Raw genomic sequence first — 60,948 nt, forward strand, 5'->3', positions numbered from 1 at the left:
ATGACCTGTGTAATCTTGTAAATCCAGCTTGTGTGTCTCTGTCCATGCCCACACAGAGAGTACAGGGGAGGTCAAGTCCAGTGAGAATCTGTGTAGCCTATATTGAGGCCATATTGTTTCATCATTAGCTACCTCATTAACTCTCTGTGCTGTTCAACAGTAAATGCTGCCAAGGCCCCACGATACAGCTGCCCCTTCTCTTCAATGGGTAATTAGTGATAGAACATATGAACTGTAATATTGTGTGGGAGCTGGACAATTGAGAAGTGTTTATGGTTCTGAGAAACTAATAACCACCAGACTGTGACGGAATAGACGATTGATTCTCAAACTTCTAAACAGAGCGTGGACGTGAGACAGGTGTCGCGTTATACATTTACATTTTTGTCATTTAGCAGATGCTCTTATTCAGAGCGACTTACAGTAGTGAATGCATACATTTCATTTCATGCATTTTTTTTTGTACTGGCCCCCCGTGGTAATCAAACCCACAACCCTGGCGTTGCACACACCATGCTGGCGTTGCAAACACCATGCTCTACCAACTGAGCCACAGGGAAGACCTCTATCCAATTTCAAGTTGGAATGTTTGTTTTTGTGACCAGCTTTTAGTTGAATTTTTTACCAGCGTTGGAGGTACAAAAGCAATCATAGAAATGCATATAAAGATAACCCTAACCCATTCCCCCCATCAGTCCCCATCTACCCCCCTCCCAACATAAAAAATATTTTCACATAACCCTCGCCTTACAGTGTAAAATTTCTTGCACACCCTCCCCCTCATAGAATTAACTCAAAATAATGTTTACGACCATAAATAACAATAACTGTAGTGACCCTGTGTTTATAAACGTGGATATCGACATTATCGACATATGTAATTACATAGATACAGACACATTACAGAGATACAAACAAAAAAATGCTTGACATCCAGATGAGTATGAGGAGGGGAGTTTAAGTAAAAAAATGTAAGTAATTTATACAAGCTTGTTTTGGCTGGTCTGTAGCTTATTCTTTAGATGTTTGGGGCTGCTAGTGAACCATGATGTGCAGGCATAATCAAATTGACACTGGACTAGCGCACCTGCCAGAGTCATTAGGTGTCTATAGCTAGGTTTCCATCCAATTGGCTACAGAAAATATTCTAAAGTCTGCATAAAAACAATATGTACATTTCAGAGTTTCTGTTGCCGGACAAAGTGACTGGGAAGATTTTAATTTAAAGACTTTCGAGAAATTTACTGGACATCCGTATACAGTTGAAGTCGGAAGTTAACATACATTTAGGTTGGAGTCATTAAAAAATAATTTTCAACCACTCCACAAATTGGTTTTGTAACAAACTATAGTTTTGGCAAGTAGGTTAGGACATCTACTTTGTGCATGACACAAGTAATGTTTCCAACAATTGTTTACAGACAGATTATTTCACTTATAATTCACTGAATCACAATTCCAGTGGGTCAGAAGTTTACATACACTAACTTGACTGTGCCTTTAAACAGCTTGGAAAATTCCAGAAAATGATGTCAATGCTTTAGAAGCTTCTGATAGGCTAATTGACAACATTTGAGTCAATTGGAGGTGTACCTGTGGATGTATTTCAAGGCCTACCTTCAAACTCAGTGCCTCTTTGCTTGACATCATGGGAAAATCGAAAGAAATCAGCCAAGACCTCAGAAAAAAAATTGTAGACCTCCACAAGTCTGGTTCATCCTTGGGAGCAATTTCCAAACGCCTGAAGGTACCACGTTCATCTGTACAAACAATAGTACGCAAGTATAAACACCATGGGACCACGTAGCCATCATACCGCTCAGGAAGGAGACACGTTCTGTCTCCTAGAGTAGAACAGACTTTGGTGCGAAAAGTGCAAATCAATCCCAGAACAACAGCAACGGACCTTGTGAAGATGCTGGAGGAAACGGGTACAAAAGTATCTCTATCCACAGTAAAACAAGTCCTATATTGACATAACCTGAAAGGCTGCTCAGCAAGGAAGAAGCCACTGCTCCAAAACCGCCACAAAAAAAGCCAGACTACGGTTTGCAACTGCACATGGGGACAAAGATTGTACGTTTTGGAGAAATGTCCTCTGGTCTGATGAAACAAAAATAGAACTGTTTGGCAAAAATGACCATTGTTATGTTTGGAGGAAAAAGGGGGAGGCTTGCAAGCTGACAAACACCATCCCAACTGTGAAGTATGGAGGTGGCAGCATCATGTTGTGGGGGTGCTTTGCTGCATGAGGGACTGGTGCACTTCACAAAATAGATGGCATCATGAGGTAGGAAAATTATGTGGATATATTGAAGCAACATTCAAGACATCAGTCAGGAAGTTAAAGCTTGGTCGCAAATGGGTCTTCCAAATAGACAATGACCCCAAGCATATTTCCAAAGTTGTGGCAAAATGGCTTAAAGACAACAAAGTCAAGGTGTTGGAGTGGCCATCACAAAGTCCTGACCTCAATCCTATAGAAAATTTGTGGGCAGAACTGAAAAAGCATGTGTGAGCAAGGAGGCCTACAAACCTGACTCAGTTACACCATCTCTGTCAGGAGGAATGGGCCAAAATGTACTCAACATATTGTGGGAAGCTTGTGGAAGGCTACCTGAAACGTTTGACCCAAGTTAAACAATTTAAAGGCAATGCTACCAAATACTAATTGAGTGTATGTAAACTTCTGACCCACTGGGAATGTGATGAAAGAAATAAAGCTGAAATAAATCATACTCTCTACTATTATTGTGACATTTCACATTCTTAAAATAAAGTGGTGATCCTAACTCACCTAAAACAGGGAATTTTTACTAGGATTAAATGTCAGGAATTGTGAAAAACTGAGTTTAAATATTTGGCTAGGGTGTATGTACATTTCCGACTTCAGCTGTACATTCAGATCCGACCTGGCGCATCCAGCGCCATCAATAAACGAGGGATATTGGCCAAAGGAGTCACAATTACATGTCCTTAAAAACAGCCTTTAACCTGTTAGGGCTAGGGGGCAGTATTGACACGACCGGATAAAAAACGTACACGATTTAATCTGGTTACTACTCCTGCCCAGTAACTAGAATATGCATATAATTATTGGCTTTGGATAGAAAACACCCTAAAGTTTCTAAAACTGTTTGAATGGTGTCTGTGAGTATAACAGAACTCAAATGGCAGGCCAAAACCTGAGAAGATTCCATGCAGGAAGTGGCCTGTCTGACAAGTTGTGTTTCATCTTGGCTCTTTTTATTGAAGACTGAGGATCTTTGCTCTAACGTGACACTTCCTACGGCTCCCATAGGCTCTCAGAGCCCGGGAAAAAGCTGAACGATATCGAGGCAGCCTCTGGCTGAAACACATTATCGCTTTTGGCAAGTGGCCGATCAGAGTACTATGGGCTTAGGCGCGTGCCCGAGTCGACCGAATGCTTTATTTTCTTTCGTCTGTTTACCTAAACGCAGATTCCCGGTCGGAATATTATCGCTTTTTTATGAGAAAAATGGCATAAAAATTGATTTTTATGACATGCTTCGAAGTATGGTAATGGAATATTTAGAATTTTTTTGTCACGAATTGCGCCATGCTCGTCACCCTTATTTACCCTTTCGGATAGTGTCTTGAATGCACGAACAAAACGCCGCTGTTTGGATATAACTATGGATTATTTTGAACCAAACCAACATTTTTTATTGAAGTAGAAGTCCTGGGAGTGCATTCTGACGAAGACAGCAAAGGTAATAACATTTTTCTTATAGTAAATCTGACTTTGGTGAGTGCTAAACTTGCTGGGTGTCTAAATAGCTAGCCCTGTGATGCCGGGCTATCTACTGAGAATATTGCAAAATGTGCTTTCACCGAAAAGCTATTTTAAAATCGGACATATCGAGTGCATAGAGGAGTTCTGTATCTATAATTCTTAAAATAATTGTTATGCTTTTTGTGAACGTTTATAGTGAGTAATTTAGTAAACCGGCAGTGTTCGGTGGGAATGCTAGTCACATGCTAATGTAAAAGCTGGTTTTTGATATAAATATGAACTTGATTGAACAAAACATGCATGTATTGTATAACATAATGTCCTAGGGTTGTCATCTGATGAAGATCATCAAAGGTTAGTGCTGCATTTAGCTGTGGTTTGGGTTTATGTGACATTATATGCTAGCTTGAAAAATGGGTGTCTGATTATTTCTGGCTGGGTACTCTGCTGACATAATCTAATGTTTTGCTTTCGTAGTAAAGCCTTTTTGAAATCGGACAGTGTGATTAGATTAACGAGAGTCTTGTCTTTAAAATGGTGTAAAATAGTCATATGTTTGAAAAATTGAAGTTTTTGCATTTTTTAGGTTTTTGAATAACGCGCCACGGGATTACACTGGCTGTTACGTAGGTGGGACGATTTGGTGCCACCTACCCTAGAGAGGTTAACCAATTACAAAAACACTGTTCCTTGTGTTTTGATGTGTAACATATGCAAAACTGTATAGCCTATTTTTTTATTGGTTTTTACTTTCCTAAAACAATAATTGTCCATCTCACGTTTCAGCTGTCAGAGATTTCAGCACTAAATGCATCAGGGCATTACATGCATAGGCCTATAGGCTTAGGCGTCCACTGTATGATATTAATAATAATATATATATAAATGAAGAGAAGCTTAGGCCTAGAGTGTCACACCCTGATCTGTTTCACCTGTCTTTGTGATTGTCTCCACCCCCCTACAGGTGTCGCGCATCTTCCCCATTATCCCCTGTGTATTTATACCTGTGTTCTCTGTTTGTCTGTTGCCAGTTCGTTTTGTTTCATGAAACCTACCAGCGTTTTTCCCTCTACTCCTGTCTCTCGATTGTTCCTGTTTCCTAGTTTTCCCGGTGTTGACCACTCTGCCTGCCCTGACCTGCCATCCTGTACCTTTGCCCCACCTTTCTGGATGACTGACCTTTGCCTGCCCTGACGCTGAGCCTGAGCCTGCCTGCCATCCTGTACCTTTGCCCCACCTATCTGGATTACCGACCTCTGCCTGCCCTTGACCAGATTTTTTCCTGCCCTTGTTCGATTAATAAACTGTTGTTACTTCGACGTTGTCTGCATCTGGGTCTTACCTGAAACGTGATAGTTCAAACTGGCCCTGACTGACCCAGCAGACCCGGACCAGCTGCGCCATCTCCTCCCAAGGAGCCACCATTGGTAGGCACAAGGAATTGCTGCATGGCTTTATGGAGGGGTCCACAACTTGGCCGAACGCAATGACCGGGCATTGGACATCTTGCTGGAGCAATTCCGCAGGTTTGCTGGGGGGCAGCCTACTACGACGGTAACCTCACAGCTCCTCAGTAACTCGGCTGTTGGCAGCGCCGCCTCACCGGTCACTCTGCCTTCCCCGGAGCCCCGCTTACCTCCCCCAGAATGCTTCAATCGAGAACCGGGCACCTGTCGGGCGTTTCTAGCTCAGTGTGCCCTCATCTTCGAGCTTCATCCCTCCTCCTTCCCCTTCGAGCTTCAGCCCTCGCCTGAGCTACAGCTGTATGGGAGCAACAGCCGGCCATATGCGTCAGTCTGGAGGAGTTCATGGGAGAGGTCAAGAAGGTGTTTGATGCCCTATTCTCCAGAAGAGAGGCTGCCCTGAAGCTACTTAAGCTTCGGCAGACTCCCACAGTGTGGCAGACAATGCGGTGGATTTCTGCACGTTTGCAGCTGAGAGTGCCTGGAACCAGGAAGAGCTGTTCGACATGTTCCTACACGGAGTCTCGGATGAGGTCAAGGACGAGTTTGCAGCCCGGGAATTACCGATGGATCTCGATTCCTTCATCACTTTGACCATCAGGATTGATGGGCGACTACTGGAGCGACGAAGGGAGAGGAGATTCGATTTCGCTCGCTCGTCCAAGCAATTTCCTTCTTGCCTCCGAGGCATCCCGGAAGTCCCCAACGGCCCCATTGCAGAGAGAACCCGAGGTTCCCCGAGAGTCGCCAAAGACGGCCGAGTCATCGTTTCCCAAACCTATGCAACTAGGCAGAGCTGGGTTGTCTCCAGCGGAATGGCTATACAGAGTTGCCTGTATTGCAGGACTCGTGGTCATTTTGTGTCCTCTTGTCCATTAAAAGACCAGGCTCACCGATAGGAGCAAGTACTCTGGTGGGCCATATGGAGAACTTTTCTGCTTCCCTTACTCGCACTCCGTTTCATGCCATTCTGCTGTGGGGAAACCAGTCAATCTCTCCGGGTCCTCATCAACTCTGGGGCCGATGAGAGCTTTTTGGACTCTACCTTGGCTTCCGAGCTGGACATCCCCACTCAGCCCCTTTCCATTCCCATGGACGTTAGAGCGCTGGATGGGCACTCTAGACCGGGTCACCCACAACACCACTCCCCTCAACCTAAGTGTGTCAGGGAACCACAGCGAGGCTATCCAGTTGCTGCTCATTAACTTATGGGCAGGTGGGACGGTAGCATCCCACCTGGCCAACATCCCGTGAAATTGCAGAGCGTGAAATTCAAACTACAGAATTATAAATATTTAACTTTCATAAAACCACAAGTGTAATACGTCAAAATAAAGCTTAACTTTTTGTTAATCCAGCCGCTGTGTCAGATTTCAAAAGGCTTTACGGCGAAAGCACACCATGCGATTATCTGAGGACAGCGCCCCGCATACGAAACCATGAAAAACATATTTGAACACAGGCAGGTGCGACACGAAAGTCAGAAATAGCGATACAATAAATGCCTTACCTTTGATGATCTTCTTCTGTTGGCACTCCAAAAGGTCCCAGTTACATCACAAATGGTCCTTTTATTCAATAATGTCCTTCTTTATATCCATAAAAACTCAGTTTAGCTGGCACGCTTCAGTCAATATTCCACCCAGTTTCCCTCCATCAAAATGCAAACAAAATTAATCCCAAACGTCACTAATAGGATATAGTAATCCTTCTAACCCCCCCCAAAAAAAAAGATATAGATGTACTATTGTAAAGTGGTTGTTCCACTGGATATCATAAGGTGAATGCACCAATTTGTAAGTCGCTGTCACGTCCTGACCATATACTTAGGTTTTTTTGTATTATATTTGGTCAGGACGTGGCAGTTATGTTTGGTTATGGTATAGTGGGGTTGTGAGTGTTGGGGTAGGTTCTAGGTTAGGTATTTCTATGTGGAGTTTAGTGAGTGTATGTTTGTTTGGTTAATTGGGGTTGGGACTCTCAGTTGAAGGCAGGTGTTGTCTATCTGCCTTTGATTGAGAGTCCCATATAGTGGGGTGTGTTTGTTTGATTTTTGTGGGTAATTGTAATTTTGCACTGTGTTTCGTTTCACCTGTGAAACTGTCACCTTTCTCCTCTGAGTGTTTATTTTGTTTTGTCGTTTCCATCTAAAATAAATATGATGTGGAACAGTCAACCTGCTGCGTATTGGTCATCGAGTGATTTCGACATATCTTCCGATGAGGGAGAATACGAGGAACGTGACAGAATTACCCACCGACAACGGACCAAGCAGCAGAGGAAGGAGCAGCACAAGGAGAGGCACCAGGAGAAAGGCTATCTGGAGTCATGGACTTGGGAGGAAATCCTGGACGGGAAAGGACCATGGACTCAAGCTGGGGATTATCGCCGCCCACAGTGGGAGATCGAGGCGGCGAGAGCTGAGAGGCGCTGGTATGAGGAGAGGGAGCGCAACGGACACGGGAGGCAGCCCCACAATTTTTTTGGGGGGGGCACACGGGGAGATTGGCGGAGTCAGGTGGTAGACCTAAGCCAACTCCCCGTGCTTACCGGAAGCAGCGTGGTACTGGTAAGACACCGTGTTATGCTGTGGAGCGCACGGTGTCCCCAGTGCACGTTCAAAGCCCGGTGCGCTACATACCAGCCCCCGCAAGTGCCATGCGAGTGCAGGCATCGAGCCAGGGCGGATGGTGCCAGCTCAGCGCGTCTGGTCTCCAGTGCGCCTCCTCGGTCCAGGTTATCCTGCGCCGGCGTTGCGCACTGTGTCTCCAGAGCGCTGGGAGGGTCCAGTTCGCCCAATGCCTGCTCTCCGCCCGTGCCGGGCCAAAGTGGGCATTCAGCCTGGAGTGTGGGTAAAGAGTGTCCGTACCAGAACTCCAGTGCTCCCCCACAGCCCGGTTTATCCTGTGCCTCCTCCTCGGACCAGGCCTCCAGTGGGTCTCCCCATCCTGGTTCATCCTGTGCCACCTCCTCGGACCAGGCCTCCAGTGGGTCTCCCCATCCTGGTTCATCCTGTGCCACCTCCCAGGACCAGGCCTTCAGTGGGTCTCCCCAGCCTGGTGAGTCCTGTGCCACCTCCCAGGACCAGGCCTTCAGTGGGTCTCCCCATCCTGGTTCATCCTGTGCCACCTCCCAGGACCAGGCCTCCAGTGGGTCTCCCCATCCTGGTCCGTCCTGTGCCACCTCCTCGGACCAGGCCTTCAGTGGGTCTCCCCATCCTGGTTCATCCTGTGCCACCTCCCAGGACCAGGCCTCCAGTGGGTCTCCCCATCCTGGTTCATCCTGTGCCACCTCCCAGGACCAGGCCTCCAGTGGGTCTCCCCATCCTGGTCCGTCCTGTGCCACCTCCTCGGACCAGGCCTCCAGTGGGTCTCCCCATCCTGGTTCATCCTGTGCCACCTCCCAGGACCAGGCCTTCAGTGGGTCTCCCCAGCCTGGTGAGTCCTGTGCCTGTGCCCAGGGCCAGGCATCCATCATGTCTCCCCAGCCTGGTGAATCCTGGGTCAGGGCCGTCGGAGGATCCGACACCGGGGTGCGGCCCAGAGGATCCGACACCGGGGTGCGGACCAGAGTATCCGACAACCTCTTGCGACCCGGGACTGAGGGGAGCTGCCTGTGACCCAGAACCGGGTGAGTCTGGTCACAATTCTAAAATAAAGTTGATTAACTATGACTGTGATGATTCTGCCTACAACCCAGAACCGAAGGAGTCTGCTTACAGCTTGGGACCGACGGAGTCGGCCCACGAACCAGAACCAAAGAAGTCTGCCTACTGTCCTAAGCCCAACAGGTCTGTCTACGGTCTGTTGGACAGCAGGCCAGAACCGGAGCCACCTCCAATAGAGGTGGGTTGGGGAGGGGGGGTGTAGCACTGTGCCGTCGTTGACGGCAGCCACCCTCCCTTCCCTCCCTTTAGTTAGGAGGTTAATTGTGTGTTGTTTTTTTTTGTTTTGTTTTTTTTCGGTTGGTTTTGTGCATTCAGTGTATGCACCTTTAGGGGGGGATAATGTCACGTCCTGACCATATACTTAGGTTTTTTTGTATTATATTTGGTCAGGACGTGGCAGTTATGTTTGGTTATGGTATAGTGGGGTTGTGAGTGTTGGGGTAGGTTCTAGGTTAGGTATTTCTATGTGGAGTTTAGTGAGTGTATGTTTGTTTGGTTAATTGGGGTTGGGACTCTCAGTTGAAGGCAGGTGTTGTCTATCTGCCTTTGATTGAGAGTCCCATATAGTGGGGTGTGTTTGTTTGATTTTTGTGGGTAATTGTAATTTTGCACTGTGTTTCGTTTCACCTGTGAAACTGTCACCTTTCTCCTCTGAGTGTTTATTTTGTTTTGTCGTTTCCATCTAAAATAAATATGATGTGGAACAGTCAACCTGCTGCGTATTGGTCATCGAGTGATTTCGACATATCTTCCGATGAGGGAGAATACGAGGAACGTGACAGTCGCTCTGGATAAGAGCGTCTGCTAAATGACGTAAATGTAAATGTAAATGTGATAAACTTTTCCAAACAAGTCAAACAACGTTTATAATCAAACCTTAGGTACCCTAATACGTAAATAAATTATAACATTTAAGATGGAGAATTGTTATTGTCTTTACCGGAGAAAAATACCAAAGAACGCACTCTCATTCACACACTTGGAAACACTACAGCCAAAATGGGAGCCACTCTCATTTTTCCAAACACCAGCCTGAAACTCTTTCTAAAGACTGTTGATATCTAGTGGAAGCCCTAGGAACTGCAATCTGGGAGGACTTCGCCTTATAATAAAAGTGACAGCCATTGAAAATAGTGGTTGGCTGAAATTCATTTTTTTGGGATGGTTTGTCCTTGGGGTTTCGCCTGCCATATCAGTTCTGTTATACTCTCAGACATTATTTTTAACAGTTTTAGAAACTTTAGAGTGTTTTCTATCCAAATCTACAAATTATATGCATATCCTAGCTTCTGGGCCAGAGTAACAGGCAGTTTACTTTGGGCACGCTTTTCATACGGACGTGAAAATACTGCCCCCTACCCAAGAGAGGTTAAGACTCCTTAGATTCCCGTGGTATTGGGATTCTCCTGGCTCCAGCGACACAATCCCCTCATTAACTGGTCTACTGGTGCCATCATGGGCTGGAGCCCGTTCTGCCACGCCCATTGCCTGAAGTCAGCACAACCTGCCCCGGGACGTTTTCCTGGGGGCTCAGAAGTTGCCCCAGACCTCTTTGCAATTCCCGCGGAGTACCAGGATCTCCGGGAGGTGTTCAACAAGGCCCGGGACACTTCGCTTCCGCCGCACTGACCATATGACTGCGGGATTGACCTTCTCCCTAGCACTACTCCGCCCAGGGGACGACTGTACTCTTTATTGGGACCAGAGACCAAGGCGATGGAAACCTACATTGTGGACTCCCTAGCTGCGGGTTTCATCCGTCCTTCTTCCTCTCCCGCCAGCGCAGGTTTCTTCTTTGTGGAGAAGAAGAACAAGACCCTGCGTCCATGCACTGACTACCAGGTGTCTCAACGACATAAAGGTGAAGAACCGCTACCCGCTATCCCTCATCTCTTCTGCCTTCGAGCTGCTCCAGGGGGCCGCCGTCTTTTCCAAGCTGGATCTATGGAACACCTACCACCTGGTGCGGAAAGGGGAAGGGGACGAGTGGAAGACCGCCTTCAACACGGCCAGTGGTCACTACGAGTATCTGGTCATGCCATTTGGCCTTACCAACGCCCCTGCTATGTTCCATGCTCTGGTTAATGATGTTCTCTGCGACTTGTTGAACCGGTTCGTCTTTGTCTACCTCGATGACATCCTCATCTTCTCCCGCTCCACCCAAGAACATGTGCTCCACATCCAATAGGTTCTGCAACCTCTCCTGGAGAACCAGCTGTTGGTAAAAGCAGAGAAGTGCGACTTCCATCGCTCCACCATCCATTTTCTGGTTACACCATCGCTGCAGGGAGTGTATAATTGCATCCCAAGCAGGTGAGAGTGGTGGTGGATTGGCCCCAGCCTACTTCCAGGGTGCAGCTGCAACGTTTCCTGGGGTTCGCCAACTTCTATCGCCGCTTTATCCGGGTTTACAGCAACCTGGTTTCCCCCCTGTCTGCACTCACCTCACCCAAGGATCTGTTCACGTGGTCTTCAGCTGCTGACCGGGCGTTCTGGGACCTCAAACATCGCTTCACCACAGCTCCCATCTTGGTTCATTCTGACCCATCCCATCAGTTCGTGGTGGAGGTCGATGCTTCGGATGTCAGAGTGGGGGCTGTCCTGTCCCAGCGTTCTGCCCTGGACCTCAAGCTACATCCCTGCGCCTTCTTCTCCCATCACCTCAATGCCACGGAGAAGAACTACAATGTGGGGAATCATGAGCTTCTCGCTGTGAAGATGGCGTTGGAGAAATGGAGGCAATGGCTGGAGGGGCTGGAACATCCGTTCATCGTGTGGACCGACCACAAGAACCTGGAGTATCTCCGCACCGCCAAGCGGTGAAATGCAGTATCTTGGAACACTGCGCCACTCAGGTGCCCAAAACACTTGCAATCTGGTTTAAACCTTCACAAAGGTTTTGAACAAGCTATATCTGTCACGCCCTGATCTGTTTCACTTGTCTTTGTGCTTGTTTCCACCCCCCCTCCAGGTGACACCTATCTTCCCCACTTATCCCCTGGGTATTTATACCTGTGTTTTCTGTCTGTCTGTGCCAGTTCGTCTTGTTTATTCAAGCCTACCAGTGTTGTATCTCAACTCCTCCCGCTTTTCTCGTTTTGACCCCTGCCTGTCCTGACTCCGAGCACGTCTGCCTGACCGCTCTGCCTGACCCTGCCTGCCGTCCTTTACCTTTACCCCACTACTTTGGATTATTGACCCCTGCCTGCCTTGACCTGTCATTTGCCTACCCATGTTGTTACTTCTACACAGTCTGTACTTGGGTCTTACCTGAAACCTGATAATATCACACCAATTACCATCAAAGGCTAATGCCTACCATACCCAACAAATGACAGCAATAGGCTAATATTATATTTATTTGACAATAGACCAGGGAGAGTTTTTTTAATTGAATTTTTTATGTCAGAGTAATTACGTCGGTTATGGGAACTGCTACAGGCTCTCATGCCTCAACCAGATCTCCAGGCTTCCCTGTCTCAGCCGGGTTGTCAGGCTCTCATGCCTCAGCCGGATCGCCAGGCTCCCCTGCCTCAGCCGGCTTGTCGGGCTTTCATGCCTTAGTCGGATCGCCAGGCTCCCCTGCCTCAGCCGGCTCGTCCGGCTTTCATACGTCCGCTGGATCGCCAGGCTCCCCTGCTTCCACCGGCTTGTCAGGTTCTCATGCCTCAGCCGGATCGCCAGGCTCCCCTACCTCAACTGATCTGTCAGGTTCCCGCACCGCAGCTGACTCGACATGTTCCTGTGCTTCAGCTGGAGTGACAGGTTCTCGCGCATCAGCAGGGGTGACCGGTCCGCTCCTGATCCATGGGTTCGTCCCCTTTTTAAAAAATTTATTTCACCTTTATTTAACCAGGTAGGCTAGTTGAGAACAATTTCTCATTTACAACTGCGACCTGGCCAAGATAAAGCAAAGCAGTTCGACACATACAACAACACAGAGTTACACTTGGAATAAACAAATGACATCGCCGAAGTCGAGGATCGGTAGGATAGTCAGTTTTACGAGGGTATGTTTAGCAGCATGAGTGAAGGATGCTTTGTTGCGAAATGGGAAACCGATTCTAGATTGAATTTTGGATTGGAGATGCTTAATGCGAGTCTGGAAGGAGAGTTTACAGTCTAACCAGAAACCTAGGTATTTGTAGTTGTCCGCAAATTCGGGGTGTAGACTATGATAGACAGCCTCTCCTGGACAATTTTGCCTGCTACCATTTTATTCATACTTTTTTTTAGCAGCCAAAAGCCTGCAATTAACAGCTAACGGAAACCCTGCCGCATTTTCCCATCAGAGTTGTGTTTCCATCATATTGACTGTTGCAGATAAAATACATAGTGCTCAGTGACGACCCGTCATTCTGTTTTGAGACCCAGATTTTTTGGGGCTTGTCTGTTTTGCATGTTATTTTGGCATTAATACGTTTCTCGTATCAGTCTGCAAACAATGTAAAAAATATATGTATATCATTGAGTTAATAAAGCCACATACAAACATGGTGTCACAAAGTCTACCGAAGGTGGCTCCTCTCCCCGTTCGGGCGGCGCTCAGTGGTCGTCGTCGCCGGCCTACTAGCTGCCACTGATCCTCTTTTCCTTTTCGTTTGGTTTTGTCTGGTTTTGTGTTACACCTGTTTTGAGTTTAGTAATTAGTGGGGTATTTAGTCTTGCTGTCTGGGTTTAGTTTTTTGTGCGGGATTGTTCGTTTGTTGCTTGTCGTGGGGTTTATGTGGGGTGTTTTTGTTTTCTACATTTATTTTATATAGAGGACGTTTGTTTCATTTACTGGACTGCTCTCAAACTATTTTGAGTTGGACATTGTGTTTTTTGTCTGGTACATTTTTCCCTTGTTAATTTTTCCTAAAGGATTTTGTGGAACTAGGAAAATAAACACCCTACTCTATAAACGTGGTCTCCTGCGCCTGACTTCACCCCCCATCACTCTAGTGAGTCATGACAGAATCCCGCACCAAAAATATGGAGTCAGCAGGAGCAGATGGAGGAGCGTGTCGCGCAACACACCAATATACTACATCGTCTGGGTTCGGCAATGAACCAGGTGTTGGCTAGACTGGAGAGTTGGGAGAGAAGCGCTCTCCCTACACCACCATCAGCTGCTCTCCAACCTGCGCCACCACCATCACCGACGCCGTCCTGCACCAGTGGAATTCAACTCTCTCTCCCGAGGGAATACGATGGGTCAGCTGCCGGGTGTAAGGGGTTCCTGCTCCTGTTAGAACTTTACCTGGCGACTGTTCACCCGACTCCCTTGGGAGAGGAGAGAGTCAGCGTCCTCATCTCCTGTCTTACTGGGAGAGCCCTGGAATGGGCCAACGCAGTCTGGGAAGGTCCAGATTCGGCTAGGGACCACTACCCAGAGTTCACTCGTCGCTTCCGGGCTGTGTTCGATCATCCACCGGAGGGCAGAGCGGCGGGTGAGCGGCTGTTCTATCTGAGACAGGAGACGAGGAGTGTGCAGGACTTTGTGCTAGAGTTCCGGAACCTGGCCGCTGGCTCGGAGTGGAATGAGAGGGCCCTGATGGACCATTATAGGTGTAGCCTGAGAGAGGATGTCCGCAGGGAGCTGGCATGTAAGGACACCACTCTGACTCTGGACCAACTCATTGACATGTCCATAAGATTGGACAACTTGTTGGCTGCTCGCGGGCGTCCCGATCAGGCCCTCTTCGTTCCACCTCCCAGCACTCCTGCTCCAATGCCCATTGAGATAGGGGGTACTGCTGCTAGGAAGACAGGAGGGGGAGTCTTCTCCTGCACCAACTGTGGTCGGAGAGGGCACACTGCTGTCCGGTGCTGGAGGAGCTCTTCTGGGAGTCGAGATGGCAGGCAGAGCACTACTCAGACACCTCAGGTGAGTCAGCACCAGGCGCACCCAGAGCCCCCTGTCGGCCATATGCATGTATTGGTTTCTTTCACTGAGTTTTTCCCTCATTCCCAGCATAAGGCGCTAGTCGATTCAGGCGCAGCTGGGAGTTTCATGGACTGTGGGGTCGCGAGTAAGTTAGGGATTCCTTTAGTTCAGTTGGACCAACCCTTCCCCGTGCACGCCTTAGATTCAATGATTGATTCATTCTTTCCCCTGTGTTTCCGGTGGTGCTGGGGATTCCCTGGTTAGTTGATCACAAACCTAATATTTCATGGAGAGAGGGGGCTCTTAAGGGGTGGTCAGAGGAGTGCTCGGGTAGATGTGTGGGAGTTTCCATCGGTGCGACTACGGTAGAAAGTCCAGACCAAGTCTCTACTGTGCGCATTCCCTCAGAATATGCCGATTTGGCTATCGCCTTCAGTAAAACGAAGGCAACTCAATTACCACATCATCGACGAGGAGATTGTGCGATAGACCTCCAGGTTAAGACTGCACTTCCCAAGAGTCACGTGTATCCCCTGTCACAGGAGGAAACAGTGGTTATGGACACATATGTCACTGAATCGCTGAGGCAGGGATACATTATGCCCTCCATGTCACCCGTCTCCTCAAGCTTATTTTTTGTGAATAAGAAGGATGGAGGTTTGCGTCTGTGCATTGACTATAGAGGTCTAAATTCTATCACAGTGGGTTTTAGTTACCCGCTACCTCTCATTGCCACGGCGGTGGAGTCATTTCACGGGGCTCGCTTCTTCACAAAACTGGATCTCAGGAGCGCGTATAATTTGGTGCGTATCCGAGAGGGAGACGAGTGGAAAACCGCGTTTAGTACCACATCTGGCCATTATGAGTACCTCGTTATACCGTATGGGTTGAAAAATGCTCCACACGTTTTCCAATCCTTTGTAGATGAGATTCTACGGGACCTGCACGGGCAGGGTGTGGTGATGTACATTGATGACATTCTGATCTACTCCGCCACACGCTCCGCGCATGTGTCCTTAGTTCGTAAAGTGCTTGGGAGACTGTTGGAGCATGACCTGTACGTCAAGGCAGAGAAATGTGTGTTCTCCAAACAAGCCGTCTCTTTTCTGGGGTATCGCATTTCTACGTCTGGGGTGGTGATGGAGTGTGATCGCATTTCGGCCGTGCCTAATTTTTCAGCCGACTCCGACCACGTTAAAGGAGGTGCAGCGGTTTTTAGGGTTTGCCAATTATTACCGGAGGTTTATCCGGGGCTTTGGGCAGGTGGCGGCTCCCATTACCTCATTGTTGAAGGGGAGACCGGTGCGTTTGCGGTGGTCGGCGGAGGCGGACAGAGCTTTCGGGACGTTTGAAGACTCTTTTTACCAATGCTCCGGTGCTGGTGCATCCAGACCCCTCTTTGCCATTCATAGTGGAGGTGGACGCGTCCGAGGCTGGGGTTGGAGCCGTGCTGTCACAGCGCTCGGGCACGCCCCCGAAACTTCGCCCCTGTGCTTTCTTTTCAAGGAAGCTCAGTCCAGCGGGGCGTAACTATGATGTGGGGGACAGGGATTTGCTGGCTGTAGTAAGAGCCCTGAAGGTGTGGAGACATTGGCTTGAGGGGGCGCAACACCCTTTTCTCATCTTGACTGACCACCGTAATCTGGAGTACATCCGAGCAGCAAGGACTACGGGGTGCCGGAGGACATAGTATCTGATCGGGGTCCCCAGTTTACGACCCGGGTATGGAGGGCGTTTATGGAGCGTCTGGGGGTTTCGGTTAGTTTGACCTTGGGTTTTCACCCCGAAAGTAATGGGCAGGTTGAGAGAATTAATCAGGACGTGGGCAGGTTTCTGCGGTCCTATTGCCAGGACCGGCCCGAAGAGTGGGCAAGGTTCGTGCCATGGGCCGAGATGGCTCAGAATTCTCTCTGCCACACTTCTACTAACCTGTCGCCATTTCAGTGTGTGTTGGGTTACCAGCCGGTCCTGGTACCCTGGCATCAAAGCCAGACTGAGGCTCCTGCGGTGGAGGACTGGGTGCAGCGCTCAAAGGAGACCTGGAGAGCCGTCCAGGAATCCCTTAAACGGGCTGGTGGACGGCATAGGGAGAGCGCTGACCGCCACCATAGTGAGGCCCCCGTGTTCACACCGGGGGATCGGGTCTGGCTCTCGACTCGGAACCTGCCCCTCCGCCTGCCCTGCCGGAAGTTGGGTCCGCGGTTTGTAGGGCCATTTAAAGTCCTGAGGAGAATAAACAAGGTGTGTTATAGGCTACAGCTTCCCTCTTACTACTGTATTAACCCCTCGTTTCATGTGTCTCTCCTCAGGCCGGTGGTAGCTGATCCACTTCAGGACGTTGAGGTGTGGGAGGTCCCATACACTGTCCGTTCCATCTTGGACTCAAGGCATCGGGTGGGGGGCCTGCAGTACCTCGTGGATTGGGAGGGGTACGGTCCGGAGGAGAGGTGCTGGGTACCGGTGGAGGACATCCTGGATCCATCACTGTTGTGTGAGTTCCACAGACTCCATCCGGATCGCCCTGCGCCTCGCCCTCCGGGTCGGGGGGGGGGGGTACTGTCACAAAGTCTACCGAAGGTGGCTCCTCTCCCCGTTCGGGCGGTGCTCGGCGGTCGTCGTCGCCGGCCTACTAGCTGCCACCGATCCTCTTTTCCTTTTCGTTTGGTTTTGTCTGGTTTTGTGTTACACCTGTTTTGAGTTTAGTAATTAGTGGGGTATTTAGTCTTGCTGTCTGGGTTTAGGTTTTTGTGCAGGATTGTTCGTTTGTTGCTTGTCGTGGGGTTTATGTGGGGTGTTTTTGTTTTCTACATTTATTTTATGTAGAGGACGTTTGTTTCATTTACTGAACTGCGCTCAAACTATTTTGAGTTGGACATTGTATGTTTTTGTCTGGTACATTTTTACCTTGTTCATTTTTCCTAAAGGATTTTGTGGAACAAGGAAAATAAACACCCTACTCTATAAACGTGGTCTCCTGCGCCTGACTTCACCCCCCATCACTCTAGTGAGTCGTGACACATGGTCTCTTTTTTGTTTTCTTGAGTAAGGCACCTCCAAAATGCAGGTGTTTCAGCCTAGCTCAATACTTTCTGTGGTGGTGGGGCAAGCCAGCAGAAAATATGGAGCGTTGCGCGTGATTGGCTCAGTGTTGTGTCACTCATTGGGACACTACGTCACCGCCAAGTGTAAGGGTAGAGCTCGAAATTTCAAGCCCCTTGGGTGCTGCCATAGAGTTACATTAGAAGTGCCCATCCAAGAAGGCTCAAGGTCATTGACCACAGATAAAATTACGTCATATCTACAGCAGCTTTGATTGGACTGATCATGTCAACATCATACTTTCAAAATCTTAGCTAGCAGTCATCATCATGAATCAAGTTGACAATCTACTGGCAAATCCTTTTTAATCCTTGTTATATGAAGAGAAATAATGAAGAGAAATTATAGATAAACCTATCGGTGCTCATCGGCCATTGGACATAAACATTACACAACAAGTGGGAAATTGCAAATTCAACAATGAGTGGTTTGGAAGGAATTAGTGGCTAACTGCATGCATTGCAAAGCAATCATTAGCCTGCTATTCAGTGGAGTGACTGTGTGGGCCCAAGTCTAACATTAACCTCTCTAGGGTAGGTGGCACCAAATCGTCCCACCTACGTAACAGCCAGTGTAATCCCGTGGCGCGATATTCAAAAACCTCAAAAATGCAAAAACTTAAATTTTTCAAACATATGACTATTTTACACCATTTTAAAGACAAGACTCTCGTTAATCTAACCACACTGTCCGATTTCAAAAAGGCTTTACAACGAAAGCAAAACATTAGATTATGTCAGCAGAGTACCCAGCCAGAAATAATCAGACACCCATTTTTCAAGCTAGCATATAATGTCACATAAACCCAAACCACAGCTAAATGCAGCACTAACCTTTGATGATCTTCATCAGATGACACACCTAGGACATTATGTTATACAATACTTGCATGTTTTGTTCAATCAAGTTCATATTTATATCAAAAACCAGCTTTTTACATTAGCATGTGACGTTCAGAACTAGCATACCCCCCGCAAACCTCCGGTGAATTTACTAAATTACTCACGATAAACGTTCACAAAAAACATAACAATTATTTTAAGAATTATAGATACAGAACTCCTTTGTGTAATCGAGGTGTCCGATTTTAAAATAGCTTTTCGGTGAAAGCACATTTTGCAATATTCTGAGTACATAGCCCAGCCATCACGGCTAGCTATTTAGACACCCACCAAGTTTAGCCCTGACCAAACTCCGATTTACTATTACAAAAGTTTGATTACCTTTGGTGTTCTTCGTCAGAATGCACTCCCAGGACTGCTACTTCAATAACAAATGTTGGTTTGGTCCAAAATAATCCATCGTTATATCCAAATAGCGGTGTTTTGTTCGTGCGTTCAAGACACTATCCGAAGTGTAAATAAGGGTCACGAGCATGGCGCATTTCGTGACAAAAAAATTGTAAATATTCCATTACCGTACTTCGAAGCATGTCAACCGCTGTTTAAAATCCATTTTTATGCCATTTTTCTCGTAAAAAAGCGATAATATTCCGACCGGGAATCTGCATTTAGGTAAACAGACGAAAGAAAATAAAGCATTCGGTCGACTCGGGCATGCGCCTAAGCCCATAGTACTCTGATCGGCCACTTGCCAAACGCGATAAAGTGTTTCAGCCAGAGGCTGCCTTGATATCGTTCAGCTTTTTCCCGGGCTCTGAGAGCCTATGGGAGCCGTAGGAAGTGTCACGTTATTGCAAAGATCCTCAGTCTTCAATAAAAAGAGCCAAGATAAAACACAACTTGTCAGACAGGCCACTTCCTGCATGGAATCTTCTCAGGTTTTGGCCTGCCATATGAGTTCTGTTATACTCACAGACACCATTCAAACAGTTTTAGAAACTTTAGGGTGTTTTCTATCCAAAGCCAATAATTATATGCATATTCTAGTTACTGGGCAGGAGTAGTAACCAGATTAAATCGGGTACGTTTTTTATCCGGCCGTGTCAATACTGCCCCCTACCCCTAACAGGTTAAGGGTCTCTTTTCCTAGCTTAAAACTATCAACATTCAATATTGGTTGTATATTCAATATTGTTGTCAATGAAGCATGATTTGTGCCGCGCTCAAAACAACTGTTAACTTGGAACTGCAAAATCTGACATTAGTAAGTTCAAGACAACTGGGAACTCTGGAAAAACGAGCTACGCCTAGGAAAATACGTTTTTAACTTTCTTCCCAAACTTTCTTCGGAAACTCAAGCCTCTTTATAAAGCTACGACCTGAATATCACTTACGTCATCATGATTCAACAATTTTTTTTCTTCGATTTCCCAGTTGTCTTGAAAGCACCATAAATCCAGAGAATGCCAGACTTTGCTCACAAAGGACCGCTGTGCCACCTTCCTGTTCAAGTGAGCACAGCACAACAAGGTGAGTCCAAAAATGTATTGTATGCTGCTGCATAAATGATGTACTATGCCAGGGAGTATGTATACTGTAGCTAAGAAAGTTATACTAAGTGTATGTTGTGTAGTAAGCTGTTAGTAGCCCATGTGCCTCACCGTAATCATTTGGTCTATTTTCACCTCTTAATTTCGCCTACTGTTCTGACTTGGTGGTGTACATGTAGCCTGTAACCTGTTTTTGATAAATGTAATCATCGAATATTGTAAGAGCTTTCATTGTCTGCTTAATATGCCCCCTTTATTTATCCTACGGTTCTGACTTGGTGTACAAGGAGAGCACTGTAAGAACGGCCCATGTTCTGAATTCTGTCGCTGTACATTTCAAAAGTGTTGGAAAAATGGTTATATTGACTACGTCTGACCTAGCTCGCTCATGAATGTCTTAATGGAAATTACGGAGTGCCTCTTATCCGCTTGTCGTCCCCTTATTCCATAGTTTGTATATCTCAATTGTCAGTAGAATCCACATTTGTTTAAGCAAGTCAGCCATATCAGCTATGTTTTTTTTAAAGGCAGTAAATGAGGCCGAATGAACTGTTTTGCTGCCAGACAAGGCTCTGCTGATATTCAGGTGTAGTATAGTGCAATTAATGTATTGTTTAGTGTTGTGAAGTGGCTTTGCTGGCATGCATCCCACATTCTTTTTTTACCCCACCAATATTTACATGCTAAAATTGCCACTGATAGTGCTCATAAAAATTACTTTTGCGTTTACATTTCCATGTACCCAATAACAAATACAAGTTAAATGGGTTTCCATTGCATTTCAACTCCTACTGATGGTTTTGTCACAAAAAAATGTTGTGAACTGTAGGTATTGTGAATGTGCACTCCAGCAAACAGCTCACAGATACAGTGCGGGTATAGCCTACTACATGATGAGATTATTATGGACAAGTGTGAGATTATTTTTATTTGTCAAATGGCAGTCAGGCATCGCTCATCATGTCACCAGAATAAGAACCATGATATTTATTGAAAGGAGCATCAAGCTCATCACTGTGCACTTCCACCACCCTTTGAAATTCACCATTACTTTTTTCATCTGTAGCCTAATAAACTGCATGCTTTCCCATGATGTCCTGAAATGTTTTATCTGACATGTAGGCTACTTTACTCGCATAAAAAGGTTGGATAGAAACCTAGTTAATGTCAAGCCATTTTGAAGATGCTGGAATTATATTTTGGATGAACGTGCGCATACCTACAGGAGACTTTTGAAGTAGATTAAAACATTGTGACTGGTTGTGTTTATGCCACATATAAAATGTAATACATTTTCAAAGTTAAATAATTAATATTTCGGCTATATTGAAGCGTTAGGTTTCTAGGTGCACAAGGAATAGTATCCTGGATTGGAGAGGAGGCAGCGCACATGTTAAGCTTTCCTGAATAAGTGGGCCTGCTGGAGCATATTTGGCTACATTATTATAGAAGGACTTGGGAGACTGATGATCTGCAACAGACAGCGCATTCAGTATCAGAAGTAAAAATACATCCAGACTGGCCTGCTACTGTGCCTTTCTAGACCTTATAAACTGTCGAGTAGACCCATAACTGATCCAAACGGAATGAAAAATTCAAATCACAGGACTTTTGTGCCATTATTCAAATGGCATTTTCACTGCAGCCTAGAGTAGAATTTTGTACTCACTTGAAAACAATAATGCAATTATTCATTGCATTGTGGTGTTGTAGGCTAGTCTAGGTAGGATAATTGTATTGTCCCTAAACAAGATCAAAAGGGGAGCTTTTTAAGCTGTGTCTTATGTCTTCACTGTTCTTAAATGCGCAATGATCCACCTGGCCTCTCCGCTGCCTATCAGCTATTCCTATTTGTTTTTGTGGATTCATATTGAAAATTGATACCATTTTGAAGGCTTTTATGTATGATTGCTAGTTAGTCTATTGAAGATCTGGACAAACATTCCACTTACCACTATTGTTGCTATGAAGGGTGGATAGAGTGCAGGATAGACAGTTAGACTGTTAGATTACATTGACCTGGGGTATAGTAAAATCAGTACACGGAAAAGCGTAGTGCACAATGGAAGTACTAAAACACTGCATGCAAGCAGATGAGGAAATTTGGCTAGGATGGAAGAAATTATATAGTAAAACCTGCAAAAGAGGGAATGTAAACCAGGGAGGAAACACACTACATTTCCCTGTACCCAATAAAAAAACACACAACCTGGGGCGGCAGGTAGCCTAGTGGTTAAACCGTTGGGCCAGTAACCGAAAGGTTGCTGTATCGAATCATCAATCAATCACCCGACTGGCTTTCTTGATGTCTATAGTATTCTCTCGGTATGCATTCTGGTTTCCGCTCAGGTTATGGATGTGTCACTGCAACCTTAAAGGTCCTCAATGATGTCCCCATTGCCCTTGATTCTAAGCAATATTGTGCTGCTATTTATTGTTGACTTGGCCAAAGCTTTTGATACGGTAGACCATTCCATTCTTTTGGTCCGGCTAAGGAGTATTGGTGTCTCTGAGGGGTCTTTGGCCTGGTTTGCTAACTACCTCTCTCAAAGAGTGCAGTGTATAAAGTCAGACAATCTGCTGTTTCAGCCACTGCCTGTCACCAAGAGAGTACTCCAAGGCTCGATCCTAGGCCCCATGTTCTTCTCAATTTACATCAACAACATAGCTCAGGCAGTAGGAAGCTCTCTCATCCACATATATGCAGATGATACAGTCTTATACTCAGCTGGCCCCTCCTCAGATTTTGGGTTAAATGCTCTACAACAAAGCTGAACACCTCCAAAGCAAAGGTCATGTGGTTTGGTAAGAAGAATGCCCCTCTCCCCACAGGTGTGATTACTACCTCTGAGGGTTTAGAGCTTGAGGTAGTCACCTCATACAAGTACTTGGGAGTATGGCTAGACGGTGCACTGTCCTTCTCTCAGCACATATCAAAGCTGCAGGCTAAAGTTAAATCTAGACTTGGTTTCCTCTATCGCAATCACTCCTCTTTCACCCCAGCTGCTAAACTAACCCTGATTCAGATGACCATCCTACTCATGCTAGATTACGGACACATAATTTATAGATTGGCAGGTAAGGGTGCTCTCGAGCGGCTAGATGTTCTTTACCATTCGGCCATCAGATTTGCCACCAATGCTCCTTATAGGATGCATCACTGCACTCTATACTCCTCTGTAAACTGGTCATCTCTGTATACCTGTTGCAAGACCCACTGGTTGATGCTCATTTATAATACCCTCTTAGGCCTCACTCCCCCCTATCTGAGATACATACTGGAGCCCTCATCCAACACCCGTTCTCCCAGTCACATTCGGTTAAAGGTCCCCAAAGCAAACACATCCCTGGGTCGCTCCTCTTATCAATTTGCAGCAGCTAGTGACTGGATCGAGCTGCAACAAACACTCAAACTGGACAGTTTTATCTCAATCGCTTTATTCAAAGACTCAATCACGGACACTTACTGACAGTTGTGGCTGCTTTGTGTGATGTATTGTTGTCTCTACCTTCTTGCCCTTTCTGCTGTTGCCTGTGCCCAATAATGTTTGTACCATGTTTTGTGCTGCTACCTTGTTGTGCTGTTACGATGTTGTGTTGCTACCATGTTGTTGCCATGTTGTGTTGCTACCATGCTCTGTTGCCATGTGTTGCTGCCTTGCTAAGATGTTGTCTTAGGTTTCTCTATATGTAGTTTTGTGTTGTCTCTCTTGTTGTGATGAGTGTTCTCTCCTATATTTATATTATATTTTTTTATTTTTTATTCCCAGGCCCCCGTCCCCGCAGGAGGCCTTTTTCCTTTTAGTAGGCCGTCATTGTAAATAAGAATATGTTCTTTAACTGACTTACCTAGTTAAATAAAGGTTAAATAAAATGTAAATAAATAAAAAATCCCAGAGCTGACAAGGTAAAAATCTGTTGTTCTGCCCCTAAACAAGGCAGTTAACCCACAGTTCCCCGGTAGGCCGTCATTGTAAATAAGAATTTGTTCATAACTGACTTGCCTAGTTAACATTTTTTTTTTAATAAAAATCCTGCCCAAAGCAAAGAAAAGTTTGACAATCCTCCACTATTTTGGACCACTCTTCCCACCCAGTAAATTTCCATCTGTTACCCTTCCCTGTGACCAATAAAAAAAACACACAACCCTCCCCAAAGCAAAAAAATATAAGTTTGACAGCAGAATCAAATCAAATTTCAAGTCAAATTTCAAACCCTCCACTATTTTGGACCAGCCCTCCCACCCAGTAACTTTCGATCTGTCCCTAATGCTCTAACTTCTATGTCACGTTCGTTAGAATAATGATCGGACCAAGGCGCAGTGTGAGTAGCGTTCCACATCTTTAATATAAAGTGAAACTAAGCAACATACAAAAACAATACAGAATAAACGAAACGTGACGACACTGCAACTACACATAAACAATATCCCATAACCCACAGGTGGAAAAAATTATACTTAAGTATGATCCCCAATTAGAGACAATGATAGCCAGCTGCCTCTAATTGGGAATCACACTAAAACACCAAGATAGAAGAAAAAAAATAGAACCCCACATAGAAAATATAAACTAGACTAAACCCCTAGTCACGCCCTGACCGACTAAATAAAGGCTTTCTATGGTCAGGACATGACATTCTAATAGTAACTGTATCCACTGGTTAAATGGGAGAGGGTGAGGTGGTTGCCATCTTAGAGCCATTTTTTTTGCCTGCTAGCAAAAATCTTCTCTGATTGAGAGATTCATCGTTAAGTAACATAATAGATACAAAGTATTGAATATTGAAATTCATGCACTGCTAAACTTATTTTGAAACTTTTCCCCAGAAGCATTTAACTGCAGGGCACTCCCACATCGTATGAAGGAATGTGCCTACCTGATTTAGGGGACACAGTAAACAGTTGCGGACAATTTCATCGTAAAACATTTCCTCTTTGTTAACTGTGAACAAACTTAAAAAATGTATAAATTGATGGTTCGGATTATCGGATGCCAAGGACACATTTTTCGATATTCTTTTCCGCTTAAAGGGTTGTTCAGATTCAATTAGATCTGTGTGGACTATACTTTTTTTAATGGCTACCTCAGAATATGAGCTTTCTAAAAGTTGTTTCTATATTATAGAGATCAGTTCTTTCGGGGGCCCAGATCATTTATGTATAAATCCATTGGATGGTTCGGCCATTTTGATTCCCATTTACATTGTTTTTAATTTTGCCCCAAATATAAATTGTGTTAGCAATAATAGTTTACATTGTTTAAGGGATATATAAGTGAAGACCACCTCTTCCAGGCAATAGGAAACACCATATTTCTCTCAAAATAATCATGTCTAAACAAATTTAGGATAGGGCGAAATGCTAGTGCCTGGAAATACAATTTAAAGTTTGGTACGGATAGTCCTCCTACGTCTTTCCTTCTTTGTACATTTGTTAATTTTATCTGGGATAGTTTACATTTTTACATTTGACATTTTAGTAATTTAACAGATGCTCTTATCCAGAGTGACTTACAGTAGTGAGTGCATACATTTTACCTTACCATATACTTTTTTAAACCATATTATGATTTTTTTCCCCCAATAGCCAGAAGGGGGAGCCATGGGATGCATTGAACTACAGAAATTCAGCTGTGGCACTATACAATAGTTATTCTGCCAGTTAAAGCAACTGGGATATTATTCCATCTACTGAGGTTGGATTGAATTGATTTGAGTGTTCCATAAATGTTTCTAGAAATGGTTTTATCCAAGGAAGGAAATATATCTACTCCTAAATATTTAAAGTGGGGAATGATTAGGATTCCATAAGTTGAGGTGGAGTCCTCTATCGGGGTCTTGAGAGAGAATAGTGCTGATTTGGTTAGATACATTTTATAACTTGAGATGAAGCTGATTTTATCTATGATCTTCAATGTGTTTGGGAGTGATTGAGATACATTGTCTGGATATAGTAAAATATCATCTGCATATAATGAGATTAAGTGATCTGCAGATTTGAGGGAAATGGGTGTTATTTCCTTTGATTAACAAATTGCCTGGTCCAGGGATTCAATGGATAATAAGAATAGCATAGGTGATTTGCCTTCATTCATGTTGAAAGAAGAGGAGTTCTTTATTCTTTTAGAAAGGACTTAGTCTGGCTTGGTGTGGATTTACAATCAGAGGTTTCAGATTCAATAGTTGCTATATCAGCTAATTGATCATTAATGCGTAGTTTACTGTCCAGTAAACGACTGGGACGATTACCATAGAAGTAATGGTTGAGTCTAACTAGATGGAAATTCTGCTCTCTGTCTTATCAATAAATAAAGTGCTGTCTTGACCTTGGAAAGAGAAATAGCTACCTGGTCTGAAAATAGTGTTTGTTGAGAATGCTTAACACAGCTAACAACATTTCAAAATCTGATATCTTCTTTAATTGTGACTTATTCAACCCAGATGCAAATGCAGTTGCATTATTTTTTATAAAACCTTTGGTGCCATGCCATAGAATCTGGGGGTGATCGACTGAATTGTTATTGATCATTATGAATTTAGTTAACTTTCAAATTGAACACAGAATGTAGGATTGTGTAGTAATGAGACGTTGAAATGCCATCTTGTGGCCCTTTTAGGAAATTCAGAAATGTTTTGTTGGCAGTAGAAAGCATGGTGGTCAGACAGGCTTATATATCGAATTTCTATTTTCTTGATTTAAGAAAATAGAGGTGTAGATAATAGTATGAAATCGATTTGTGAGAATAATTTACAGTGCATTCGGAAAGTATGCAGACCCCTTGACATTTTCCACATTTTGTTACATTACAGCCTTATTCTAAAACTGATTAAATCGTTTATTTCCCCTCATCAATCTACACACAATACCCCATAATGGCAAAGAAAAAACAGGTTTTGAGAAATATCACATTAACATAAGTATTCAGATCCTTTACTCATTACTATGTTGAAGCACCTTTGGCAGTGATTACAGCCTTGAGTCTTCTTGGATATGACGCTACAAGCTTGGCACACTTGTATTTGGGTAGTTTTTCCCATTCTTCTCTGCAGATCCTCTCAAGCTCTGTCAGGTTGGATGGGGAGCGTCACTGCACAGCTATTTTCAGGTCTCTCCAGAGATGTTCGATCGAAATCAAGTCCGGGCTCTGGCTGGGCCACTCACTGAGATTCAGAGACTTGTCCCGAAGCCACTCCAGCGTTGTCTTGGCTGTGTGTTTCACCCCAATCTGAGGTCCTGAGCGCTCTGGAGCAGGTTTTCATCAAGGATCTCTGTACTTTGCTCCGTTCATCTTTCCCTCGATCCTGACTAGTCTATCAGTTCCTGCTGCTGAAACACATCCCCACAGCATGATGCTGCCACCACCATGCTTCACCGTAGGGACGGTGCCAGGTTTCCTCCAGACGTGACGCTTGGCGTTCAGGCCAAATAATTAAATCTTGGTTTCATCAGATAAGATAATCTTGTTTCTCATGGTCTGAGATTGCTTTAGGTCCCTTTTGGCAAACTCCAAGCGGGCTGTCATGTGCCTTTTACTGAAGAGTGGCATCCGTCTGCAATAAAGGCCTGATTGGTGGAGTGCTGCAGAGATGGCTGTCCTTCTGGAAGGTTCTCCTATCCCCACAGAGGAACTCTGCAGCTCTGTCAGAGTGACCATTGGGTTCTTGGTTACCTCCCTGACCAAGGCCCTTCTCCCCCGATTGCTCAGTCTGGCCAGTCAGCCAGCTCTAGAAAGAGTCTTGGTGGTTCCAAACTTCTCCATTTAAGAATGATGGAGGCCTCTGTGTTCTTGGGGACCTTCAATACTGCATACCTTTTTTGGTACCCTTCCCCAGATCTGTGCCTCGACACAATCCTGTTTCTGAGCTTTAGGGACAATTCCTTCGACTTCATGGCTTGATTTTTGCTCTGAAATGCACTGTCAACTGTGGGACCTTATACAGACAGGTGTGTGCCTTTCTAGATCATGTCCAATCCATTGAATTGACCAATTCAAGTTGTAGAAATATCTCAAGGATGATCAATGGAAACAGGATGCACCTGAGCTCAATTTCAAGTCTCATAGCAAAGGGTCTGAATATTTATGTAAATAGTCTATTTCTGAAAGTGTACTCTTTTGCTTTAGGATTATGTGCTTGCAAGGATGAGGTTGTAATCAGAGATATTATGCTGGAGAGCCTTGGTTGGATTGTTGTTGGTCTTATTAGATTTCTCCCCCATGTCCAAAATGGCATTCATGTCTGTCCAATAACCAGATGGAATTCAGTTCATTCTAATATGCTGTTCAGAGAATCAAAAAACGTAGGATCGTATGAATTTGGAGCGTACACATTAATAAAGTCAAATTTCTTTCCTTTATGGATACAATTAATTAAAGTGATTCTGCCTTCTTGGTCCTTGCCTTTACTCATGATGGTAATATTGAGTTTAATATGTATCATTATAACTACACCTTTAGTTTTGTTTGGGGCTGATGAAAAAGCAGTCAGTTTGTACACATTGTTCTCTATTCTATGTAAGTCCTTTTGGAGCAGTTGTGTTTCTTGAAGCATTGCTATATCAACATGGTTTCTTGATAGGATATCAAGACAGCTGGAACATTTAATAGGATGAGAGAGAATAGCTAGCGTTGCCAATGTTAAAAAAACAAACACCCCCAGCACCCTCACCTTTCAGCACGACAATTACTGAAAGCACAAGGCCAAATATAAACAGGAGTTCCTTACCAAGACGACATTTAATGTTCCCGAGTGGCCTAGTTACAGTTTTGACTTAAATTGGCAAGACTTGAAAGTGGCCGTCTAGTAACGATCAACAACCAACTTGACAGGGCTTGAAGAATTTTAAAAAGAATAATGTGCAAATATTGTACAATACAGGTGTGCTAAGCTCTTAGAAACTTACCCAGAAAGCCTCACAGCTGTAATTGCTGCCGAAGGTGATTGTAACATGTATTGACTCAGGGGTGTGAATACTTATGTAAATGACATATTTCTGTATTTCATTTTCAATACTCAAAAAAATAAAAATAAATTGTGTGATAGCCGATATGGGACTGTTCATCTATCTTAAACAGTTTAGCCCATAGGGATCCAATGTGCTGTTCTGGGATGAGTGCAGGGTGAGAAGTCTGTGGATGAATAGTGCATAGTCTGTGGATGAATAGTGCAGAGTGCATAGTGTGTGGATGAATAGTGTAGAGTGCGAAGTCCATGGATGAGAGGATCATCGTGGACCAGGTGGCCGGTTGGTGGGGACCACAGCACGAGGGAAGAAGCTGTTCAGGTGGCTGGAGGTTTTGGTTGTGATTGACCTGAACTGTTTGCCAGAGGGGAGTCTTTGGAAGAGGGGGTGGAAGGGGTCAGCGATGATCTTTCCTGCACGCTTCCTTGCCCTGGAGTTGTGCAGGACATTGGCTGCTACCTGCCCTCCATCAATGACCCTCTCAGCAGACTGGACAATCCTTTGCAGTGTTGGACTTGATGACGGTTGTCTAGAACTGAATCCATACACACAGCATTCAAAGGAGGACTGAGGACAAAACACCATTCATTCACCAAACATTGTACTGAGGAAAACCTATTTGTTTTATAGTAATTGTCTGATTGGGAACTAGTATTGTCTATCAATTACAGAATCTCAAATTATTTCAATTTGATATTGATTACAGTCAGTAATACAGAACTCAAATCGCATAGGGAGTCTCATCAGATCAGATGTTATCAGCAAGCCAGAGCCATCTGTTGAAAGAGGAGTCTCATGAGATCAGATGTTATCAGCAAGTCAGAGCCATCTGTGGATAGAGCACAAGTAGAACAAAGATATAAGTGCAAACAGAATAAATGTATCATTCAACATCAATCAAATGTATTTATAAAGCCCTTTTAACATCAGCCGATGTCACAAAGTGCTGTACAGAAACCCAGCCTAAAACCCCAAACAGCAAGCAATGCAGATATAGAAGCACGGTGGCTAGGAAAAACTCCATAGAAAGGCCAGAACCTAGGAAGAAACCTAGAGAGGAACCAGGCTCTGAGGGGTGGCCAGTCCTCTTCTGGCTGTGCCGGGTGGAGATTATAACAGAACATGGCCAAGATGTTGAAACGTTCATAGATGACCAGCAGGGTCAGATAATAATAATCACAATGGTTGTCGAGGGTGCAACAGGTCAGCACCTCAGGAGTAAATGTCAGTTGGCTTTTCATAGCCGATCAGAGAGAGAGTCCAAAACAGCAGGTCCTGGACAAGGTAGCACGTCCAATGAACAGGTCAGGGTTCCATAGCCGCAGACAGAACAGTTGAAACTGGAGCAGCAGCATGACCAGGTAAGCTGGGGACAGCAAGGAGTCATCAGGCCAGGTAGTCCTGAGGCATGGTCCTAGGGCTCAGGTCATCCGAGAGAAAGAAAAAAGAAAGAGAGAGAGAGAAAAAGAGAGAGAGAATTAGAGGGAGCATACTAAAATTCACGCATCCTTCTCAAAACCCATTGGAGGAGGTCTGAGGCGAGGAACATTGGGTCGTCTCCTCCAATGGGGTTTTAGGAGGAGCGATGGTCAGTCCTTGCATCCATATACCACGTTTCAGGTATGACCCAGATGCAGACAGTGTCAAAGAAACAAAAGTTTATTTCTAATACAGGGTCAGCCAAACAACAGGTCAAAGGCAGGCAGGGGTCAGTCATCCAGAGAGGGTGCAAAGGGTCCAGAACGGCAGGCAGCCTCAAGTTCAGGGCAGGCAGGGGTCAATAATCCAGTGAGGTGGGGCAAGGTATAGAATGGCAGGCAGGCTCAAGGCAGGCAAAACGGTCAAAACCGGGAAGGACTAGAAAACAGGAGCAAGAAACAGACAGGAGCAGGGGAACGTACGCTGGTAGGTTTAACAAACAAAACGAACTGGCAACAGACAAACAGAGAACACAGATATAAATACCAAGGGGATAATAAGGAAGATGGACGACACCTGGAAAGGGGTGGAGACAAGCTCAAAGACAGGTGACAGATCAGGGTGTGACACCATAGCTCTGTCTATGAATTTGAGAGTGGTTACATTTCTCCAGACCCATCCCTCAGCATTTTACCAAAACGGGCAGGGAGCACGCTTTGTTATTGTTTCAACTGGTGTGTATTGCCACTTTAAGAAATCCATAAATAAGCATACAAGTATGTTTAAGTATACATGACTGTTGGGAGTGTGGTGCCATACCTTTAGCTCCCAGGTGCAACAGAGCTGACATACTAAAAATGAAGTTGCAGCAGACGTCTTGACCACCCTCTGGCTGTTTTCTAGACCAGTGGTTCCCAAACTGTGCCCCTCCCCTCCCCCCAAAATAAAGGAACTCAGTCCGGCTTTAAACTTACTCTTTAAAGTTGTAATAGTAGAATGCACAAGGTGCAATTTCAAAATGGAGTAGTGCATCATCAGTTCCTCTTATCATGTTAGTCATTACATACCTTAGAGAGCTATTTATAACTTGTCAGAAGTGTCCAGATGAACTAGCCCATGTCAGCTAAAACAAAAAAAAAAAAAGTTTTTTTTTTGCCCATAGATATCGTTGTAATTTCAAAGTCATTCAAATATCACATAAATACACATTAGACATGGCAAACTCTATAGAATTGCAAGAAAATGAGCTTTAAAATTGCAAAATGTTATTTGCACCCCATGACTAAATGTGTAGAATTGCAGGAAATAAGCTTTAAACCTGCAAAATTCTCTCCAACAACAAGAAGGGTGTGAACAGTTTGTGTCATGAACAGTGCTTGTGTCCATAGAAATAGACATGGTGTGTGTGCACGCCTGCGGGAGTGGGATGTTCCCCAATGCTGGAAGGGGGGCCCCAAGTGAAAAAGTTTGGGAACCCCCTGCTCTAGTCAACAGTAGCACTAGAAGGTGTCCCAGTCGCCGGAAGGTGACCCGGGCGCCGGAATGTCTCAGGCACTGTTTGTGGCCACGTCACCTCCCTCAGAACCAGTACAGATCTCCAGGTTCTTACAGTGGGGCATCAGCATAATCTATAGAGAGGGCAGAACAATACAGGAGATGGAATTAGATTTAGTATGGAGTCAAAGTCCCAATTTAAAATCTTTGTACAATAAAAAAATTCAAAAGGTCAACAAAAGTATGACACAGGAGTTTGAGGAAGGTGGAGCGATACAAATGCGCTGAGTTGTGTAAGGCATAAGATGAGTTGGTGACTCACTGGTCCAAACTTGGCGTCCTCCGCCTCTTTGGTGTACTGGTCCAGGCCGATGAAGTAGAAGCCTGACTACCTGGTCAAACGTGTTCTCTCTACACACACTGACCTGTCTTCTGAGAACAACTGGAGTGAGAGAGAAGGAAATAAGATAGTCAGGAAATGTCACAGACAGAGTTCAATTGTTTTAACATCTTCATGTTGCAGTCCATTTTAAGACTGCTGTGGCTGTATAAAAAGAGGCAACTATGGATAATCATTTAGCCAAATAAGTTAACACACGCAATATGAGACTGGACTGAGTCGAGCTGTAGGGCAATTCCACGGTCACAGAGTGATGCTGAGAAAGTGATACTTTAGAATGTATGTCAAACAAAAACCAATGACTTCAAAGTGAAAGAAACGATACAACTATATGCACAAGGACTACTTTTAACAATTTGCAATCATTGGTTTGTTTGACATACATTTTAAAGTAAAAACTCTTGAGTATCAGCATCAATTTGTTACAGTGGAATTGCCCTGTACCAATAGCCACTTGTCAATCAGCATGGCTCAGTATTGAACAGCCTTCTGTCATCTAATGCCCAACCCATCTTACCTACTGTCACACTCACACCACCCCTCCAGTGTTCGACCTCGCCGGTTTACTTACCACAGGTCCTGGGAACCATCATTACGCGGACCTGCGCTTCATCATTAAGCACACCTGGACTCCATTACCTCACTCATTACCTCCCCCTTATCTGGCACTCACTTAGGTTCCTTCCCCAGGCAGTATTGTTTCTGTTGTTTATGTCTATACTCAACCACCAGTCGAGCCAGCACACCAGCCCATTCAGCAACCTGCTCAGGTCAGCGATGCCTGTTTGTCCCTCCCGGATAAATATGACGGCACCCTATTTAAATGCCGTGGCTTCCAACTACAGTGCTCCCTCTACTTTGTGCAGCAGAGAAAGAGCTGGATTCGTATGAGGGGTTCATGGCTCGGTTCAGAGGTATCTTCGATCACTCACCGGAGAGCAGAGAGGGGGGTGAGTGCCTTCTCCAACTATGGCAGGAGGACCAGACGGCTGCCGAGTACGCGCTCACCTTCCCGGACAGTAACAGCGTCCAGCGTCCAGCGGATGGAATGAGTCGGCGCTTCGTACACTATTCAGAAGAGGACTGAGCAAGGAGGTTCAGATGGAATTGACCTGTCGAGACGACAAGCTCTCCTTGGATGCACTCCATTTGGATAACCTTCTTCAGGAGTATCGGCAGTCTCATCGCTTCTCTGCCTCCCTCAGTGAACACTTTGGATCAGAGCCTGAACCCATGGAAGTAGGGGTCACACGCCTGCCCGCGGCGGAGCGACAGAGACAGCTAGGGCTCTGTCTCTATTGTGATCAAGGAGGGCACCAGCTCCAGCGGTGTCCGGTACTTCCCAACTCGGGATCCACGAGAGCAGAGGGACGGTCACGTAATCTTCCATCTCCTGGAGTAGGGGTGAGTATCTCCTCCATCACTTTCTGCCAAACCCTTTTGGGTGTCGATTGCACTAGTTGACTGTCCCTAATGTACTGTTTCTACAGCATTAGTGGATTCCGGTGCCGCAGGGAACTTTATTGACCAGACCCTTGCCTTCTCTCTCAACATCACCTCATACCCGATCTCCTCTCCTTTCCCGGTTCAAGCCCTCAATAATCGGGCATTAGGTTCCGGGACCATCACACACATAACCAAACCCTTCTCCCTCACTGTGGAGTCCATCCATCAGGAGAACATCCCCTTCTTCATCACAAGTGCACCAGCTCTCATGTTCATCCTCGGCCTCCTTTGGCTTCAATGCCACAACCCCACCATCTCATGGTCGAGGATGAAAATCACAGATTTGGGTACCAAGGTTATGGCTAGTCCCAACCACCATAAAGTGGTTGGGACCAAGCTTTAACTTCCTGACTGATGTCTTGAGATGTTGCTTCAATTTATCCACATAATGTTCCTCCCTCATGATGCCATCTATTTTGTGAAGTGCACCAGTCCCTCATGCAGCAAAGCACCTCCACAACATGATGATGCCACCCCTGTGCTTCACGGTTGGGATGGTGTTCTTCGGCTTGCAAGCCTCCCCCTTTTTCCTCCAAACATAACAATGGTCATTATGGCCAAACAGTTCCATTTTTGTTTCATCAAACCAGAGGACATATATCCAAAAAGTACGATCTTTGTCCCAATGTGCAGTTGCAAACCATAGTCTGGCTTTTTTTATGGCGATTTTGGAGCAGTGGCTTCTTCCTTGCTGAGCGGCCTTTCAGGTTATGTCGATATAGGACTTGTTTTACTGTGGATATAGATAATTTTGTACCCGTTTCCTCCAGCATCTTCACAAGGTCCTTTGCGGTTGTTCTGGGATTGATTTGCACTTTTCGCACCAAAGTATGTTCATCTCTAGGAGACAGAATGTGTCTCCTTCCTGAGCGGTATGACAGCTGCGTGGTCCCATGATGTTTATACTTGCGTACTATTGTTTGTACAGATGAATGTGGTACTTTCAGGCGTTTGTAAATTACATCCACAGGTACACCTCCAATTGACTAAAACGATGTCAATTAGCCTACCAGAAGCTTCGAAAGCCATGACATCATTTTCTGGAATTTTCCAAGCTGTTTAAAGGCACAGTCAACTTAGTGTACGTGAACTTCTGACCCACTGGAATTGTGATACAGTGAATTATAAGTGAAATAATCTGTCTGTAAACAATTTTGGGAAAAATTACTTGTCATGCACAAAGTAGATGTCCTAACTGACTTGCCAAAACTCTAGTTTGTTAACAAAAAATGTGTGGAGTGGTTAAAAAAGAGTCTTAATGACTCCAACCTAAGTGTATGTAAACTTCCGACTTCAACTGTATAAACAAAACAAACACCAAACACAAACAACGCACCGACATGAAACAGAGTCAACAACACCCGAGGAAAGAACCAAGGAGAGTGACAGATATTGGGAAGATAATCAAGGAGGTGATGGAGTCCAGGTGAGTGTCATGAGGCGCTTGACGATGGTGACAGGTGTGCGGGATAAATCAACAGCCTGATGACCTAGAGGCCGGAGAGGGAGTATACGTGACAGTAGCCCCTCCCCGACGCAGGACGCCGACAAAGGGGACAAACCCGGGGATCAGGAGCGGACACTCCTGCGGAAGCGCGGGAAACAATCACGCTGACTGAGGCGCAGGAGCCTGGCGATCCGGCTGAGGCAAGAGAGCCTGTAGCGGCTCCTGGACCCAACGTCATTTACAGTGACACAAAAAACACTCCCTGATGCTTCCCTTAGGTGAGGCGTTATTCTGTAACGATGTACGCATAAAGGCGTTTCCACCACCATTTCTCGCATAATTAATTATACAGACACAAAAAGATCCCACCATATAAACAAATTATCTGTGGGCATTTATAAAATTGTACCGAAACGTCGTGTCTCCATCATAGCTGTTGTGATTTTTTTTATACCGTTTGACTTTACTCGCATAAAAACTGGATGGAAGGTGGTTAATGACTATCACATACTTTCAATATAGAACCATCTTTCTAACCAATAGACAGCAGCTGGTTATCATTCTCTCTAAGAGACAAATGTCCTATGCTCAAAACCTTCATACAGCATCAAAGAAATTAGAGGAACACTCAGTACCACTAATGATTAAGTTATTGGTGGATATGATGGTTACCTGCAGGAATCCCCAGAGTGCTGTGCATAGAGGAGAGCCAAGGTAACCTATTTGGAATGGAATGGACTCCTGTATCTGTCAGCTGAGCAGAGAATAACTTCACAAGCACATATTAGTGTCAGTGGACCTGGATGGAAAGAGGGATGGAGAGAGAGAAACGGTTTCAGGTGCCTCTCATTAATTTTACCTGCACAAAAAATGACAGTAAAAGTTATCAAATATTTATTTCAATCAGATTGTATCTCAAAGTATGAGGTTAGCGGTTTACAATATTGGCTATTATTTGGTTCAGAGCCTGACCCCTCTTGGCTCCTCCTCCTCAATCACTGACCTCAAGATTACCCTGTGCGGGTCTTCCCTGTCTGTTCTCACCCTACCTCTACCCACTCTTCTGCCACCCAGTCATGCTGGTCTTCCAAGTTTTCCTCCTCTGCCAAACCCCTCCTCGACTTAGGTACAATGCTCTTAGTAAAATGAAACCCCTTGGCTTTATGGTTAAACGTTAGAGAGTTGGCTTCCAAGGTAGCTCAAATAAAATAAAATAAAATGTATTGGTCACATACACGTGTTTAGCAGATGTTATTGCGGGTGTTGCGAAATGCTTCTAGCTCCGACAGTGCAGTAATATCTGACAAGTAATATCCAACAGTTTCACAACATATACCCAAAATACACGTAAATCTAAGTTAGGAATGGATTAAGAATATATATATACATATATGGTCAGAGCGGCATTGGACTAAGATACAGTGGCATAGTATAGAGTACAGTATATACATATGAGATGGGTGATGCAAAATATACACACAATTAAAGTTACTAAGATACTGTAGAATAGTATAGAGTACAGTTTATACATATGAGATGAGTAATGCAAGATATGGAGACATTATTAAAGTGGCTAGTGTTTCATTTCCTTAAAGTGGCCAGTGATTCCTAATCTATGTCTATAGGCAGCAGCCTCTGATGTGCTGGAGATGGCTGTTTAGCAGTCTAATGGCCTTGAGATTGAATCTGTTTTTCAGTCTCTCGGTCCCAGCTTTGATGCACCTCTATTGACCTTGCCTTCTGGATGATAGCGGGGTGAACAGGCAGTGGCTCGGGTGGTTGATGTCCTTGATGATTGTTTTGGCCTTCCTATGGCATTGGGTGCTGTAGGTGTCCAGGAGGGTGGGAAGTTTGCCCCTGGTGATGCGTTGGGCAGACTGCACCACCCTCTGGAGAGCTTTGCGGTTGAGGGCAGTGCAGTTACCATACCAGGCGGTGATACAGCCCGACAGGATGCTCTCAATTGTGCATCTGTAAAAGTTTGTGAGGGTTTTAGGTGTTAAGCCAAATTTCTTTAGCCTCCTGAGGTTGAAGAGGCGCTGTTACAGCTTCTTTACCACACTGTCTGTGTGGATGGACCATTTCAGTTTGTCAGTGATGTGTACGCCGAGGAACTTGAAGCTTTCCATCTTCTCCACTGCGGTCCCATCAATGTGGATAGGGGGGTTGCCCCCCTTGCGGTATCCTGAAGTCCACGATCATCTCCTTCGTTTTGTTGTCGTTGAGTGAGAAGTTATTTTCCTGGCACCACACACCCAGAGCCTTCACCTCCTCCCTGTAGGTTTTCTCATTGTTGTTGGGAATCAAGCCTACTACTATTGTGTTATCTGCAAACTTGATGATTGAGTTGGAGGCAAGCTTGGCCACACAGTCATGGGTGAAAAGGGAGTACAGGAGGTGGCTGAGCACGCACCATTGTGGGGACCCAGTGTTGAGGATCAGCGAAGAGGAGGTGTTGTTTCTTACCTTCACCACCTGTGGGCGACCTGTCAGGAAGTCCAGGACCCAGTTGCACAGGACGGGGTTCAGACCCAGGGCCTCAAGCTTGATGATGAGCTTGGAGGGTACTATGGTGTTGAATGCTAAGCTATAGTCAATGAACAGCATTCTTACATACACTACCTTTCAAAAGTTTGGGGTCACATTTCCTTGTTTTTGAAAGAAAAGCACATTTTTTGTCCATTAAAATAACATAAAATTAATCAGAAATACAGTGTAGACATTGTTACTCTGAAAAATGGTAACCCTGTTTTTAGTTTCCAGAAAATAACTGAAGCAGAGGTTCTAGCTGCCCTGTGTGCCATTGATACTAAGAAATCCTTAGGCGCTGACCATTTAGACCCGTACGTAAGTGTGCGGCACCTATCATTGCTGGTTCAGTGACACACATTTTTAATCTAACGTTAAGCACAGGAAATATCCCAAAGGTGTGGAAAGCAGCTTTTGTTCTGCCATTACATAAGGGAGGTGACAGTAGTGATTTGGATAACTATCGACCCAACTCTAGGCTCCCTTGTCTGGCAAAGATCCTAGAATCTATAGTCAACAAACAGTTACAATTTTTTCTTTCTGCTAACAGTATTCTTAGCACCAATCAATCTGGTTTTAGATCTAAACACAGTACCACATCGGCCACTATGCTTGTTGTAAATGATATTGCAAATGCCTTAGATGATAGAAAGCACTGTGCTGCGTTGTTTGTAGATTTGTCAAAAGCTTTTGACACTGTAGACCATGCTATCCTTTTGAGTAAGCTGTCATCAATAGGACTGGGCACTGATGCCTGCCGATGGTTTTATGACTATCTTAAAGATAGAACTCAGGCCGTCATGGTCGACAAGGTCAAGTCTGACCCCTTACAGTTACTTAAAGGGGTCCCCCAGGGTTCAATAATTGGCCTACTATTGTTCTCACTTTATATAAACAACATTGGTGATGATGTCAGATAATGTAAATTCCATTTATATGCAGATGACACAGTGATGTACTCTATTGCTCCAACAGCGGACCAAGCTTTAATGCAGTTGGAGTCTGATTTTAGGGTACTACAGGGGTCTCTTTTACAGCTTAAACTTGTTTTAAATGCTAAGAAAACAAATGTCATGTTTTTTTCTAGGTCTAAACTCTCAGTTAGAAACACTTTTGTAATCACTAGCTTGGATGGTACTCAAATCAAACAGGTCTCTGCATATAAATACTTAGGGGTATGGTTAGATGATAGGTTTTCTTTTAAAAAACATGTTACTGAATTGGGAAAAAAGCTCACATTCAAGATAGGGTTCCTTTACAGAAACAGGGCTTGTCTGTCCTCTGTAAATAGAAAACAAATTGTGCAGGCTACGTTTATGTCCGTTTTAGATTATGGTGATATTATCTAGATGCATGCATCGGCAAACACATTAAAACCACTGGATGCTATTTACCATTGTGCACTCAGGTTTATCACGGGTGATAGTTACAAAACTCATCACTGTATCCTACATCGACATGTGGGTTGGGCCTCTCTATCTGTGAGGCGAGAGCAACATGCTCTCTTGTTTATTTATTAAGCACTTCTTTTAAATCTACCTCCATATATATCATCATTAATTTCCACTAGATATACTAATTTTAAAACCAGATCACAGATGTGGATTACATTAGAGACTCCTGCGGTCTCCACAGAGTTGGGTAGGACTGCCTTCAGTTCCTTTGCACCTTATTTATGGAACAAACTGCAGATCCAACTTAAGTTAGATACTCTGGTGTTCCTTGCCCATTTCAAAAATGTTATGGAGGATCAATATGATGTTGTCTGTGATTGTTTCTGTTGAATTGTGTCTTTGTTGTATGTTTGAAATGTTCTTGTCTGTATGCCTAAAACTGTACATGTCAACATGTTTACACAGGGCACAGCCGTAAAAGAGATCCGGGTCTCAGTCTGTTTTCCCTGTTAAAATAAAGAGTTAAAAAAAAATGTTGTAAATGACTATTGTAGCTGGAAAAGGCAGATTTTTTATGGAATATCTACATTGGTGTCATGCTCTGACCTAGGAGAGCTGTGTTTTCTCTGTTTAGCTAGGCCAGGGTGTGATAGGTGGGTGGGCATTCTATATTTTGTGTTCTATGTTTTGGCCGGGTATGGTTTCCAATCAGAGGCAGGTGTCTATCGTTGTCTCTGATTGGAAGCCATACTTAGGCAGCCTGTTTTTCCTTTGTTTTTTGTGGGTAGTTGTTTTCAGTTTAGTTGTAAGTACCTGACGGAACTGTCGGCTGTCATTTTTGTTTAATTTGTAAAGTGTTCATTTCTTCATTAAACTCATGATGAACATATTTCATGCTGCACCTTGGTCAACTCACTTTGACGGTTGTGACAATTGGCACCATAGTACCCTCCAAACTCGTCATTAAGCTCAACCCCGCCCTGTGCAACTGGGTCCTGGACTTTCTGACGGGCCGACCCCAGGTGGTGAAGGTAGGAAACAACATCAGCACCCAGCTGAGGCCAATATCAAATCAAAATCAAATCAAATGTATTTATATAGCCCTTCTTACATCAGCTGATATATCAAAGTGCTGTACAGAAACCCAGCCTAAAACCCCAAACAGCAAGCAATGCAGGTGTAGCACGGTGGTTAGGAAAAGCTCCCTAGAAAGGCCAAAACCTAGGAAGAAACCTAGAGAGGAACCAGGCTCTGAGGGGTGTCCAGTCCTCTTCTGGCTGTGCCGGGTGGAGATTATAAGAGAACATGGCCAAGATGTTCAAATGTTCATAAATGACCAGAATGGTCAAATAATAGTAATCACAGTGAACAGGTCAGGGTTCCATAGCTGCAGGCAGAACAGTTGAAACTGCAGCAGCGGCCAGGTGGACTGGGGACAACAAGGAGTCATCATGCCAGGTAGTCATGAGGCATAGTCCTAGGGCTCAGGTCCTCCAAGAGAGAGAAAGAGAGAATTAGAGAGATATACTTAAATTCACACAGGACACCGGATAAGACAGGGGAAATACTCCAGATATAACAGACTGACCCTAGCCCCCCGACACATAAACTACTGCAGCATAAATACTGGAGACTGAGACAGGAGGGGTCAGGAGACACTGTGGCCCCATCCGATGATACCCCCGGACAGGGCCTAACAGGCAGGATATAACCCCACCCACTTTGCCAAAGCACAGCCCCCACACCACTAGACGGATATCTTCAACCACCAACTTATCATCCTGAGACAAGGACGAGTATAGCCCACAAAGACCTCCGCCACGGCACAACCCAAGGGGGGGGCACCAACCCAGACAGGAAGACCACGTCAGTGACTCAACCCACTCAAGTGACGCACCCCTCCTAGGGACGGCATGGAAGAGCACCAGTAAGCCAGTGACTCAGCCCCTGTAATAGGGTTAGAGGCAGAGAATCCCAGTGGAGAGAGGAGAACCGGCCAGGCAGAGACAGCAAGGGCGGTTCGTTGCTCCAGTGCCTTTCCGTTCACCTTCACACTCCTGGGCCAGACTACACTCAATCATAGGACCTACTGAAGAGATGAGTCTTCAATAAAGACTTAAAGGTTGAGACAGAGTCTGCGTCTCTCACATGGGTAGGCAGACCATTCCATAAAAATGGAGCTCTATAGAAGAAAGCCCTGCCTCCAGCTGTTTGCTTAGAAATTCTCGGGACAATTAGGAGGCATGCGTCTTGTAACCATAGCGTACGTGTAGGTATGTACGGCAGGACCAAATCAGAAAGATAGGTAGGAGCAAGCCCATGTAATGCTTTGTAGGTTAGCAGTAAAACCTTGAAATCAGCCATTGCCTTAACAGGAAGCCAGTGTAGGGAGGCTAGCACTGGAGTAATATGATCCAATTTTTTGGTTCTAGTCAGGATTCTAGCAGCCGTATTTAGCACTAACTGAAGTTTATTTAGTGCTTTATTGCAGTAGTCTAACCTAGAAGTAACAAAAGCATGGATACATTTTTCTGCATCATTTTTGGACAGAACATTTCAGATTTTTGCAATGTTACGTAAATGGAAAAGGTGCGTTCTCATCCCTCTCCTGTACTCCCTGTTCACCCTTAGACTGCATGGCCATGCACGCTTCCAACTCAATAATCAAGTTTGCAGACGACACTACAGTGGTAGGCCTGATTACCAACAACAACGAGACGGCCTACAGGGAGGAGGTGAGGGCCCTTGGAGTGTGGTGTCAGGAAAATAACCTCTCACTCAACGTCAACAAAATAAAGGAGATGATCGTGGAATACAGGAAACAGCAGAGGGAGCACCCACCTATCCACATCGACGGGACAGTAGTGGAGAAGGTGGAAAGTTTTAAGTTCCTCGGCGTACACATCACGGACAAACTGAAATGGTCCACCCACACAGACAGCGTGGTGAAGAAGGCGCAACAGCGCCTCTTCAACCTCAGGAGGCTGAAGAAATGTTGCTTGTCATCTAAAACACTCAAACTTTTACAGTATCACCACCTGGTACGGCAATTGCACCGCCCTCAACCGCAAGGCTCTCCAGAGGGTAGTGCGGTCTGCACAACGCATTATATCCCAGTCCACGTCCTCAAAACAATCTTGAAGAGTGGATTCCGATTGGTCAGACCAGCATTGAATAGTCCTTACCATGGGTGCTTCCTGTTTGAGTTTCTGCCTATGGTAGGAGCAAGATGGAATCGTGGTCCGATTTGCCGAATGGAGGGTGGAAGAGGCCCTTATATGCATTCTGGGAGGTAGTATAACAATGGTTGAGAGTTTTAGCAGCGTGAGTACAAAAATCTATATACACTGCTCAAAAAAATAAAGGGAACACTTAAACAACACAATTTAACTCCAAGTCAATTACACTTCTGTGAAATCAAACTGTCCACTTAGGAAGTAACACTGATTGACAATAAATTTCACATGCTGTTGTGCAAATGGAATAGACAACAGGTGGAAATTATAGGCAATTAGCAAGACACCCCCAATAAAGGAGTGGTTCTGCAGGTGGGGACCACAGACCACTTCTCAGTTCCTATGCTTCCTGGCTGATGTTTTGGTCACTATTGAATGCTGGCGGTGCTTTCACTCTAGTGGTAGCATGAGACGGAGTCTCCAACCCACACAAGTGGCTCAAGTAGTGCAGCTCATCCAGGATGGCACATCAATGCGAGCTGTGGCAAGAAGGTTTGCTGTGTCTGTCAGCGTAGTGTCCAGAGCATGGAGGCGCTACCAGGAGACAGGCCAGTACATCAGGAGACGTGGAGGAGGCCGTAGGAGGGCAACAACCCAGCAGCAGGACCGCAACCTCCGCCTTTGTGCAAGGAGGAGCAGGAGAAGCACTGCCAGAGCCCTGAAAAATGACCTCCAGCAGGCCACAAATGTGCATGTGTCTGCTCAAACGGTCAGAAACAGACTCCATGAGGGTGGTATGAGGGCCCGACGTCCACAGGTGGGGGTTGTGCTTACAGCCCAACACCGTGCAGGACGTTTGGCATTTGCCAGAGAACACCAAGATTGGCAAATTCGCCACTGGCGCCCTGTGCTCTTCACAGATGAAAGCAGGTTCACACTGAGCACGTGACAGACGTGACAGAGTCTGGAGACACCGTGGAGAATGTTCAGCTGCCTGCAACATCCTCCTGCATGACCGGTTTGGCGGTGGGTCAGTCATGGTGTGGGGTGGCATTTCTTTGGGGGGCCGCACAACCTTCCATGTGCTCGCCAGAGGTAGCCTGACTGCCATTAGGTACCGAGATGAGATCCTCAGACCCCTTGTGAGACCATATGCTGGTGCGGTTGGCCCTGGGTTCCTCCTAATGCAAGACAATGCTAGACCTCATGTGGCTGGAGTGTGTCAGCAGCTCCTGCAAGAGGAAGGCATTGATGCTATGGACTGGCCCGCCCATTCCCCAGACCTGAATCCAATTGAGCACATCTGGGACATCATGTCTCGCTCCATCCACCAACGCCACGTTGCACCACAGACTGTCCAGGAGTTGGCGGATGCTTTAGTTCAGGTCTGGGAGGAGATCCCTCAGGAGATCCCTCCGCCACCTCATCAGGAGCATGCCCAGGCATTGTAGGGAGGTCATACAGGCACGTGGAGGCCACACACACTACTGAGCCTCATTTTGACTTGTTTTAAGGACATTACATCAAAGTTGGATCAGCCTGTAGTGTGGTTTTCCACTTTAATTTTGAGTGTGACTCCAAATCCAGACCTCCATGGGTTGATAAATTGGATTTCTATTGATTATTTTTGTGTGTTTTTGTTGTCAGCACATTCAACTATGTAAAGAGAAAAGTATTTAATAAGATTATTTCTTTCATTCAGATCTAGGATGTTTTGTTTAAGTGTTCCCTTTATTTTTTGGAGCAGTATATGTTCATAGAATTTTGGGAGCCTTTTCCTCAAATGTACTTTGTTAAAATCCTCAGCTACAATAAATGCAGCCTCAGGATATGTTGTTTCCAGTTTGCATAAAGTCCAGTGAAGTTCTTTGAGGGCCGTCGTGGTATCGGCTTGAGGGGGGAAATAGACCGCTGTGGTTATTATTGATGACAATTCTCTCGGGAGATAGAACGGTCGGCATTTGATTGTGAGATATTCTAGGTCGGGTGAACAGAAGGACTTGAGTTCCTGTATGTTATCACAGTTACACCATAAGTCGTTAATCATAAAACATATACCTCCACCCCTCTGCTTCCCGGAGAGATGTTTGTTCATGTCGGCGAGATGTACTGAGAACCCTACTGGCTTTACAGGGTCAGACAGTATATCTCGAGAGAGCCATGTTTCCGTGAAGCAGAGTATGTTACAATCCCTGGTGTCTCTCTGAAAAGCAACTCTCGCCTTGAGCTCATCAACTTTATTATCAAGACATGGTACATTAGCGAGTAAAATACTCGGGAGCGGTGGGTGGTGTGCACGCTTCTTAAGTCGGACCAGAAGACCGCCCTGAGTACCTCTCCTCCGCCGCCGTTGTTTTGGGTCAGCCTCTGGAATAAGTTCAATTGCTCTGGGGACAGCAAACAAAGGATCTGCTCATAATCCTGGTCGTAATTCTGGAAGTTCTGGTGAGTTACCGCTGCTCTAATATCCAATAGTTCCTCCCGGCTGTATGTAATGACACAAAACAATTCCTGAGCTAATAACGTAAAAAATCGTACATAAACAAACAAAATACTGCAGTTTCCTAAGAGCTTGTCACGATGCTGCCATCTCCGTCGGCATGCCTCATCTTTAATAACAGAATACCTAATAACTACTTACTTCAACATTGAAATCATAATTGATCAGTTAGCTAGCTGGTTACCCAGCTTGTCTACTGAAGAACTATCAAACAAAAATATTATTGTCAGCCATCGTTCACCTTTCACCATCCCCTTTCATTTCTAAGGTAAAAAATCTGTCTAGAGAGCAGTCAAGCCATGACTGGTCCAAAAAACCTGACCAATTGCATTTCAATAGACTGCTACAGGCTATGTTGATTGGCTAGAATTTCCCGTTATAAAATTATAGTAAGCAGTTGCGAGAAATTGATTTTGAAGAGCAAGAAATTGATGTGACGGAGAAAAGACATCTGTGTAGACATTTTGTGAGAGTGCAGTAGGTCTTGACATGTAGTAAATATTTCTTCAGAAGAACAAAAATCTCTGCTCTCAAATTAATTTACTGTGTGCAGAAAATCCGGTCCTGTGCGCTCAAAGTCACACTGGCCTGCGCTCGCGGTACCCCTAGTCTGCTAGCTCAACTCAAGTGTTTTCTTGTGCTATGATGTTTCATATATATATATATATATATATATATATATATATTTTTATTTTTTATTTAACCTTTATTTAACTGGGCAAGACAGTTTAGAACAAATTCTTATTTGCAATGATGGGCTACATCGCTCGTGTAGGCTCGTGCGTGCCATCTTGCGCCTGTTCAACTTTTGAATCAGATTTGACACCATAGATGAAGACGCATCTCAGGTTTAGCTTGTGTAAATGGGATCTCACCTCGTTGTAGGTCGCCCTCTGATTCACCAATTTGGCACTCAGATCTGGGTAGATGCTGATCCTCTTCTCTACATAGGTCAGGGCCCCCGTTTCCACTGCGAGGTGAACAACCCAGATTCTCCTGCCCAAACACTTCATAGAAAAGATTGCTCATGAAGGAAGTTGGGTTGCCTGCTTCCACACCAGTCCTGTGATCCGCACATTGAATTTACGGGAATATAGAGGAAGATAAGTGTTACAGCAGAACATAGAAACGCGCCATTTTAACACTTTATATAGTATTCAGCTGAAACACAGACTGTGTTGACTACTGCCAGATTAATCACACATTCATAGCCTGCAGAGAGATTTAAGTCTCGCTGAAAGAATAACACACTTATAAAGAAGAGAACCTGATTATTACAATATTGCACATCAAACAAGAAACAAACTAACTAAATTGCACAACTGCCATCTAAACCCTGACTTTCTTGCCTTCTGTGATGCAAAGTCATCAATTACATCATCATAAGAAATCTTCCCAGCAATTGTATGGTTAATACTGATGACAGCAGGGCCACTAAGGCGTTCCTGTGACATGGTGGACCTCAGGTAGGATTTGATGAGCTTCAGCGTTGAAAAGCTCCTCACTGCTTCAGCTACAGTCACTAGAAGAGTAAGACACATTTCTGAGAGCAGTCCACAAATTTGGAATACATTTCTGAGAGCTCCCTTTCGTGTATAAATATCAGCCGCTCAAGCAGGGTCATGGTCTTCGATGACAAGTCAGGCAAGTTCTTCTGTCTCTGTGCAAGCTCTCTGCCATCCAAGTCAGAGTGTTCTTTATAGTGGAATGGCATACTAAGGGCCTCACAGTGTTCTGTCAACTCCTCATTTGAGAGACTTTGGAAGGTTGACAGAACTCCAAACTTCTCTCCCACATTTTCCAATGTGGAAAATCTTTCCTGAAGGGCTCAACAGCAACATTGAAAAATGTCACCTCCAGCTTCTTCAGGGCATCACTCAAAGGCTCATCAAATGATCTGTATGAAAGTGCCGCTTTGTGTACCTCAGACTTTTTTTAATTGTAGAACGGCCTCTGCATTCATACCCTCGCAAATATCCTTGGCTGACGTTTGTGCAGTCATAAAGCCTGTTGCCATGTAGTTGCTGAGACCTCTCTCTGTCTTTCTGAGAAGACAGACTGCAACATCTACATGCATACTGGGAGACTGCATCAGCTTGCTCACATGTTGGATCTGGCTCAAGATGTCATACTACACCACTGTACAGATGATGAAGCGGTATGATCCCACCTCCTCTGACAAGGACTGGGCCTCAATCTTTATCACAGGGTCTTTGGTTTGATCCCTCACCTCAGTCAGTGCCTCTCTCACCACTGCTGCCTGATACCTCAGTGGCTCGACACTTAACTTTACTCTCCCACCTTGTCTCAGTCCACATCTTCAAAGTGATGTCAACATGTTTTTTCAGGATGGCCCATCAGTGTGTGGAGGCTGAGAACAAGGTGTACAGTTTGTATAAGATGCCAAAGTAACCTGTGGCATCGACAGAACGTTTAGCAGCATCAGCCACAACCAGGTTCAATGTGTGAGCCCCACATGGCACATATAGAGCTCTTGGAATCATTTCCAGGAGTCTGGCTTGAACACCTTTGTTTTTGCCTCTCATGTTGGCCCCATTATCATAAGACTGTCCCTTGCAGTCCTCTAAATAATTTTTGAGAATCAGTGATGCCAAATGTTGGCCCGTAGACTCTTCTGCCTCCAATAACCCCATAAAATCTAGAACGATAGAGAAGAATTTTGCCAGCTTGATGTCACTCACCATTACTAAAATGACCTTGCTGCTCAACAAATCAATGAGTTCATTCTGTATTTGGTGGCCAAGGTAGCTGGTGATGTGATGTCAGTCCTTAGTTTGCTAAATTAATATTCTTCTTAAAAAAGAGTTTGCAGCAGAAGCAGAAGAGGCTGTTGTTTCAGGTGTAGACCTTACAGTGAAATGCTTACTTACAGGCTCTAACCAATAGTGCAAAAAAAGGTATTAGGTGAACAATAGGTAGGTAAAGAAATAAAACAACAGTAAAAAGACAGGCTATTTACAGTAGCGAGGCTATAAAAGTAGCGATGCTACATACAGACACCGGTTAGTAAGGCTGATTGAGGTATTATGTACATGTAGATATGGTTAAAGTGACTATGCAAATATGATGAACAAAGAGTAGCAGTAGCGTAAAAGAGGGGTTGGCGGGTGGGACACAATGCAAATAGTCTGGGTAGATATTTGATTATCTGTTCAGGAGTCTTATGGCTTGGGGATAAAAACTGTTGAGAAGCCTTTTTGTCCTAGACTTGGCACTCCGGTACCGCTTTCCTTGCGGTAGTAGAGAGAACAGTCTATGACTGGGGTGGCTAGGGTCTTTGACAATTTTTAGGGCCTTCCTCTGACACCGCCTGGTGTAGAGGTCCTGGATGGCAGGCAGCTTAGCCCTGGTGATGTACTGGGCTGTACGCACTACCCTCTGTAGTGCCTTGCGGTCAGAGGCCGAGCAGTTGCCGTATCAGGCAGTGATGCAACCAGTCAGGATGCTCTTGATGTTGCAGCTGTAGAACCTTTTGAGGATCTCCGGACACATGCCAAATCTTTTTAGTTTCCTGAGGGGGAATAGGCTTTGTCGTGCCCTATTCACGACTGTCTTAGTGTGTTTGGACCATTCTAGTTTGTTGTTGATGTGGACACCAAGGAACTTGAATCTCTCAACCTCCTCCACTACAGCCCCGTCGATGAGAATGGGGGTGTGCTCGGTCATCCTTTTCCTGTAGTCCACAATAATCCTCTTAGTCTTGGTTACGTTGAGGGATAGGTTGTTATTCTGGCACCACCCGGCCAGGTCTCTGACTTCCTCCCTATAGGCTGTCTCGTCGTTGTCGGTGATCAGGCCTACCAATGTTGTGTTGTCTGCAAACTTAATGATGGTGTTGGAGTCGTGCCTGGCCATGCAGTCATGGGTGAACAGGGAGTACAGGAGGGGACTGAGCACGTACCCCTGGGGAGCTCCAGTGTTGAGGATCAGCGTGGCAGATGTGTTGCTACCTACCCTCACCACCTGGGGGTGGCCCGTCAGGAAGTCCAGGATCCAGTTGCAGAGGGAGGTGTTTAGTCCCAGGATCCTTAGCTTAGTGATGAGCTTTGAGGGTACTATGGTGTTGAACGCTGAGCTGTAGTCAATGAATAGCATTCTCCCATAAGTGTTCCTTTTGTCCAGGTGGGAAAGGGCAGTGTGGAGTGCAATAGAGATTGCATCATCTGTGGATCTGTTTGGGCGGTATGCAAATTGGAGTGGGTCTAGGGTTTCTGGGATAATGGTGTTGATGTGAGCCATTACCAACCTTTCAAAGCACTTCATGGCTACGGACGTGAGTGCTACGGGTCTGTAGTCATTTAGGCAGGTTGCCTTTGTGTTCTTGGGCACAGGGACTATGGTGGTCTGCTTGAAACATGTTGGTATTACAGACTTAATCAGGGACATGTTGAAAATGTCAGTGAAGACACCTGTCAGTTGGTCAGCACATGCCCGGAGCACACGTCCTGGTAATCCGTCTGGCCCCACAGCCTTGTGTATGTTGACCTGTTTAAAGGTCTTACTTACTCATCGGCTATGGAGAGCGTGATCACACACTCGCCTGGAACAGCTGATGCTCTCATGCATGCCTCAGTGTTGCTTGCCTCGAAGCGAGCATAGAAGTGATTTAGTTCATCTGGTAGGCTCATGTCACTGGGCAGCTCGCGGCTTTGCTTCCCTTTGTAGTCTGTAATAGTTTGCAAGCCCTGCCACATTAGATGAGCGTCAGAGCCAGTGTAGTATGATTCAATCTTAGCCCTGTATTGACGCTTTGCCTGTTTGATGGTTCGTCGCAGGGCATAGCAGGATTTCTTGTAAGCTTCCGGGTTAGAGTCCCGCACCTTGAAAGCGGCAGCTCTACCCTTTAGCTCAGTGTGAATGTTGCCTGTAATCCATGGCTTCTGGTTGGGGTATGTACGTACAGTCACTGTTGGGAACGACGTCCTCGATGCACTTATTGATAAAGCCAGTGACTGATGTGGTGTACTCCTCAATGCCATCGGAAGAATCCCGGAACATGTTCGTCTGTGATAGCAAAACAGTCCTGTAGTTTAGCATCTGCTTCATCTGACCACTGTTTTATAGACCGAGTCACTGGTGCTTCCTGCTTGAATTTTTGCTTGTAAGCAGGAATCAGGAGGATAGAGTTGTGGTCTGATTTACCAAATGGAGGGCGAGGGAGAGCTTTGTACACGTCTCTGTGTGTGGAGTACAGGTGATCTAGAATTTATTTCCCTCTGGTTGCACATTTAACATGTTGATAGAAATTTGGCAGAACTGATTTAAGTTACCCTGCATTAAAGTCTCCGGCCACTAAGAGCGCCGCCTCTGGGTGAGTGGTTTCTTGTTTGCTTATTTCCTTATACAGCTGACTGAGTGCGGTCTTAGTGCCAGCATCTGTCTGTGGTGGTAAATAAACAGCCACGAAAAGTATAGCTGAAAAGTCTCTTGGCAAGTAGTGTGGCCTGCAATTTATCACAATATACTCTACTTCAGGTGAGCAAAATTCAGACTTCCTTAGATTTCGTGCACCAGCTGTTGTTTACAAATATGCACAGACCGCCGCCCACCCCCCTCGCCTTACCGGAGTGTGCTGTTCTATCTTGCCGGTGCAGCGTGTCTATCCCGCTAGCTGAATATCCATGTCGTCATTCAGCCACGATTCCGTGAAACATAGGATATTACAGTTTTTCATGTCTCGTTGGTAGGATATTCATGATCGTACCTCGTCTAGTTTATTGTCCAATGATTGCACGTTGGCGAGTAGTATTGATGGTAATGGCAGCTTTCCCACTCGCCTTTTTCGGGTCCTGACCAGGCATCCGGCTCTTTGTCCTCTGTACCTGCGTCGCTTCCTCTTGCAAATAACGTGGATGCCGGCCCTGCCGGGTGTTTGGAGAATGTCTTGTGCGTCTTGTTTGTTGAAGAAAACATCTTCGTCTAATCTGAGGTGAGTGATCGCTGTCCTGATATCAAGAAGCTCTTTTTTGCCGTACGATACGGTTGCAGAAACATTATGTACAAAATAAGTTACAAATATCGCGAAAAGAAACTACTTTTAGGGATTTTTCACCACTCACCAAGGTTTTCCTGAAATACTGGTGGTGGCAACTTCTTCCTCACTTGGTCCTCTGCAAACTAGTTGTGTCTGAATTCTGTCAGTTAGAACTGAAGGCCAGTCAGCAGGGTCTGTAGACAGTGGTTCATCCTCACCAGCAGGATGTGGTGGGAATGCTGCTACAGGTATTTCTAATGGAGAGCACATGGGCATTAGTTTACACATGTTATTCACAGCATTTATAGTGGTGGAACATCCCACATACATACCCAGTAATAATAAAATCATAATTGTTACCTACAATATGGAAACTTAAAACTTTACAAAAGGGAAATTATTTATTTTGTTTATGTTATGCAGGGATGCAGGGATGCACACATAAACACATGTGTGTGTACCCACACAAATGTGCGCATGCGCACAAACACACCTGAAGAATCCTGCTGGTGAGAAGTGGAAGGAAATGGGTCTTCATGTCACGTTCTTGAAAATGATCAGACCAAGGCGCAGCGTGAGTATAGTTCAACATATTTATTTAAGTGAAACTAACAAAATAACAAAACTTACAAAGACCGTGAGGACGTAGTGCCCAAACACACTAACAATCAATCAATATCCCACAAAACACAGGTGGGGAAATAACTATCTAAATATGATCCCCAATCAGAGGCAACGACAAACAGCTGCCTCTAATTGGGAACCATATTAGCACCAACATAGAAATAAACATACTAGATCACCCCCGAGTCACACCCTAACCTACTACACCATAGAGAACCAAGGGCTCTCTATGGTCAGGACGTGACACTTTATCCTCATCCTCAGGCTCAGACAACATTTGTGAAGACACCTGTGTGTCTGAGGAGGTGGATGGCTCCTCATCCTGAGGCTCCGAGATCATTTCTGAAGAGGTCTGTGTGGCTGAGGAGGTAGATGGCTCCTCATCCTGAGGCTCCGAGATCATTTCTGAAGAGGCCTGTGTGGCTGAGGAGCTAGATGGCTCCTCATCCTGAGGCTCCGAGATCATTTCTGAAGAGGCCTGTGTGGCTGAGGAGCTAGATGGCTCCTCATCCTGGCCAGTGCCAGAGGGTGCTCCAAAATATTTCAGAAGTGCCCCTGTATTTGCATTGAGTCTGACACCCTAAATACATTAGTTTCACAATTAAATATACATGTCATTATGCACAATGTATCAAACTTTCAGAATAGGAACCAAATTAACCATACAACCTCCTTGGCTAATTCTATGCATAAGACACCCCAAAAGACTCAATATATCACAAAAGTTACAAAATATCAGCATAATATAGACGTCTTTTAAGTTAGCCTACAGCAATGGAAATTCCCCTTACTGAGTTCAGGACCTAGTCAATACAATCACAGAAAACCTTTATGATGTCACCTCAATGAAAGTTAACCAAATCAATAATGTGCTAGTTAGGTTGTAATCGTTTTGCTGCAGGATACACACATTATCATGATGAAACTGTGTGAAATTATATCCAATGTTATGTAAGCTAGTTGGACAGAAAACGGAATATTGTCGCCCTATGTGTAATAGCATAGCAAGCAACATAGGCTAACAAACATTAGTCTTATACTAGCCTATTTCATTACATGCATAATATTATACTCATAAAGAGATGACATAGCTGCATACCTTTATCTTTGCCCGTTTCTCCTCTTCTTCTTTCCCTTTTTCCTAAACTGGGCACCTGATTGCTTAGACATTTTCTTATCCATTTGTGTTGATTTGGCACTGGAGCATCAGTACATTACCCATCCCCCAACACTGTCAACTAAGAGTCAAGACTAAACCAATTCACCTTGGTGGTGTGCAGACTGGTTTTAAACTCAGCAAAAAAAGAAACGACCTCTCACTGTCAACTGCATTTATTTAAAGCAAACTTAACATGTGTAAATATTTGTATGAACATAACAAGATTCAACAACTGAGACATAAACTGACATGTTCCACAGACATGTGACAAACAGAAATGGAATAATGTGTCCCTGAACAAAGGGGTAGTCAAAATCAAAAGTAACAGTCAGTATCTGGTGTGGCCACCAGCTGCATTAAGTACTGCAGTGCATCTCCTCCTCATGGACTGCACCAGATTTGCCAGTTCTTGCTGTGAGATGTTACCCCACTCTTCCACCAATGCACCTACAAGTTCCCAGACATTTCTGGGGGGAATGGCCCTAGCCCTCACCCTCCAATCCAACAGGTCCCAGACTTGCTCAATGGGATTGAGATCCAGGCTCTTTGCTAGCCATGGCAGAACACTGATGTTCCTGTCTTGCAGGAATTCATGCACAGAACGAGCAGTATGGCTGGTGGCATTGTCATGCTGGAGGGTCATGTCAGGATGAGCCTGCAGGAAGGGTACCATGTGAGGGAGGAGGATGTCTTCCCTGTAACGCACAGCATTGAGATTGCCAACAATGACAACAAGCTCAGTCCGATGATGCTGTGACACACCACCCCAGACCATGACGGACCCTCCACCTCCAAATCGATCCCGCTCCAGAGTACAGGCCTCGGTGTAACGCTCATTCCTTCGACGATAAATGCGAATCCGACCATCACCCCTGGTGAGACAAAACCGCGACTCGTCAGTGAAGAGCACTTTTTGCCAGTCCTGTCTGGTCCGGCGACGGTGGGGTTGTGTCCATTTGTGCATTGTTGCCGGTGATGTCTGGTGAGGACCTGCCTTACAACAGGCCTACAAGCCCTCAGTCCAGCCTCTCTCAGCCTATTGCGAACAGTCTGAGCACTGATGGAGGGATTGTGCATTCCTGGTGTAACTCAGGCAGTTGTTGTTGCCATCCTGTACCTATCCCGCAGGTGTGATGTTTCGGATCCTGTACAGGTGCTGTTAGATGTGGTCTGCCACTGCGAGGACGATCAGCTGTCCATCCTGTCCCCCTGCAGCGCTGTCTTAGGCATCTCACAGTATGGACATTGCAGTTCTGCATTAGCATCGAACAGCCCCCGTGTTATGCAACTTTTCAGGGAAGTTAGAAACCAATATACACAGGCAGTTAGAAAAGCCAAGGCTAGCTTTTTCAAGCAGAAATTTGCTTCCTGCAACTCAAACTCAAAAAGGCTCTGGGTCACTGTAAAGTCCATTGAGAATAAGAACACCTCCTCCCAGCTGCCCACTGCACTGAGGATAGGAAACTCTGCCACCACCGATAAATCCACTATAATTGAGAATTTCAATAAGCAGTTTTCTACGGCTGGCCATGCTTTCCACCTGGCTACCCCTACCGCGGTCAACAGCACTGCACCCCCCACAGCTACTTGCCCAAGCCTTCCCCATTTCTCCTTCTCCCAAATCCAGTCAGCTGATATTCTGAAAGATCTGCAAAATCTGGACCCTACAAATCAGCCGAGCTAGACAATCTGGACCCTTTCTTTCAAAAATTATCTGCCGAAATTGTTGCAACCCCTATTACTAGCCTGTTCAACCTCTCTTTCGTGTCGTCTGAGATTCCCAAAGATTGGAAAGCAGCTCAATCCCCCTTCAAAGGGGGGGACAATCTTGACCCAAACTGCTACAGACCTATATCTATCCTGCCTTTCTAAGGTCTTCGAAAGCCAAGTCAACAAACAGATTACCGACCATTTCGAATCCCACCGCACCTTCTCCGCTATGCAATCTGGTTTCAGAGCTGGTCATGGGTGCACCTCAGCCACGCTCAAGGTCCTAAATGATATCGTAACCGCCATCAATAAGAAACAATACTGTGCAGCCGTATTCATTGACATGGCCAAGGCTTTCGACTCTGTCAATCACCACATCCTCATCGGCAGACTCAATAGCCTTGGTTTCTCAAATGATTGCCTCGCCTGGTTCACCAACTACTTCTCTGATAGAGTTCAATGTGTCAAATCGGAGGGCCTGTTGTCCGGGCCTCTGGCAGTCTCTATGGGGGTGCCACAGGGTTCAATTCTTGGGCCAACTCTTTTCTCTGTATACATCAATGATGTTGCTCTTGCTGCTGGTGAGTCTCTGATCCAGCTCTACGCAGACGACACCATTCTGTATACTTCTGGCCCTTCTTTGGACACGGTGTTAACAACCCTCCAGACGAGCTTCAATGCCATACAACTCTCCTTCCGTGGCCTCCAACATTTCTTAAATACAAGTAAAAGTAAATGCATGCTCTTCAACCGATCGCTGCCTGCACCTGTCCGCCCGTCCAGCATCACTACTCTGGACGGTTCTGACTTAGAATATGTGGACAACTACAAATACCTAGGTGTCTGGTTAGACTGTAAACTCTCCTTCCAGACTCACATCAAACATCTCCAATCCAAAGTTAAATCTAGAATTGGCTTCTTATTTTGCAACAAAGCATCCTTCATTCATGCTGCCAAAAATACCCTCGTAAAACTGACCATCCTACCGATCCTCGACTTTGGCGATGTCATTTACAAAATAGCCTCCAATACCCTACTCAATTAATTGGATGTAGTCTATCACAGAGCCATCCGTTTTGTCACCAAAGCCCCATATACTACCCACCACTGCGACCTGTACGCTCTCGTTGGCTGGCCCTCGCTTCATACTCGTCGCCAAACCCACTGGCTCCAGGTCATCTACAAGACCCTGCTAGGTAAAGTCCCCCCTTATCTCAGCTCACTGGTCACCATAGCAGCACCCACCTGTAGCACGCACTCCAGCAGGTATATCCTCTTACATCTAGACGTTCCGCTAGCGGAACACCTGCTCCAATATCCAATGATAGGCGTGGCACGAATGACAAATTCCTCAAAAATCCAAAAACTTCAATTTTTCAAACGTATGACTATTTTACACCATTTTAAAGAAAAGACTCTCCTTTATCTAACCACACTGTCCGATTCCAAAAAGGCTTTACAGCGAAAGCAAAACATTAGATTATGTCAGCAGAGTACCCAGCCAGAAATAATCAGACACCCATTTTTCAAGCTAGCATATAATGTCACAAAAAACAAAACCACAGCTAAATGCAGCACTAACCTTTGATGATCTTCATCAGATGACACGCCTAGGACATTATGTTATACAATACATGCATGTTTTGTTCAATCAAGTTCATATTTATATCAAAAAACAGCTTTTTACATTAGCATGTGATGTTCAGAACTAGCATTCCCACTGAACACTTCCGGTGAATTTACTAAATTACTCACGATAAACGTTCACAAAAAACATAACAATTATTTTAAGAATTATAGATACAGAACTCCTTTATGCAATCGAGGTGTCCGATTTTAAAATAGCTTTTCGGTGAAAGCACATTTTGCAATATTCTGAGTAGATAGCACGCCATCACAGGCTAGCTATTTTGACACCCACCAAGTTTGACCCTCACCAAACTCAGATTTACTATAAGAAAAGTTTGATTACCTTTGCTGTTCTTCGTCAGAATGCACTCCCAGGACTTCTACTTCAATAACAAATGTTGGTTTGGTTCAAAATAATCCATAGTTATATCCAAATAGCGGCGTTTTGTTCGTGCGTTCAAGACACTATCCAAGGGTGACGAAGGGTTACGCGCCCGACGCGTTTCGTGACAAAAAAATTCTAAATATTCCATTACCGTACTTCGAAGCATGTCAACCGCTGTTTAAAATCAATTTTTATGCTATTTTTCTCGTAAAAAAGCGATAATATTCCGACCGGGAGTCGTTGTTTTCGTTCAAAGACGAAAGAATAAAAACATGGGGTCGCCTCGTGCACGCGCCTCCAGTCTCTGTTCTCTGATCGACCACTATCAAAAAGCGCTAATGTTTTTCAGCCAGGGCCTGGAAAGCCACCATTCAGCTTTTTGCCGCCTTCTGAGAGCCTATGGGAGCCGTAGGAAGTGTCACGTAACAGCAGAGATCCCCTGTTTTGGATAGAGATGATCAAGAAGGCCAAGAAATGGTCAGACAGGGTACTTCCTGTACAGAATCTTCTCAGGTTTTGGCCTGCCAAATGAGTTCTGTTATACTCACAGACACCATTCAAACAGTTTTAGAAACTTTGGAGTGTTTTCTATCCAAAGCTAATAATTATATGCATATTCTAGTTTCTGGGCAGGAGTAATAATCAGATGAAATCGGGTACGTTTTTTATCCGGCCGTGAAAATACTGCCCCCTATCCATAACAGGATATCTCTCTGGTCACCCCCAAAGCCAACTCCTCCTTTGGCCGCCTCTCCTTCCAGTTCTCTGCTGCCAATGACTGGAACGAACAACAAAAATCTCTGAAACTGGAAACACTTACCTCCCTCACTAGCTATAAGCACCAGCTGTCAGAGCAGCTCACAGATCACTGCACCTGTACATAGCCCATCTATAATTTAGCCCAAACAACTACCTCTTCCCCTACTGTATTTATTTTTTTGGCTCCTTTGCACCCCATTATTTCTATTTCTCCTTTGCACTTTCTTCCACTGCAAATCTACCATTCCAGTGTTTTACTTGCTATATTGTATTTACTTTGCCACCATTGCCTTTTTTTGCCTTTACCTCCCTTATCTCACCTCATTTGCTCACATTGTATATAGACTTATTTTTCTACTGTATTATTGAGTGTATGTTTGTTTTACTCCATGTTTAACTCTGTGTTGTTTTATGTGTCAAACTGCTTTGCTTTATCTTGGCCAGGTCGCAATTGTAAATGAGAGCTTGTTCTCAACTTGCCTACCTGGATAAATAAAGGTGAAGTAAAAAAAAAAGTAAAAAAAACATGGAAAACAAGGGAAAACCCTTTACAATGAAGATCTGTGAAGTTATTTGTATTTTTACAAAATATCTTTGAAAGACAGGGTCCTGAAAAAGGGACGTTTCTTTTTTTGCTGAGTTTATTTATTCACAGTATTATGAATGAATTGTGGTTTATTTGGTAGCATTTCATAGTGTGACTGATTTTACTAATTGCATTAGTACTGTACAAAGTTAGAGGTGCGCTATTTGATAAATTTCCCCGCTCCCCCTACCTTGGGCTTCCAGTGGGGAGACCTGAGGTCAACCTACCCCTGCCCCTCTCCCCATCTCGTACTTCTGAGTGGGAGACCTTCCCAGGCAGTAGCCTGTCTAGCTCACAAACTATAATCAGGGCGCCCACTCCGACAAGGTTAATTTACCCACATTCCCACACGGTGCCATGATATCATTGACGTGACATACAAATGAGCGATAGAAAACCGATTGCGCAAATGTTACCATTCCAAATTTTTGGGTGCGGGCGCCCCGTGCCGACCCCGGCAAGATGCCGCCCTGGGAGGCTGCCCATGTCGCCCATACCTAAATCCGCCATTGCTTCCAGGGTATGAGAGGTGATAAATCTTGACTGTCTGTTGTAGATCATGATGTAGCTTATGATACCTAGCATTGATTGATTGAGGTCGGGGCAATGCAATGCAGTCCCCACCTATCCCCACACAGTACTGACGACATTGTGATTTTACTTTTTTCAAACATAATGCGGGGGTCATCATTTGTCCTTCACTTTGATGCGCTGAGCTGTAATATTGGTGGGAAGTCGTAGTAAAATCCATTATAAGATTTTTTTTAAAAGGTGCTTGTGACCTTTTCAGTCTTCATACTAGTGTCACTAACAGGATTGAGGCCAGTCTGCGAAACTTTGTCACAATCAGCCTTGTTCAAGAACAAGGTAGAATAACGGAAAGGGCATAAATGAAGGCATTGGGTCCGGGCCATACCACTGGCCAAAGACTTCTGTTCTGCCTCCCTTTCAGCTGCTCAGCAGTGTGAGAGCCAGCCAAGTAAAATAAAAGCTTTGTGCCTGGGCTCTCTCTCTCTCTCACACACACACACACACACACACACACACACACACACACACACACACACACACACACACACACACACACACACACACACACACACACACACACACACACACACACACACACACACACACAGTACCAGTCAAAAGGTGCCTGGGAAGGTCTCCCACGCACATACACACACACACATTCACACACACTCACACACTCTCTTTCTCTCTCCCTATGATAATGCAAACACAAACACATACACACACACACTCATATGCACACACACATAAACACACAAGTCTGGCAATAACTGGGCTGACTGGGGAAGTCCTTCAAAGGGCTCTTTATGTTGCAACAAAGATAAACAAACATTCTGTCAAAAATGAAGTGCTGAGGGATTTTTTTTGTCTGTACTCAATATTAAATAGAGATTTAAGAACTTTATACTAAAATTAGGCTATATTTGTTCTCCATGAGAGTATACATATATGTGAGGTTTTCTTATCCCAAGTCAGACATAGCAAAAGGCTTTGAAAGCATGCCATCCACATGTCAGGGAGTGTGTCAAAATCAACAATAATCGGATAGCCTTGTAGTTAAGGCTGTAGGGCATCACTCCTCCCAAATGTTAGCATTAGTCTAAGAATCCGGTGCTAATGCACGTACATGCAGTCTCACCGTTCTACTGCAATGGTAAATCAGCAAAGCCTTAAGAGCAAATTCTGACGAACAGATCTCATTACGAAACCATGACGGCATCGCAGTCGGGAGGTCTAAAATTAGCGTTCAGTCAGCACCGCTCGGTCACAGAATGTCATTTCTTTGAAAGCCGTCCACATTCAGCCATACAACGCTCACTGTTTGGGAATAGCTCCTAAAATGTAGCCTAATATAGATGGGTTGGACCAACTATACTGCAGCCTATGTCTGGCAGACCTGGTAAAACACGCCAAAGGCATGACCGCCACCAGAGAGGATGCCTGTGAGGCTAACAAAGTCCTTAACACTGATGGTGCATGAGTGACACTGTAACTATTGTGTCATGTTAACGGTATGTGACACTAGATGTGGCAAAACATCGAGGTATGTGTGTAAAGCTATTTTGTAGGCAAACTGAATGCGCACAACAGTAAACCGATAATCTCATAGATAACCTCACCTGAATACCATATTCATAATGTATCAAGGTGATTTGGGTCAGTTGTGAGCCATGCAAAGGTTCAGTAGTTCCCAGATATGACCAACACCAGAGAGGATGCTAGCCTATGAAGCTGACAAGGTCCTTCCCATTATTAACACTGATGGCGGGTGAGTGACACTGTGACTAGATGTCCGAGATTCCCAGGTTTTCTAGCTTTAATTAATGGATACAGTAGTGCAGACAACTATTACAGGCTGACTGGCTAAAGCTAGAACATATTGATCAAATGTAACAGAAGTCCAATAGTTAGAGTGGTAGCTCTGTTAGGGAAACTACAGAGAGTACAGCACTGAGTAAAAAACAAACAGACAGACAAATATGTGGAAGCACAGTGCTGCCAGGTACAGGACGAGATATTACCACACACCTCTTGGAGACGATGACAATGATTCATACGTCATGTGGTGTTCCACAGACGTTGCTAAGCATCAAGGATGTGAGTGTGGACAGGAGGCAGAACAGAAAGGTAATCAAACCAAGCTGAAGAAGGGATCCCTTTCAATGACTTTCTGGTATCCCTATAATAACTAAGATTCCATATGTGCTATTTCACAGTTTGTCTTCACTATTATTCTACAATGTACAAAATAATTTTAAAAAAACGCTGGAATGAGTAGGTGTGTCCAAAATTTTGACTGGTACTGTGGAACTTGATATGTCACCATGTCCAGCTAATGTACTGTTTTACAGTATCTAAAGTGCCTTCAGAAAGTAGTCATACCCCTTGACTTATTCCACATTTAGTTGAGTTACAGCCTGAATTCAAAATTGATTAAATATAGTTATTTGTCATCTACACATAATACCCCATAATGACAAAGTGAAAACATGT

The 60,948-nt window shown here is 44.9% G+C and overlaps 1 long non-coding RNA gene across 1 annotated transcript; it reads right to left on the reverse strand.

Annotated features, from left to right (window-relative positions):
- Nucleotides 1–31,725: 31,725 nt before the first annotated feature.
- On the reverse strand, nucleotides 31,726–36,763 carry LOC106579047 (uncharacterized). The gene is made up of 3 exons (XR_001322567.2): nucleotides 36,148–36,763; nucleotides 32,445–32,564; nucleotides 31,726–32,256 (listed from the first exon to the last, which is right to left on the reverse strand). It is a non-coding gene; the product is annotated as an uncharacterized lncRNA (long non-coding RNA).
- Nucleotides 36,764–60,948: the final 24,185 nt, after the last annotated feature.

Source organism: Salmo salar, chromosome ssa19 (genome assembly GCF_905237065.1).
Source record: "Salmo salar chromosome ssa19, Ssal_v3.1, whole genome shotgun sequence".
NCBI lineage: Eukaryota > Metazoa > Chordata > Actinopteri > Salmoniformes > Salmonidae > Salmo > Salmo salar.